Source organism: Pelobates fuscus, chromosome 10 (assembly GCF_036172605.1).
Source record: "Pelobates fuscus isolate aPelFus1 chromosome 10, aPelFus1.pri, whole genome shotgun sequence".
Taxonomy (NCBI): Eukaryota; Metazoa; Chordata; class Amphibia; order Anura; family Pelobatidae; genus Pelobates; species Pelobates fuscus.
In genome coordinates this window covers 39482981-39555069 of record NC_086326.1, presented here as the reverse complement: position 1 = coordinate 39555069, position 72089 = coordinate 39482981, and the positions used below count along the sequence as shown (strand labels likewise).

At 41.2% G+C, this 72089-nt stretch overlaps 1 protein-coding gene and 9 gene segments (V, D, J or C); all 10 read left to right on the top strand.

Annotated features, from left to right (window-relative positions):
• Nucleotides 1-11717: 11717 nt before the first annotated feature.
• LOC134574717 (T cell receptor alpha variable 5-like) lies at nucleotides 11718-12408 on the top strand. The segment is given in 2 exon segments: nucleotides 11718-11782; nucleotides 12089-12408. Coding segments are annotated over 2 exon segments (366 nt in total).
• A 9677-nt stretch (nucleotides 12409-22085) lies between these two features.
• LOC134574716 (T cell receptor alpha variable 5-like) lies at nucleotides 22086-23177 on the top strand. The segment is given in 2 exon segments: nucleotides 22086-22215; nucleotides 22792-23177. Coding segments are annotated over 2 exon segments (516 nt in total).
• Nucleotides 23178-25448: 2271 nt separating this feature from the next.
• Nucleotides 25449-26175, top strand: LOC134574715 (T cell receptor beta variable 6-5-like). The segment is given in 2 exon segments: nucleotides 25449-25607; nucleotides 25841-26175. Coding segments are annotated over 2 exon segments (474 nt in total).
• Nucleotides 26176-34486: 8311 nt separating this feature from the next.
• On the top strand, nucleotides 34487-35165 carry LOC134574713 (T cell receptor beta variable 6-1-like). The segment is given in 2 exon segments: nucleotides 34487-34646; nucleotides 34855-35165. Coding segments are annotated over 2 exon segments (360 nt in total).
• Nucleotides 35166-38997: 3832 nt separating this feature from the next.
• LOC134574712 (T cell receptor alpha variable 9-2-like) lies at nucleotides 38998-39738 on the top strand. The segment is given in 2 exon segments: nucleotides 38998-39075; nucleotides 39413-39738. Coding segments are annotated over 2 exon segments (372 nt in total).
• Nucleotides 39739-41869: 2131 nt separating this feature from the next.
• On the top strand, nucleotides 41870-44881 carry LOC134574959 (T cell receptor alpha variable 9-2-like). The segment is given in 4 exon segments: nucleotides 41870-41908; nucleotides 42006-42059; nucleotides 42446-42767; nucleotides 44568-44881. Coding segments are annotated over 3 exon segments (402 nt in total).
• A 1973-nt stretch (nucleotides 44882-46854) lies between these two features.
• LOC134575345 (T cell receptor alpha variable 5-like) lies at nucleotides 46855-47793 on the top strand. The segment is given in 2 exon segments: nucleotides 46855-46930; nucleotides 47320-47793. Coding segments are annotated over 2 exon segments (396 nt in total).
• A 1075-nt stretch (nucleotides 47794-48868) lies between these two features.
• LOC134574711 (uncharacterized) lies at nucleotides 48869-55077 on the top strand. Its single transcript, XM_063433819.1, has 3 exons — nucleotides 48869-49042; nucleotides 49289-49648; nucleotides 54752-55077. The coding sequence occupies exons 1-3, from the start codon at nucleotides 48976-48978 to the stop codon at nucleotides 55075-55077; spliced, it is 753 nt and encodes a 250-aa protein (XP_063289889.1). The 5' UTR covers nucleotides 48869-48975.
• Nucleotides 55078-56379: 1302 nt separating this feature from the next.
• LOC134574710 (T cell receptor alpha variable 9-2-like) lies at nucleotides 56380-57312 on the top strand. The segment is given in 3 exon segments: nucleotides 56380-56446; nucleotides 56536-56593; nucleotides 56969-57312. Coding segments are annotated over 2 exon segments (390 nt in total).
• Nucleotides 57313-58374: 1062 nt separating this feature from the next.
• On the top strand, nucleotides 58375-59205 carry LOC134574709 (T cell receptor beta variable 6-1-like). The segment is given in 3 exon segments: nucleotides 58375-58390; nucleotides 58466-58540; nucleotides 58775-59205. Coding segments are annotated over 2 exon segments (474 nt in total).
• The last annotated feature ends 12884 nt before the right edge of the window (nucleotides 59206-72089 follow it).

Genomic DNA, 72089 nt, shown 5'->3' with positions numbered 1-72089 from the left:
TAGTGCAATGATTCAATACAAGTACAATAAAGATTTTTAATAATCCCACATCAGTCCCCCCTATGAAATGTTAGATTCTAAGAGATAAAACTTTATTAAGTTAGTACCAGGAAGACGTGTTAACCCAAAGGCACAGAAACCCCATGGCCGCTAGCTAGGTGTTAATGCAAAGTGCAAGACTGTCCCTAGATCTGACCCTGATAGGCTAACTCATCCGTCAGTATGGCTCTCGAACACTTCACACCCATGGGTGTCCCATGGCAGCTAACCCACCACTTCTCCACACGGGGCCTTTACCATTCACTGACAGATGCTGTCCCTAAGCTAGTCCCTTCCTAGAATTCCTGCACTTTATCAACAAAAGGGATTGTTTGCAGCGGCAGACAGGGTGAGTTGATGTCTTGAAAATCTTGGTCATCAACTTCGAGATGGGTGAAAGTGGGTCCCGCTTGGTCAACAGTCTTCATGAGGGATTTTCTCAGACACGGGAGGATACAACAAAAGAGAAGAGCAAAGATAAAAAGAAAAATTAGTATAGCCATACCAATATGCATTAAAGCCTTTTGCCATCCTGTCATCCAACCAAACCATCTTTCCCAGGGATCTTGTACCCCAGAATTCCTTTTTAACTCTATAGACAAGTCATTTAATTTCTCTATGGCTAATGTAACTTTACCATTAGGGCCTGTGTTTTCTGGGATATAGGTACAACATGTCATGGTGTCGGGCAGAATTTTACAAACCCCTCCTTTTTCGGCTAAGATCATATCTAGGGCCATTCTATTCTGAAAAGCCATTTGGGATGTGGCCTGCAACTGTTCGGCCAGTCCCTGGAGGGCGTCTCTGGTATAATTAACAAAACGCTGTTGATTATAATAAATGTAATTTATCCAATTTAAATTCTTGTTTGTGGTAACTATGGCAAAAAGTGATTCAAATCCTGCAGCAACTTCATCTCTTGCTTTAAATTCATTGGGCACCCCCCTAGGCACCCCAATGGCATCAATATAAACATGAGGATCAAAACTTCCTTTCACTGGGGCGTCACGCTTAACCTTAGTGTGCCTGGACTCATGGGTGACGAGGTGTGTGTCAGAGATGATATGTATAGGCATAATGGCTTTAGCCAAAGTACACTCCCCCCACCATTCCTTGTCCATTCTGGATCTTAGCTGTAAATCCCCACACAACCAGTAAATATCCCCTAATGACCTGGTGTGAAACTGCAACAAGTTCATGGAGACATTTCTGTAGGTAGCACAATACCCCTTAGAGAAGTTACCCAAGAATTTACCAATTCCATCATAATTAGCATAACAAGTGTAATTACCTTTATACACGGTAATACCATCTGGGGGTTTGACATCCTTGGTTAGGAGAGGATACTCCTTTGTCCATGCAATGCATATGGACCTGTTAAAATCATAGTGATAGGCAAAAAGGCTTAAAACACATTCCTCTACATCTACTGGCAGGATTAGAGGTACAGTACCCAGGTGAGGCCGGGCACCGCCACACACATAACATGCAGTCTTATTATGCTTATTAGCATTATATTTCATCCATTCTAACCATAAATTTACATCATTAAAACCTGTTTCAGCGGCCATGGTATCTTCAAAGGTGGGGTTAGCAATGGCCATCATGTCTTGAAAGGTCTGGATATGAGGTTTTAATGGGTTAGGGACCATATGGGTGGCCCCTTGCCACTCAGAAGAGTTGCACATATCTTTTAGGAAGAAATGCCCTACCTTTTTATAGGAACCCTTTTTCCAATACATTCCCATTACATACTGGTCTGCATCCGTTGGGCTTGGATGCTCAATGTTAAGGATTAATTTCATTGGTGTACCCCCCCCCAGGCTTTCTTAAAGTCATTCTCTGAAGAAGGGATCTACCTTGATCATCTACTTTAGATAAGGCACTTTTCGGCTTGTAACCCCAGGCAGGCCCGGCATTCCATCCCGCCGCCCCCCAATGGTTACAATTGTGCCCCCATTGCTTGTCAACTACACAAACATATGGGTCTTTTGAATGAGGGATATCTCTATAGATACTCTGGATTTGTGATGTGGGAAATGGGCATTCTACAATATCACAATAATCAAAGGTGTAAGTAGCCACATGGGTGCATGATGAATTGTACCAGAAGGTATACCCACTAATATCTTTGGTGATGGCTACTTGTTGGGCCTTTATGAGGCTAATTAAGGAGAAGGTGTACCAGAGGTACATGCTTGTGCGGTATCTGCTTCCTCGGGGGCTGGAGATTTCTTGCAGTGGGAAGCGTGGATCCAATTTGGCCTGCCGGCCAGTTTGACGGAGGTTGCGGTAATCAGGAGAACTTGGAATGGACCGTCAAATCTGGGTTCCAGGGTATTTTTCCGCACAAACTTCTTGACCAGAACCCAATCTCCGGGAAGCAGGCTATGGGTACCTGTATCCAATTCGGGATCTGGAATTGAAGAGAAAACTTGGGCATGTATTTTGTTCAAGGCACTTGCAAGTTCAGTTACATAATCTACTAAAACATCTGATTGGAGCTGTAACTGCTGCGGAAAATAACAGCCTAGTCTGGGTGCTGTTCCAAATAGAATCTCATATGGGGACAGTGAATGCTTCCCTCTAGGTGTGTGCCTAACACTAAACAAGGCTATTGACAGGCTTTCTGGCCAGGGCATTTTCGTTTCTTGTGACATTTTTAACATTCTGGCTTTTAGAGTGCCATTCATGCGCTCTACTTTACCACTACTTTGTGGGTGGTAAGGGGTGTGGAAGGCTAGGGTCACCCCTAGAGCAAACCAAATTTCTTTAGTCACTGTTGCTGTAAAGGCTGGGCCTTGATCACTTTCAATGACTTCTGGGAGTCCGAACCTACATACTATCTCTGTAAGTAGGCGTCTTGCGGTTGTTTTTGCAGTGATATTGGCCACTGGGTAGGCCTCTGGCCATCCTGAGAACATGTCCACTATGACTAGTGCATATTCATGGGGCCCACTCTTGGGCATTTGGATGTGGTCAATTTGAATTCGCTGGAAGGGGTACATGGGCTTTGCCAGGTGTTTTGCAGGCACCTTGATTGGTCTTCCTGGATTGCATTTTGCACAAATGACACAGGCCTTACAGAAGCTGCTGATCAATGTTGTGATTCCGGGTGCTTCATAATACTTCTGTATGAGGGCGGCCATCAATTCCTTTGACAGGTGTGCAGGCCCATGTGCCCATTGGACAACTGCTGGATATAAATTTTTCGGAAGACAAAATTTGAAGTTGTTGTAGTATACTCCGTCTTTTTGTACAGCTCCTTTCTTTTTCCATCTCTGGATTTCTTCAGGAGTGACTGCAGCTTGCTGTTCTCGCAAAATTCGCAAATCAGTAGGAAGAGTTTGCAGAGCAAAAATAGGGACTTCTTCTTCTTCTTGTCCGGACACTTCTTCATCCACTTCCTGCAGATCCCTAGCTGCCAGCTTAGCAGCCTGATCAGCCAAATGGTTGCCCTTTGCTTCATCTGTATCCAATTTCCCATGGGCCTTTACTTTCAAAACGGCCACTTCTTTAGGGAGTAGGAGGGCATCCATTAGCTCCTTGATTGCAGTACTATGCTTGACTGGTGTACCGGCGGTGGTAAGAAATCCTCTTGTCTTCCAAATTAGGCCGAAGTCATGTGCCACGCCCAGAGCATATCTGGAATCTGTATAGATGTTGGCACGTTTTCCTTCGGAAATTTTGCACGCTGAAGTCAGAGCCTGTAATTCAGCTTCTTGCGCAGACATTGCTGACGGTAAGGATGATGATTTGATAACTTCTTCTGTTGTGGTTACGGCATATCCTGTATGATATCTTCCTTCTTCATCAGCATATCTTGAGCCGTCCACAAACAGGGTAAAATCTGGATCTAGTAATGGATTTTCATGCACAGTTGGTAGGTGCACCGTCTCCATTTTCATCTGTTCAAAACAGTCATGAGGTGTTTCGGGGTCATAATCATTCACTATGACCAGATCTTGAAATTCTTTTTCTAGGAAGTGGCGTGGCCATGCTTCCAGAAGGTCAGTTGTTGGGTATTTGACAATACCATTTTCCTGTAGCTGTTCTTCATCCATGGTGGCCCATAACTTTGCCATGGGCCCAAGATCATTCCATGACCTTGTCTTCAATTTGGTAACAGGAATATGTGGGATAGCAGTATCCCAATGGCGGTAGAGGTAGTTAAGTTGTTGAGGTAGTTGGACCAAGACCATGCTATTGCCTTCAGAGTCACAATAGAAATCTTGAGCAGTGAGCTTCACATCAGTCCAGTGGTAAAGCTCATCTTCATAGCAAGGTTCGGGAGTAATGTTTGGTTTGTACCACATGGTACAGAAGGCGTAATCTGGGCCTTCACAGAGAGGCTTCTCATCTTCATAGAATGTTAAATGCGGATGCATGACTTTCTTGATACATCCACAAAGCAGGTAAATGTAGGTTTCATCCGTGATAAATCCATAATAGATACCCCCCTCAGGGAGTGGAAGAAGAGTGGATGGATTAAGAACTTGACATCTTTGGATGGAAATGTTGTCAGGTAGAAGAAGATGGCACTGGAGGCGTAGGTGTCTGGCTGGAGACACGTGCTTGAGCTGGACTTGGTTGATGATGGCAGAAATGTCATGAGGGGCCAAAACAACCAGAGGGTGGCCAAGGACCAGGTCTGAGGTTCTTTCTATGAGCTCTCTTGCAGCAAAAACAGCCCTGAGACAGGAAGGAGTCCCTCTGGCCACAATGTCCAGTTGACATGAGAAATATCCAATAGGCCTCTGGCGGCCTCTTAAGTCATTAGTTTGGGTGAGAACTCCTGTTGCGTGGCCTTGTCTTTCAGAGACAAATAATTTGAAAGGTTTGGAGTAGTCAGGTAGGCCCAAGGCAGGAGCAGAAGCAATGGCACGTTTGAGAGCATTGAAATTGTCCAGAGCTTCATTAGTTAAACAGAAAGGGTCAGACTTAAGTGTGTCATAGAGAGGTTGCATGAGCAGGGAGGCTTCTGGGATCCATGCTCTGCAGTAGGAAATGAGGCCTAGGAAAGCATGGAGAGATTTTGAAGTCCTTGGAGTTGGAATATCCAGTACAGCTCTTACCCGGTCCCGAGTAAGATGTCTGGTACCTTGAGATAGGCAATGTCCAAGGAAAATTACTGAGGGTTGGCAGAATTGCAGCTTGATGAGCGAAGCTTTGCATCCTTGTTCTGCCAAATAACAAAGAAGACTTATTGAGCACTTTTCAGTAGTGGGTATATCATCTCCACAGAGCAGCAAATCATCCACATACTGGAGCAGAACAACTTCTGGGTGCTCAGCTTGCCATGGGTCAAGGATGGTGGCCATGGCCTTTGCAAATTGACTTGGATAATTTTGTGCCCCTTGGGGCATGACAGTCCAGGTATACTGTTGCATCTCATGGGTGAAAGCAAACAGGTATTGGCAGGATGGGTCCAGTGAGACGCTGAAGAAAGCATTTGCTAGGTCAATGACTGTGAAAAATTTTGCAGATGGTGGGACTCCAGAGAGCAGAGTATGGGGATTTGGTACAAGAGGGGTGTCCAGGACAGTGGCTTCATTGACAGCACGGAGATCCTGAACCATCCTGTACTTCTCTGGCTCACCTTTTGGAGTTTTCTTTTTCACAGGAAATAGTGGGGTATTGCATTCAGATTTACATTTTACCAAGGCACCCTTCTCCAGGAGTGCCTTGATCTGGGTAGAAATGGCTGCAGCCTGTGCTGGCTTTAAAGGATATTGTGGTTTTCTTGGTAACTTGGCTCCTGGGATAAGCTTTACCACCACAGGGGGAACATTTAGGTGACCTATGTCCTCTGGGCCTGAGGACCATAACTTGGCGGGCACCTGTGTTTTTAATACCTCTGGGAAATTGGACCTTAATTCTGCTGCTTTCTCACGGGGCTTTTCTAAATGCAGCATCAGAGGCAATGAGCACAAGGCTGAGGTGTCTGATTCAGATAGGGGTGTAGACATTTCTACCTGACCATCTGGGGTAAAGGTGATGGAGGCTTGCAGGCGTGAAAGAACATCAGCACCTAGCAGGTTAATTGGGCATGTGGAGGATACCACAAAACGGGCAAGCAGGCTAGAGCCAACTCGTAGCGGGGTTGTTAGAGGGCTATGCCTTGGCTGGCCATCCACTCCAACACAAGAAACATCAATATTGGACAGGAAGGATGGGTCTGGCAGGTCTTGTTCTCGCAGAACACTACGGGCTGCACCTGTGTCAACTAGAAATGTGGTAGGGTGGCCTTCAATGGGCAAAGTCACTGTGGCAAGTGGCCCCCCCTTATCCCCTGTAGACACTGCCATTACAGGGGTTACAGACACAGGCTTGCCAATTTCCTAATCATCGGGTTCCTCAATTATCGGAACCTCTTTCTCGGCCTTGGGGGCCGGGGCAGGCCTGGATGGCTTTCTTGGCTCTCTCTTGGGTTCTGGGCAATCACTTTTGAAATGTCCCTTAGCTTTACAATTAAAGCAATGGCCATCCTCCGGCCGGACACCCTTGGGAACAGGGGCAGAGCGGGAGACCATGAGAGGAGCTGAAGTGGGTCTTCTTGGGGTCTGGGCAGATTCTAACCCTCTGGCAACTAAGAGCAGGGTATCCAGAGGAACAACCTTATATTCTGGGCGGGCAGCAATAATTCCCTTGCGTATAGAGTCTTTAACGCCTTGAACAAACGCACCAGACAACATTTGTGAATGAATCTTGTCAGTAAGATCAAACCCCAAATCTGTAAACATTTGATACAGTCTTGCATGAAACCTTTCCACTGATTCTCCTTTATCTTGCATAACATCAGTAAGGCCAGCAGCCTGATCTGCAAGTTTGTCCTTAGCCCAGTCTCTTAATTGACTACAAAAGGTTACTCCAGAGGGGTAATCAACGTCACTGCTGAGCAGATCTGTACTGAGGTGTCGGGCCATACTTGGCCAATATGCATCCCCTGCTTTAATAGCACAAATGCTCAGTAGATCACGCCATGCGGCGGAATAAGTCTTTTGAATTTGAACTATCCCTCGGTAGAAGGGCATAGGCTGCTTTTCTGGGTCAGGGAGTGATTTCATTAGAGCGCTAGCTTGAGTGGGGTTGAAAGCAACATATTTAGGAGGGGCCCGTTCTCCCCGACCCTTGTGGCCAAAGGGGTCATCGATAGAACGATGAACGGAGGCTCCCGCAGCAACCTCCGATGAGACATGGGACACCCTGTCCTCCTCGTCGTCATCGAATTCTATGATATTGGCTCTCTTGCGTGGTGCAGGGCCCGCGTGAGGTGAAAGGACCGGGGGTTGGGAAGCCCCAGATGCAGGGGTGGCTAGCGAGTCATAACCTGGGGACAGGTAGTCACCGGGGATTACCGGCATCAGAGCTGAACTGGGGGCCGCCATATTGGAGGCGGGGAAAGGAGTGGCATTAGGATTAAGGGAAGAAGTGGCGGCCATGTTTGATATGGGCACTTCCGGGGCAGACGGAGCCGGACTGGGCATGACCGGAACCTGGGGAGTGGCTTGGGGAAAGGGAGGGTAACCGGGGTAGGGCAGGGCCATGGGATATGGGAAGGGGTAGGGCCAGGCAGGGGAGGGCAGAAGAGTAGGGTGGGTAGGTACAGTTAAGGAGGTAGGATATTGGACTGGGGCGGAGCTGGTTATGGGAGGAGACAGGACGGGATTGGTAGGGATGGATGCAGAAAGAGGAGTTGTAGCAGGGGAGGGAGGGGTAGTTAGTTGGGCGGATGCTGACGGGAGGGGATTAGCCATGGAGAGGGTTGTCAGTAGGGAGGAAATGGCAGATGAGATGTCAGGATTAGGCATGGAAGGGAGCGTGGGGATGGATGAGGATGATTGGACTGTTAGAGACGGGGAAGGGGTAAAGAAAGATCCGTCAGAATTCAGGACCGGGCAGACAGGGGAGGTGATGGGATGGGATTCGGGAGGATCGGGAGTAGGGAGCATAGTCAGCTGGCTATCACCTACGGCTGACTGAACCTTGGGGATAGACATCCCCTGGGCGCCATTTTGGGGCGCTGGCTGAGGGTAAAACCCAGCAACACAATTCTTATGATACACAAACAATTTCACACCTTTGTGGCTTATCTCTTCCTCAACCCAACCTTCTAACTGAATAGCCTTTGCTACTCTGTACCATGCTTCAGCAGTCTTTAATAAACCATTATCTGTAAGCTTGCCTTTCATTTCTGCCAGTAACTTGCGCCAACTTTCTGGTTGCAATCTTCCACATGTCGGTACAGCAATTTTACATACTTTTGCAATCTTTTCAACACCCTTAACCATCTCTTCACCCTCTCTGTTCTCTACTAAATCACATGCTAACCAGCCCTTGCTGGGCTTATCTAAATCCTGTCCCATAGTCCCTTTCCCCCTATACCAGCGTCCTAGATATAGAGAGAGAGAAGGAAAATTGAACAAGAACGTCTACAATGCTCGACTGCCACCCGAGAACCGTGGGACTTTCTCAGGTGCGTCTTCCCAAAACGTAGACCAGTCACTGAATCCGCCTACCCGGGATGGTAGACACGGATTGGAGCGAGGTGAGAAGTGTGTGACCAATCACTTCTCTTTTAAGAGGAATGGGAGTGGATAGTATAATAATATAGAAAGTGTAGAAAAGATGAAAGGCAAGGAAAAAAAAATCCTCAGAGACAGACACAGGAGTTCATGAGACTCCTCATTAAACATACAAGACAACAATACAGTTGAGATACAGTGCATGCATCACAGTTCAAATGAAATCAACAGTAATTCCTTTCCTTTACTCGTGTGCTTACTCCAAAGTCACCTCCCTCAACCCCGTAGTGTCTCCACTACCTGCAGCCGCGGAAAACAACTGACACCGGTCCGAATTCCGCCAGCCTCCCTCGACACAGCAGCCCACTAATGGTGTCTGCGCTACCCTCACCCTTGTAGTGCCCCTATAAAAACCCACTTCACAAGTCCCACTACTCCGTGGCGATGAAAACAGCAATGCCTGCCCGAATTCATCCACCACAAATAAAGAAAAATTGGAATGGCTCCAGCTCAGCGCTCAAAGCTGGAGGGTACCACCACTCTGCAAGCAGAGTAACGTGCACAGAGAAGCTAGCTAGGCTATCAAAGTGACACAAGAAGGATCCCCAGGAAACTATGAGTCTACACAATCTCCACAGATCCAACACACCTCTTTTTCCCTACAGCCCCAGCCACGAGGCTCCTAAAAGAGTTAAACAGGAAAAGATGACCCCCAGGAACACATCCACAGGTCAACCCCCCTTTTTCCCTACAACCACAGCACCGTGGTTCCTAAAAGGGGTAAAACAGGCAACAGGAGACCCAGGCAAATCCCCTCAGGTCCACCCCCCTTTATCCCAAAAGGGGTAAAATACAAACAGATAGACAGATATACTGAAGACCCAGGCAAGTCCCCTCAGGTCCACCCCCCTTTATCCCAAAAAGGGGAAAACAAGCAAGACAGAACCCCAGGCAAATCCCCTGTAGGTCCACCCCCCCTTTATCTCAAAATGGGGAAACAGGCAAACAATTCAAACACACCCAGGCAACAGATAGACTAAAATGCAGGTAAACAAGTGAGTAACGAGGCACCGGGCAAGATATTACCTGTCTTTGATGTCCTCCCGGGAAGCAGTCACAGACACGTGGACGGGTCAATCAAAGGGGCCGGAACATACCGGTGGCTCTGCAGAAGTCTCTACCGTGTACCTGGAGGTGATCAGTCTCCTTTCCTTCCCCCTGGATTCCTCCGTCCACCCTTGTCTTCCTTAGGACGGCTCACCGGCCGGACATAGCCCGATGCCCCACGTTGGGCGCCAAGTTGTTATGGTACTTTTTAGCAGTAAACCAAAATGTTTAAATGTCTATCTGTTCCTGTCCAAATCAATAAAATTGAATTGCGTATATACGCTGAAGTCATTAAGTCTGACACACAAGGTTCAGGTTAAAGTAACTTCGAGAAAATTTATTGGCAAGTGATTAAAAAGCGGACGCGCAGGTCCTTTTAAGAGACATTTTACGTCATCATTGATTATTAGAATATCAGCAAATAAACATCATTAATTGGATTAATTGTTAAGTGTCGGGATTAGTGTCCACCTATCAATATTATTAATTGGCTCGAAAACTAAGTGGTTAGTCCCGTGTCCACCCACCAAGAGGTGGGATTGTTCTGGACACGGGTGGGGGACAAGGGGTCTTGAGCGTCATTTTACACGGTCGGTGATCTCAGGCCTCGTGGCCAGGTGCAAGGTCTCTTATGAATAGAACATTTCATTACTACTGTGTTCTCATGGCCTTCAAGTTATACTATGTTGCAAGTTTAAGGAAAAGTCAGCAATTCCTGTGTTAATCATGTCTTTATAAAGAATACAGTCTCTGTCTATTGTATTAGATGTGCTGGGAAATTCTGTCATGTAAGGTAGTTTTAAAATGAACAAGTTAGGTTATGAGGACAAAATGGAGGATTGAAGAAGTCAGGTTAGGAGGACAAAATGGAGGATTGTCACAGTATAAAGTTAAAATGGAGTTAGTGCAATGATTCAATACAAGTACAATAAAGATTTTTAATAATCCCACATCAATATATATATATATATATATATATATATAATATATATACATATATTTTATATATAAAAATACTTTTAATTTATTTTATAACTTGTCTAATATTTTTTTTTACACTACCTACCAGCAGGGGGACTGTCTGATATTTCAGACAGTCCCCCTGCTGGCAGATCCACAGCCAGCTATAGTGGGCCATGTGATCGCTCTTTGAGAGCGATCGCATGGCCCCCGGGGGCCTCACTTGCAGGAGGAGGGCTGCCTGGGCTGTCAGCAGCCCCCCAGAAGAGGATTGCGGCGGAGGTAAACACCACCGAGGTCCTGGGGGCTTAAGCCGTTACGGCGTTCTATGCCGCCGCAATGGCTTTAAAGCCTTTTAAAGCCGCGACGGCATAGAACGCCGTAACGGCGTTAAGGGGTTAATCAAATTGCTTCTACCAGTATATACCTTACTAGGATCGACATTCATTGCTCTGTAGTTAGAAGCTAGTTACATTCTTTATATATATGAGGTTTTCTCATTTCAAAATAAAGTGTCTCGATCTTCATTTTCCTACAGAGCACCACAGCTATGGAATAACCTCACGGACACAGTCAAATGTTCATTCAATCTAAAATCCTTCCAGAGATCTATGGCAACATACCTCAATACAGAGTGCCCCTATCATGGTTGACTATATGTATTGCCTGTTATGTTTTAAATATATATATATTGCATTTTTTTGTAGTATTATAATGTACACTATTGTAACAATGCATTGTTTGTGTGCCCAGGACATTCTTGAAAGTGCGAGAAATCTCAATGTATCCTTCCTGGTAAAATATTGTATACATTAAAGAAATAAATATTCTGGAAACACCTCCTTAGTTTTTTGTTTGCTTTTCAGTGTTCTGTAGAACACTAAAGAAAATCCTCTTGATGCTATTGGAGTACACGGAGACAGACTGCATTTCAGGGATGTGTTTTTTATTTAATTAAAGCATGCAGGTTTCAGTTTTATAAAGTCAGTATATTCAGAAGGGGGGTTGGCCTTAGGATGTGACTGTTACTAATGATGATGCAATGTCTTGTTTAGGAATCTGCAGTCAGATCGCATAATCAGTGGAGACCCAGACACTGGGCAAGATGGGGCACTTTTTATGTTTACTCGTCATGACTTTATTGCTACATAGTAAGACCTGCAATATTTCATATATTATTTTTTACACTATTATTTCCTGCCACTCTAATTTCTGTAATTTCACCTTTTGCCGCACAAATTTTATCTTAGATATGTAGGGTCATATAATACTTTTAGACAATTTCATCCCATGTTGCCAATATGTAATGCACTGTAGACAGAATGTATGGTTTTGTATATGGAACGATTGCCTCTCTAGAAAAGCAGTGGCTTTTTGTGTGGGATTTTATTGTGTTACTTGAGGAATCCATTTTGTAAGTTGGTTAGTCAGCCATTTTGTTATATTTCTTTCCACAGGAGGCTGTTTTGCTGCTGAGGTTAAACAGACCCCACTTTTCAAGATTCCATCTTTGGGAGAGAATGTGTCACTGATATGTTCACACGAAGACAGCAGCTTCATCTACAAATACTGGTACCGACAGGAGAAAGGAAAGGCGCTGGTGTTTATTGGACAGATGTACAGAGAAACAGTTACCATGGATACTCCTGTAGAGAACAAGATGTCCATCAAGCCAGATGGTTTTATGAAGAGTCTTTTAACGATTCATAATTTTATGGTTGAGGATAGTGCAGTTTATTACTGTGCCAGCAGCATCCACAGTGAGATGATTGCATAGAGAGACAGTGCAAGAATGAAACAGCCACGCTCCTTTTAAAAAGACTTTGCAAAAAAAAAAAAAAAAACTATGATGGAAAATTAGCCTTTAAAAAGCCACAATTTAACGATACAGTAAGAGACCTAATGAAAACCAAACAAAAAAACAGCTCAAAGCCACTTGGAGGTGCTATAAAAAATAAATGAATATTTTTTATGCAGTGACCTTCCCATAAGTTTTAAACTTTCAGTTTTTAGAACAATTTCTACATGGTCTCATTTCCCCTCTCTGTCAGGTGGGTGGAGTGAGACTGCGAAGTAACCTTGAATTTCCCTATTAATGCATTAAATCTGGAAAATGTATTTTACTAACCCTGGGACACCAAGTGTAGCTATAAGTGCTGTTTTTGTGTACTGCACCTGGTGAAACTCTAAACACAGAAATACTTTGGTAATAAAAACGTTAGCTCTGTTTCCCCTTATCTGTCTCCCCAAGCAACCCCAAACTGTCAGTCACATATGGGACCTGCTTTTTGCATGTATTCTATGATGTTTCCTAAAGTTTTGTGACACACTGAACCCTGTCATTGGACACCAGTTTTTAAAGCACAGTTATCCTTAAAATGTCACAATACCTCAACAGACACACAGAGCTACATGTTTAATAGAGAAGAGGAAGAGGAAGTGGGCTGGCTATTCACAGAAAGCTGTGGTTTGCAACAATGTTATTTACTGCACAGGTGTCCCCGAGGTCGAGAATGTAGAGGGTTGCTACTAGTCGAGCTGAAGATGACACCTATCCTGTATCTGCTCATAGCTGCTTGTTACCTACAGTGTGAGTAGTAAAGATTTATTAAAACCAACAATACTATCCATGGTACCCCACAATACAATCTCTCCAACCACCCTACTTTACGCAGTCTATGCAGTCTATGCAGTCTATGCAGTCTATGCATGCTTTGTGATCCATGCAGCCAAAAATATCTAATGAGCACACTGGTTACATGTGGGTCATTACCCCCCAAGCACAGTTATGAATAGCGCTTTTAATGTCCAAATTATTTTATGTCTTGTTCAGCCTACTGGCGGTGGTTAAAGAGTTCTGTAAGAGACAGATCAACTGTGTATATTATCTCTTTTCCCAACAGTCTGTCTTGGTGCTGATGTGAACCAGAGTCCCAGATTATTGTTGCCTACTCCTAGCACAAAAGTGACCATATATTGTGAGCACCGTGACTCCAGCTATAACTATAAATATTGGTATGTTCAGAAGGATGGACAGTCGCTTGCTCTCATCGGATATGTATACAGAACAGATACACCCACAATGGAAGATAAGAACCCCAACAAGAAGATTGTCCAAATCCCGGATGATGCTCAAAAAAGCACCTTAGAAATGTCTGCAGTCTCTGCCGAAGACAACGCTGTGTATTTTTGTGCTAGCAGCACACAGTGACTGACAGATACAGGGAGGATGTACAGAAATGCAGGAACAGGCAGCTGGCTGCTTGGGGCAGAGTCTGAGAGGAAGACACAGGATGACAAAGCAGGCAACTTTCTACTGAGAGACAGGGTGTCAGAGCTAGGGCATGGAGCTTACTACTAGGAGACAGACACCGACAGACAGACAAACCGACAGGGTGTCAGAGCTAGGGCATGGAACTTACTACTGGGAGACAGACACTGACAGACAGACAAACCGACAGGGTGTCAGAGCTAGGGCATGGAGCTTACTACTGGGAGACAGACACCGACAGACAGACAAACCGACAGGGTGTCAGAGCTAGGGCATGGAGCTTACTACTGGGAGACAGACACCGACAGACAGACAAACCGACAGAGTGTCAGAGCTAGGGCATGGAGCTTACTACTGGGAGACAGACACTGACAGACAGACAAACCGACAGGGTGTCAGAGCTAGGGCATGGAGCTTACTACTGGGAGACAGACACCGACAGACAGACAAACCGACAGGGTGTCAGAGCTAGGGCATGGAGCTTACTACTGGGAGACAGACACCGACAGACAGACAAACCGACAGGGTGTCAGAGCTAGGGCATGGAGCTTACTACTGGGAGACAGACACCGACAGACAGACAAACCGACAGGATGTCAGAGCTAGGGCATGGAGCTTACTACTGGGAGACAGACGCCGACAGACAGACAAACCGACAGGGTGTCAGAGCTAGGGCATGGAGCTTACTACTGGGAGACAGACACCGACAGACAGACAAACCAACAGGGTGTCAGAGCTAGGGCATGGAGCTTACTACTGGGAGACAGACACTGACAGACAGACAAACCGACAGGGTGTCAGAACTAGGGCATGGAGCTTACTACTGGGAGACAGACACCGACAGACAGACAAACCGACAGGGTGTCAGAGCTAGGGCATGGAGCTTACTACTGGGAGACAGACACCGACAGATAGACAAACTAACACGATGTCAGAAGTAAGGCAGAAATAAACTGATTCAGTTTGTGCAATCTTGGAAATGAGAACCTAGTGACCAATACACCCTTATATTACCTCGACATAATCTGAGCCAATTTCCTGCCATCATATATGTGATTTCCCACACTTTCCCTGCACTCACACTGTTATTTCCCAAGGTAAGGTGCCTGTACCCTCATCCTGGTACCTAGTATCAATCTATAATGTTCAGCATTCTCAGGATCAGCTCTATACCAAGTTTTAATGTGCACATATCACATAACGTTATAATGGTTGTTTAATAATAACAATGAGTCACCATAAGCACTATAAAAAACAAACAAACAAAAAACAACAATTATGTGGTATCATTGGAAAGGTTATGATGTAGAGCCTGGGTTTGCAACCTTTTGCCCTCCAGATGTTGCGGACTACATCCCCCATGATGCTCTTATGACCATAATGCTGGCAAAGCATCAGGGGAGATGTAGTCCACAACATCCTGAGTGCCGGAGGTTGCCTACCCCTGATGTAGAGTATCAGTACCGGGTTCAAAACAATCCCTCAAAAAATCCCTGTAAATTTAAGCCTGCATCATATTCGGTATTAGATCCATACAAGGTATATGCTCGTTGTGCTCAGATGTAAACACATCAAGGATGGACTTCACTCCTCCATGCGAAAAAGCCAAGAACGTGTGGTTGGCAGTGATGAGAATTCACTATACGCAGCCCAGTTTTCTAAAATCAGTTCATCAAGCAGTTCAGCTCATCGTGCAGGGGAATAAACAACTTATCCCATAAACATCCACAGGGCAAGATTTTATGTGATAAGATTAAACAGAGCAGAATGAAATCAGGGAAGGGCCCACTTGTGCAAATTAAGTACAAATTCATGCCAAGTTCAGCAGCTATTTTTTTATTGGTTGAGTTTTTTTTTTGCATACTTTTAAATGCATTATATATTTGATAGAATAGGAGGTCCAGTTTAGGCTCGTGACTTTTGTAAGCAGAGTAAGCTGAACTCAACTGTCTATTTACCCTGTAGAGAAGAAGATTCCTATTGTCTTGATATACTTATTGTTTCTACGTGTTAAATGGTTTTATCCCCTGTGGTGTGTGTATCTAGTACAGTGGAGTTTGTTTTACTCTAAATTAATACACTACAATAGAAAACACAGGCAGTATTCTCTACTAAATCAAAGGTGACCAGATAATTACTAATTTTGGTGTGAAATTGTTTAATTTGGAAAATACTCCAACTCAACAGTTTTTCCAGCTGTAATATTTTGAACTTGCCAATTCTTCAAATTTTATTTTCAGGTAGGTATAATCCTTTCAAGATGAACATTGAAAATGCCATAGCAGAAACTGTCCTTTAGATGTCACTCTAGTGACATGAAAGTGCATACATTTTTACAGTTACATTTTTGATTATCATTTGATTTTAATCATTTTTAATGTAATATCTAAGGGTTCTGATAGATAAGTGAGTACTGGCAAGGGGAGCAGGGAAACAATTGCCCACTAGGCCACAAGCTGCCAGCCCTCCCCAGTGTCCGGATTTAGTAGCTACCACTAACATATCAGTAAACGATGGTCCTGCAAATCTTCAGTAAAAGCTTCCATATGATAATCAATAGGTTATTATAAGGGGTTGCTGATAGACTGAACTGCTGATGGCAAAACCTGTGTATTATGAGAGGGTATCTAGTGCTCTCATTATCAAAACCCATATGTTACCAAAGGAGACTTGCAAATGCTCCACAATAATTCTGATTGAGGCCAAAATCCATATATTACACAATGTTGCCAGCAGTCAGCTCCGAGTAATATTCCCTGCAAGGAGTGAATAAACTGAATAGCATGATAGACAAGCCTTTTCAGTTGATTTGGAAGTCAGATTTTGTGTTACCGTGCATTGTGCTGTGAGCTTGTGCCACTTAAAAGAACACTAAATGGTCAGGAACAGAAATGTGTATCCATGACCTTATTGTGTTAAAAACACTGTTTAGGTACCTGGCCCCCCTTGCTCCACTTATATAAAAAAAACTCACCTTTATTCCAGTGCCACACGGGTCAGCTGACACTGGCCCCGTCTGTGATCCGCCTCCTTTGCTGACATCAGAATTTATGATCTTAGCCAATCCAATGCTTTCCTATAAGAAGAGCCAAACGCCGGCCTGTCCGAATCAATAAATTGAGGTGCAAGCGAATACTAATTCTATAAAACTATAACTATATAACTATAGAAAATTATAGTTTGCCATGTCTCTTTTTTGGCTTCAATTTTCCTGTTTTCCTGTTTGATTCCTAATTCACAGTTGAATGAACATAATTCACTAAAACTAATTAATGGCATTTTTTCAACTAATTCAAACTTAGTAAAATCCGGAGATCAATTCTCTATGAGGACAGATATGTTGTATTCGGACTCTCCATAAACTAATATGTGGTTATGGAGACTTGCAGTTGTTTACTAAAACGAGAATAATAAGGAATTCAAAGTGAATACAAGATGACTTTACATTTTAGGGCAAGAGAGACATTTTAAAATTCAGTAATTCTGAATTCACTTTTGTGAATACCCCTGTTAGTTCATCTCAGAGGAGGAACAATCAATTAACAAATCAAGGCAATGCATTTGAGACCTCTCCTTGATTAATTAATTCATTTTGATCCCATATTACATACGACACAAAGCACGGTAGATCTGGATTCCCTAGCTTAAGTTATGTATTATAAAACTGGTTGACGTTTGTGATGACGTAATTTCCTGTCTGTGATACTTCGGCTGTGTGGCTAAGTTCTGTGTTTCAGTGGCTTCCCTGACTCCTTGAAGATGCAGCCCATAGTGTGTCTGCTGCTGGCGGTGGTCTGGTTGAAGTGTGAGCATTGTTTGTGTGTGCTGTCATTGTGTCTGTGTATGGTACTGTGCATGTGTGTCACATCATGATCTGATATAACAAAAAATAGTTAACTTTTTGTAATTCCTATAATATCCAGACTTTTAGATGACATTTACCGGGTTATTTGCTTAAGTGAGAATTCAAAGTGAATTCAAACAAAATTTTAAATTTCAGGCAAAATTAGCTGAACTGAAAGCAAAGGTGACGTTAAGAATTTCTCTATTTTGGCCTTAAATTTGAATTTCACATTGAATTCTTACTTTAGTAAATATCCCTGACATTGTGTCAATTTTCAGAAATGCAAAAGGGAATTGATGGTGAATGTTACATTTTTCAAATTAAAACATAACGGTCTCAGATAAAAACTCCAGTCTGACTTCTATAGCCTAAACTTTGAAATTCACATTTCATGACTCCGTTAACATTTGACCCATGGAATACGGTGTTAAAAATATTGCCTTGATAAAGCAAATTTAAAAAATATTTACAAATGTACTTGTTTTGCTAACTAATTTATGAAAAGGGACAAAAAAAAAAAGAAAATATAGAGATTTAGATATAACCAGTTTTACTTTGTCTTTTTTAAAGTCGATCAATGTTTTTTTTTCATATCCTTAATAAGTTTAGGTTACAGAAACTCAGGGTACATGTTTTTTGTAAAAAGATATTTGTATCATAAACCTCCGTATGGTACAGAACGTTGGGGTACTAGCTCTGTTCCAATGGCTCCCTGAAGCTAAATTATATTTCGTTGACAGGTTGTTTCTGCGCGGATGTTATCCAGACTCCCAAATTTAACCCCTTAAGGACACACGACATGTGTGACATGTCATGATTCCCTTTTATTCCAGAAGTTTGGTCCTTAAGGGGTTAAGGTGTCTCTCCCTGGGGAAAATGTGACCCTAAAATGTGAACACAGCGAATCCAGCTATCTCACTAAATACTGGTACAAACAAAAGAAGGAACACGGGCTTGTTTTAATTGGATATACCTATAGCACAGACAAACCAAACATGGAAAAGGACTTTGAAACAAAAGCAACTATTTTTCCTGAGACAGCTCAGAAAAGTCATTTTACCATTTATAAAGTCACCGTTGAGGACAGTGCGGTTTATTACTGTGCCAGCAGCATCCACAGTGAGACAAGTAAAGAGAGAGACTGTGTAGAACTCAGGCAGAGAGTTTCCTCCCTTCACTGACTTACAGATACAGGAGGGGGGAGAACCCCCCATGCTAACTCATCATTAAAGGTTGGAGGGGGGAAGATCCATATACTAACTCATAGTTATGGGGTGGAGACACATTCATTGTTGGGGGAGAGAGACTCCCTATTATAATTAACTGACACAGAATAGGATGAAAGAGACCACTACTCATGTTTACATGCACAGAAGAATGGGAAAAGACCTATTTGTGTTAAAAAGTTTCAGTAAAGTAGGGGAGTTACTGATATAAATGAAAATCTAAGCGAGAAAAAAAAATAAACTTATTGTTACTGACAGAGGGAAGGCTTTAAGTAAATATAATATATTTGGAAACTTACCAGTGCATCATAAATAGATAAAAAATTGATTAGCAAACTTTCTTTGAATACAGTAATTCAGGAAGTTGGTGTCTCCCAGAATGCAATGCAGTAATATGCAAACGTTAACACACATATCTGTTGTCCATTGGATTTTTTTTCTTTTTAGCCACAGTGCTATAGGTTTTCTCACACGTAACTTGATACCCAATGCAAGACGTAACATGTTTAATATTTGTTATAAAAGGACAGAAACATCCAAAGTGTCAACTCACCTCATATCTTTGTCATAGCAAAAAAACCAAACAAGGATAGCTGCAAAATAAACCAATTCTGATAGAGATTTCTGGCACAATTCTCCAGCTGAATGTCCTCGCCAAGGTTTGTATGTGTCCCTCGAAACGTCTATTAAACAAGTGATTGAACTTGTGCTGGCCCTCCAGGGGTACGTTCTACAATTGTATAGAGCACTTCAGATAAACCCATTGTGCATTGCTCTCTAACAGTGGTTCCCAAACCAGTCCTCGTGGAACCCCTACCAGTCCAGGATTTAGGGATCACTTTGTTGTGTCCAAGGTGTTTTTTTTTTCTAAAAACACCTTAGATACAACTGGGTAATCACTGAATCCTGGACTGGTGGTAGGGGTTCCACGAGGACTGGGTTGGGAACCACTGCTCTCTAATAAAGTCCACCAGGATCCAGAACACCTACAGAATGAGCTTCAATAGCCAAGAAAATGTGTTAGGGAGGCAGGGCAGGATGAAGTCCGCCATAGTTTGTTTTAATGGATGTAGCCAGGTAAATTGGAGCAGGAGGTGGCAATGCTAGCGAAAAAAATGCTTTTCTGAAGCAACATGAAAAAAGTTTGAGCCTCATTTACTTGGTATAAAATGCTAGTGAACATTTTTACAGTTTTACAGTTTAAATAGTAATTCCTCGTGTCATAATCTGCACTCATGCATTGGGAAAAAAACAGCCATTCCTTCCATTAAACAGCCATATATCTTTATTATAAGAAGGTAGGCAATATTTTCACCAGAACTATTAAAGGACCACTCCACAATCTCAGCTTGCTGACGTGCTTGTTTGGATAGGACTATCCCATTTGAAAGGCAACTTATAAAAGTGCTGATTTCTATGAGAATTGGGTGAAAGTCCTATTTCAATACAGGCAGATTTATTTTTCTATAACATGGTAGGTGATGTTCAGTATGGTAACCGGGTGTTTATTAGCTGTTAGCATTCCCTCTTATATGCAAAATAGGCAATAAATAGTAAACACATAAATAAGAGACCACTTAATATTAAAATAAAAAATACAAATAAGAGACCACATAATAAACACAGGCACAGTTATTACTTTTAAAATTGGGATAATAGCCATTTATTTTTTAATAAATCTTACCAAATATTATTCATAAATTTAATGTAAAGACAAACCGATAAAACACGTAACATTATAATACTTTCTTTATCACCTTAATTATGTCAGTGAGTTATTTATAACCGGTCCTCCCTAATCCAAACCAGGTAAACATCCATTTTTTGTACTTTTACCAACAAGGATGACTTTGTCCCCTGTGAACATAAACAAAATGACAATACTGCAATTTATGTAAATACAACACAATACAAACAGAGGGAGGGTAGGGGTCCAGCCATTGCAGTTCCAGTTCGACTGTAGTCAACAAAGTGTCTAAGACACTGCTGAAGTACATGCGGTATATTTAGTTGATTTCCTGCAGTTTTTTCTCACTCTGCATCCCAAATCTTCCCAGATACCTGCTAAATCTCTCTAGGAGCTCCTAACCTGCATTTCCAATGACGTAAAGACTAGAAGATTTGTGGGCTGCTCAGTTCTAGTACTTAAAGAGAAACTATAGTGCAAGGAATAAAAACTTGTATTCCCAGCACTATAATACACTCTGCCCCCCCCTTGTGACTCCCTTCCCTGTTCTGAAAGTGTTAGAAACCCTTTTGTCACTAACCTGATTCCAGCGTCGATGCCCCTTGGTGCTTGATCAGGCTCCTCCTCTACGGACTCCAGCTGGCGAGGGGGACCTAACGCGCCAGCTTGGCGAGCGCTGCGATTGCATTAGGACTCCCCGTAGGAAGGCATTGAATCAACGCTTTCCTATAGGGTTTTAGCTGACGCTGGATGTCCTCATGCAAAGCGACCAAAAGTCCGATAAGTACCCAGAAGTGGCTATAGTGGCTGTCTGGTAGACAGCCACCAGGGGTGGAGTTAACCCTGCAAGGTATGTATTGCATTTCTCAATAACTGCAATAATTGCACTTGCAGAGTTAAAGGGACAAGGGCACTGCACCCAGACCTCAATGAGCTGAAGTGGTCTAGGTGCCTATAACTATAATGTCTCTTTAATGACAGCTTGATAAATAATTGTGACAGTCATGAAAGTGAGCCCTATGTCTTTAAAAGGGAACTGCCATTTTTGGGAATTCACACATTGAATATATTACCCATACCTTACAGGTTAACCTTTTCTTCCCACTATGTTCCGTTTTCTTTTATATTATATTAAAACTTTAGCAAGTGACATCGAAAGGCAAATTTAGGCCATACATTGCAAAGAAGAGGATAAATAAAAACACCGAGGGCTATGTATTAAAATTGTTGCGATCACTTTCACTTTCATTTTCATATCCAACCATAGGATAAAGAGGTGTGGATTTATATATTTAATATTATTATCTATAACTAACAAATCCATATTTGTTCAATATACATATGGCATAGCAACGAGGACCTCACAGAATAGAGGCAGGTGCGTCTGATTCTAATCTAAAAGCACTAAAATTATTTCCTGTGTGAGATGAAACGGAAGCAAGAGAAAAAACTTTTAGAAAAAAGATTATCCGTTTTCACGTCTCTGGCAGTAGATGGTAACATGTTAGCAATGAGCAGGTCACTGCAGATTTTCCTAGTCCACTGCTTTCTCCTATGTACGTCTGAAATAAGAGTTTGAATCCCTAAATAATATCAGAGATACAATTATGTTCAGCTGTGGGTGCTCCAGTGCTAAGGGGAAATATTCAAGATTATTTTTTTTTTTTTTTTATATTATTTTAATTTCTAGCTTGGGCTTGGGTTGTTTAATATTGTTGTATAAACTATTCAAGTGATTTATATAATTACATTAAAAAAAAATATATCAGTATGTCAAATATCAAAATATGAAAATACTTTTCAAAATACCATTTTAAAAGTTTATCCAAAAATATCAAATAAGTTGAAAGGCGCATCCCAAAATATTAAATCATGGAATTAATTAGTGACACGGCACAATAAAAAAAAAAAAAAACATTGTATCCACTCAGATATAGAGATTGGTAATATTTTTTTTTTAATTAAAAGTATCTCCATACCGAGGCACTGTGAGATATATGGTTAATGGAGAGAAGATAGCAGAATGCAAAGATTGTCAGATATAAAGTTCCAGTTTGACACCAGCAGTAGGTGTTGTTTTATTTTTCTGATGTAAATACTAAATATGTTGTATTTTAATTTCTCTCTTGCAGGCTGCTGCCAGGGAGGACAGGTGGAAGTTACACAGGATACATTCTTCATTTTTGAGTCTGGTAACGAAGCCACAATCAAGTGCACCTACAATGATCCCAGCTATATAACTTTATTTTGGTATCTACAGAAAGGGAAAGAAGGGATGATCTCCATGGGTTACTCGCCTGGCGAGAAGAGCTTTCAATTAGAGGATGATAAAATGAAAACCAAATGGAACATAGAAAGGCCAATAATCCTCGAATCCAGCCTGAAGATAAGTAACCTGGAGGTGGATGACTCGGCAGTGTATTTTTGTGCAGTTAGTACACAGTATCACACATTAAAGCAGGACCATTACATCTACTGTCTCCGACATAGAAAAATAAGTGGAGACACTTCTGAGTAAGATCTGCAGGGGGAGCTGTTGCTCTACTCATTGACTGCAATAATAGAAGATATATATATATATATATTCTCCATCGGTGGTACTGATCCATGAGCAATTAAGGATTATTCACTAAATACTCAATTGTAGTGAATTAAAAAACAGATTGCAGGTTTAGGTAAATATAGCCAAACTGAGTTGGAGAGTTTTTACAAGTCATGGGGAATTGACTAGGACAATGCATATAAATGTACATTCATGTAGGACATGGGTAGGCTACATTTTAATAGTACTATGCTAACACAAGATCTTAAAGCCCCTTGGCGTGCCGGCCCTGTTTTTTTCATAATTGAGGTGTATATGTTGCCCTGTTCTGCTTGTAATATCGGTGCTGCAGTTGCTTTGTAGCATTGTATTTGTGTGTATGTGGGCTGTTATATTGTATATGTTCATGAGTAGTTTGTGGTATTGTGTATGATACCTATGAATGTGGGCTGTGCATTGGGGGCTGCTTGTGGAACTGTGTGTGTGGATGATATGTGACTTTGTGTGTGCTTGTGGGGTTGTGGGTGTGTCTGTGGATAGTCAGTGGTGTTGTGCTTGTAGTGACTGTGTGTGTTTGTGTGTGGGCTGTTTGTATTATTTGTGTGAGAGGGAGGCTGATTCTGCAGCTCTGTGTATACCTAACGGTGTGGTTTGCTTCCCTAAGGGTCAAGTGGGGACAGGGCTGGCCAGGTGCAAGTCAAGGACAGGAGGACAGGGTAGTGGGGACATATCCTCAATGATATTCTAGTGGGGGGGAATGAGAGGAGTACAATACCCCCAGTTATAATATAATATATTAAAATATAGCTTTTACATTTAGTATAGCATTATTGAATAGCTGTTTTTTTGTGTGAGCAATTGCATATCTATACATATTAAAAGATGAGGTCAGGTAGCTCAAATAGGCCTATATCCCATTATACTTATAGTCTCCTCACTGAATGTGTATGCTTTTACCTGTAGAAATGACTAGACTTGGACTACAATGATTAGAAACAACTAGACTTGGAGATTTATTTACGTCCAAACTGCCATTTGTCTGAATTTAGGCCGATTGGCATATTGGTCGACTATCTGAACTCCGAGCCAAAATGTACCCGAATGACAAATCAAACAAGGCCGAACATGTTTATTTTGATTTATGATTTGGAATCCTGCCCATGGCACCAAAAAACAAAAACAAACAGCTGATTGATGGCTAGAAAACAGTCACTAAATGTTGATTTTATTAACAAATCAAGTGAGAAGTGTGCAGTAGAGGGAAAAAAGGGGGAGATGTAAAAATAATAAATATATATTTTTATATAATATTTACATAATATTTTTAATATTTTTTACATTACTATATATTAATATACCATATTTGCTTAAATCTAATGCGCACCTCAATTTTTTTTAAAAAAAGGTTTTTGCTGGCAAACGTAATGCACATTTATACAAGAAGATATTACTATACAACACTGTGCTACAATGAAAATGTGTATTGCCATATACCATAGTAACAGTGATGGTATTTTAATTCTAGTGTTACATGTTAAGTCTAATCTTTCTTAAGCTCTCTTTCAGGAACAAAATTTGCCTCTGTATAATGACATTCGCGTGTGTGAATGCGCCTGTTTGTATTTACCAGTTTCAATTCGCCTGTGTGAATTCGCCAGGAAAATTTCTCATTGTTCCCCGTATGTAATGCATCATCGAATCTAACGCGCATTCAAATTTTGGTAACTTTATTTTCCAAAAAAGGTGCACATTAGATTTGAGTAAATAGAGTAAATTCCTGCTCTGTTCTGCTTGGGTTAATCAGGTAGCATTTGCCTGATTAGTAATGGGTGACGGTAATTGGTTGAGTGTCAGCTGACTGCTTTCTGCCCATCACCATGTCCATAGCTGGAATGAATTGGTATTCCTAGCCATACTTCCTAGTCCGTGGGGCCCAACTGTGGGCAGTCAGGGACCCTCATTCAGTGTAAAACTGCTTAAAAATGGTTTAACATTGATTTAACAAGGCACCATAACCAGCTTAGTGAGATGAAATGGTTATAGTGCCTACAGGAAAACAGGAAACAGGAAACAGAGACACTATGACTGTCACAAGATGCAAATCAATAAACAAGAGAGCAACCACTAGAATCAGGGTTATGCACTCAGAGAAGGAGGAGGGGTACGCAAAGAGGGGGGAAGAATACAAAAAGAGGGAGGACAAATACTCAACTAGGGAGGACGGATACTCAAATTACAAGTCGTGAAGGAGGATTAGAAGGAAATGAATGATTAATATATTTGTCCATAAAGCTGATATCTCCTCCATTACAGATGATGTTGGTGAAGCAGTGAGAGTACGATCCATGTCTGGTGAAATGAGACGAGCATCTTTGACTGTACTCCTCATTCTGAGCATATTTCCATGTGAGCCTGACCCCAGGACATTATCAGTCTGCGTTTATAAGGATCTATAATTTTATTTTTCAATATGCAATAGATTCCCAGTGAAGGACTTTGTTTACTATAATTATTGATCACCGAATAGAAGAGATGATTTTCAGCTGCAGATATCTTTGACTTTGGCGTTAGTATTTGACAGGTTTATATTTATTGAGGTGCTAATTCTTTCTTTTTCCTGATCCTGTAATCTCCTGTAGGTGTGTGTCAGGGAGTGGTCGTCACTCAGACACCGACGTTGCTGTTCGTGAAGGAGGGATCGCCAGCAAATATGACTTGTAGCCAAGATACTGACTATGTAAACATGCTCTGGTACCAACAGAAACCAGGAGAAGGACTAAAGCTTATGGTCCAGTCAGTGGAGGGTAATAAACAGCAGACAATGGAACCAGGCTTTGAATTAGACTGGGAGCAAAAGAGAAATGACATCAAGAATTCCGTTCTACAACTCATCTCAGCCAAAACGCAGGACTCGGCTGTGTATTTCTGTGCAACATCCCACAGAATGAAACCTAAGGGAGGCAGCTGGCATTAAATCTCACTGTGCAGAGATAGCACGAAAAATTGCAACATCTCAATTGCTCTAGTGATACATTTTCCACAAAATGTGTATACAGTTTTCAATCTATTGTAATTGTATTTGCAGTCCAATAGACATTGAGTACCTTTTATAGTCTTGTAATCTATTGTTTTATGGAAGAAAGAATTTTAGAGAATTATCACAAACCAAAAAACAAAAACAAAAAACAAACAAACAATTAAAATCAGATCCACATGAAACTGCAAAATGTAGAGACTAAAAACACAAAACACCGATCTTTAACCCCTTAAGGACAGAGCTTCAGAAGCTTGTCTTTCACTTAATGACAACGGCATTTTTTGCATTTTTTGCTGTTTGCGTTCAACTGCAATTTACATTTTACTAATTTATTGCACCGACACATATTATATACCGTTTTTAAAAGGACAGAAAGGGCTTTAATTTGATGTAACATATAGCTTCATAAATGCGTATTTATTATAAAAAAATAAAGAAAAATGCAAAAAAATAAATTCATTTAGTTGTTCTGATTTACAGAATATATAATGTGTCTGGGATTAAAAGTTTTTTTTGGTAGTTACAGGTCACAAAGCACAAGGAGTAAAATAAACTTTAAATGTGGAGCGATTTTAGAATTTGGTATGTTTGTCTTGTAAGCTTAATAGCCATAAAAGAAAACAAAATTGCCACACAAAAGTATATATTTATATATAGTAGACACCACAGCAGTGGTGTATCCTGGCTTTGTGCTGCCCTAGGCAGGACAAAACTCAGGCGCCCCCCTCCCGCCCGTGCCACCCCCATCCAACCCTTCCCCCCTCCCACACCACCCCCACCCTTCCCCCGCCCAGCCTTCTAAATACACACACACACATTCCCTTACAGATACGCATACACTAGCTAACAGAAACACACACTCGCTAACAGAAACACACACACACTTACAGACACACTCACACTCTCTAACAGACACACACTCACTAGCAGATACACACACACACTCACACTAACAGACACACACACACACGCACTAACAGACACACACACTAACAGACATACACACTAACAGACATACACACTAACAGACATACACACTAACAGACACACACTAACAGACATACACACTAACAGACACACACTAACAGACATACACACACACTAACAGACATACACAGACACACTAACAGACATTCACACACACACACTAACAGACATACACAGACACACTAACAGACATTCACACACACACACACTAACAGACATTCACACACACACACACACACACACACACACACACACACACACACACACACACACACACACACACACACTAACAGACATTCACACACACAAACTAACAGACATACCCAGACAAACTAACAGACATTCACACACACTAACAGACATACACAGACACACTAACAGACATTCACACACACACACACACACACTAACAGACATTCACACACACACACACACTAACAGACATTCACACACACACACACACTAACAGACATTCACACACACACTAACAGACACACACACTGACATTCACACACACTAACAGACATACACACACAGACACACACACACACACACACTAACAGACAGACAGACAGACAGACACACACACACACACAGACAGACACACACTAACATTCACACACACTAACAGACATTCACACACACACACTAACAGACATACACACATACTCACTCACTCACATATTTAACACTTTTTTTTTTAAATTTACCCCCCCCAGCCTCCTTACCTTTGGGAATGCTGGGGGGGGGGTCCTATTTCTCCCTGGTGGTCCAGTGGCTGCTGGGCAGTGCTGGCGGGCGGGCGGCAGGCGAGGGAGCACTTCCTCTGAGCTGTCTGCTCAGCTCCCTCGCGCGCCGCACAATGAGGCTGGGAGGCGGAGCCGGAATATGACGTCATATTCTGTCTCCCAGCCTCACTGTGCGGCGCGCAAGGGAACTGAGCAGACAGCTCAGAGGAAGTGCTCCCTCGCCGGCCGCCCGCCCGCCAGCACTGCCCAGCAGACCGACCGCCCACCCGCCCAGACGGCATGTCAGTTAGCCGCAAGGCTAACAAGGCATTTGCCCTGGGCGTTTGGGGGCGGCTTTTTTTGCCGCCCCCTGGAAAATGCCGCCCAAGGCAAATGCCTTGTTTGCCTCGCGGCTAATACGCAAAAAGCCGCCAGGCACCACAGGCTATTTACCTAAGGTTGTTTTGACACTTTCTACGTAGCCATTTCACCGCCAACCTCTGCTAAATATTGGAGTAAAATTGTGTTTTTTGGGGGTTTTGGCACACAAACTTATAACAAAGAACTTCTGATGTGTATTTTGTAAAGTTGGTGTCTGCTATTCCTGTACAAAGTTTTATTTTGCGTTCAGTTACATCTGCTGAGTAAAATGACACCCCCATTGTATGTCTTTGGCACTATTTTGTGAAGCTAAAGTGCCATATAGGAGACCTGTCCTTTTCAGTATTCACAGTCAAATTTTGAGAGACGGATTTAATGAGCCTATGCTTCCATTTGGGGTATTATAGTAGTTTGACTGTTCAAAAAAAAAAAAACACAATGGCCTACCATTTGTAAATGTAGACACTCCAGGGTATCTCATAAGGTGCATATTGTGCCTTAACATGCCCCCATTTTTTCACCAATATATGCCAAAGTATGTGGTAAAAAATTATTTTGTGCATTTTTTACATACGGATTGCATTTTTGCTGGGCATTTTGTATATTTCATATGTGCCACTAAGTTCAAACCCCCCAAATTATGCTCAGCTAAGTCTTCTGAGTAAAAGGACAACCCCATTGTATGTCTTTGGCACTATTTCGTGAAGCTACAGTGCCATACAGGAGACCTGTCCTTTTCAGTATTCACAGTAGAATTTTGAGAGACGTATTTAATGAGCCTATGCTTCCATTTGGGGTATTGTAACAGTTTGACTGTTCAAAAAAACCCCACAAAGGCCTACCATTTGTAAAAGTAGACACTCAGGGTATCTCATATGGTGCATATTGTGCCTTAACATGCCCCCATTTTGTCACCAATATATGCCAAAGTATGTGGTAAAAAATAATTGTGGGCATTTTTTTACATACGGATTGCATTTTTGCTGGGCATTTTGTATATTTCGTATGTGCCACTAAGTTCAAAACCCCCAAATTATGCTCAACTAAGTCTTATGAGTAAAAAGACATCCCCAATGAATGTCTTTGGCACTATTTTGTGAAGCTACAGTGCCATATAGGAGACCAAGCCATATCAGTTTTTACCGAACTTTGAATTTTGACGCTGGGCCTATGTGCAATTTCCAAGCATCTTCGCAGGTTTTAAATTCAAACTACCCCACAAAGGCCTATCATTTCTTAAAGTAGACACCCCAGGGTATTTCAAAAGGCATATTTTGAAACCTTAGCGTGGGATCATTTTTCCGCTAGCTTGTACCAAGTGTAGTGGTAATAAGCGTTTTTTCTGCCTTTTTGACACACAAAGTGAGTTTGCACAGTATATTTTGCAAACCTTATGTGTACTACCACTGTATATTACTTCATATGTTGCTCAGCTATGTCTGCTGAGTACAAAAATACCCCCGTATGTACCTTTGCCAGGTATATGTGGAAATCGGAGGGGCACATTTGGGACACAGCCATTCCATTTGTTTTCAAACTTAAAATTTTTACGCTGTGCCCATGTCCCATTTTAGAGTATTTTACCAGGCTATATGATCCAAATACCCCATAAAGTCATACCATTTCTTAAAGAAGACATCCCAGGGTATTTCAAAAGGCATATTTTGAAGCTTAGCGTGGGATCATTTTTCCGCTAGCTTGTACAAAGTGTAGTGGTAATAAGCATATTTTCTGCCTTTTTGACACACAAAGTGAGTTTGCACAGTATATTTTGCAAACCTTATGTGTGCTATGACTGTATAATACTTCATATGTTGCTCAGCTATGTGGTCTGAGTACAGCAATACCCCCGTATGTACCTTTGCCAGGTATATGTGGATGTTGAAGGGGCACATTTGAGACGCAGCCATTCCGTTTTTTTCTAACTTTGAATTTTTACGCTGTGTCCATGTTCTATTTTGGAGTAGTTTAGATGGTTGGTTATTGAAACTTCCCCACAAACACATACTATGTATTAAAGAATACACCCTGGGGTAATTCAAAAGCATATTTTGAACCTTGGCGTGGGATAATTTTTTCTCTAGTTTGTTCCAGGTGTAGTGGTAATGAGTGTTTTGAAATTTATTTTTTATATTTTTAAAACTTTTCTTACTTTTTTAAACTATTTTTGTAACTTTTGTTTTGCTTATTAATTTTTTTAAAGTTTCCTAAACTTTCTTAAAATTTTTTTTACAGATTTAACATTTTTCTAAGCTTTTTTTTTTTACCGTTAACCCCTAACTAGCAGTAAGCAGCACTAACAGTAAATTCCCCATTTTCCCATAACTCCCACCCACCCCAGCTAGCAAAATATTTAATTATACAATATTTAAATTAGTTAATTAAATAAATTGAACCCCTGAGGGTTAAAAAATAAATACAAGTTAATTGTCAGGGGTTAAAAAAGATTAGATCGCAGTATAATACTGTGATCTGTATTTTGATCACTGTAGGCAGTGATCGACGGGCAGGGAAGGGGTTAATTTTTATTTGGACTGGGTAAAGGTTTTTTTTTTACTTAAACGTTATTAAAACTTTTTTTAACTTAATTTTTTAACTTTTTAAAGCTTATTTTAAAACTTTTTTTAACGTTAACCCCTAGTTAGCCTAACACTAAATCCCCCAATTCCCCACTAACTTCCACCCTCCCCAGCTAGCTAAATTTATAATTTTAAAATATTCTAATTAATTAATAAAATAAATTTAACCCCTGAGGGTAAAAAAAAAAAAAGAATTAACCTTCAGGGGTTAAAAAAAAAATCAGATCATAGTAAAATGTAATCCCTGCCAATTGATCACTGTAGTCAGTGATCAATTGGCAGGGAAGGGGTTCATTTTTTATTAAACTGGGTAAAGGGGGGTGGGATTTTAATTTTACTTTATTTTTTTTTGACAGGGGGCAGGATCACTGAAGATCCGGCTCCCTGCACTTCACAGTGAACCCGGAAGTGCAGGGAGGCGGAGGTGAGTATACACAGCACATGTGCTCGCTCTAATACAGAGGCAGACCGGAGCACCATTAACCCCGCGATCGCCGCGTCCCTGAGTGACGGACCTCGTCCGTCACTTGTCGTTAAGGGGTTAAATAATCTCCAAAACAATTATAGCACAGCATGTCTATTGTGGCCTAAATTGTCCATTTTTTTTTTTTTTTGACAATCTTTATTTATTAGATTATTCAAAAGAAGATGTAACAATAGTCAGTCAGGTAAAGTACAATTAGTCTGGAAAAACAACTGTGTGCTTACAAGGTTTTGTGCCAGCAGCAGTATTATCCCATCAATAGTTTATTTTAATTGGACCCTCAAACTATATAGGCCAGTTTCTGCGGTTATAGAGTGCTCTTACGGATCTAGGCCGGAATCCCGGGCCTTTGCGGCGATTGCCGCCTTGAGCTCTATCTAGTTTAGACTGTGTGTTTCTAGCTGTCTGCGTTCGGTACGCTGTCGCTGGTACACTCTCCTAGCTTCTTCCGTAGCCTTAGAGGGTTATCACTTAGGTGAACAGCGCTACTTGGGGTGCTATATATATGGTAGCCCCTGATTGTCTAATTCCCGGTACCCCGTTTTGGGTCTGTCGCCCTAAGGAGTATCTCCCCATCTGCAGCTTGCGATTCTAAGTGATGGGTTGGTCGTTTGGGAGGTTGCCTGTGCGTCTCAGATTCGGGGGGAGCCCCCGTTTTACTTTGTGTCTGTCTACCTTCAATTTGGTTTTTAATTCATTACAATCTAGTGAATAAACCCCTCATTTTATTTAGAGAAACAAACAGCACTAGGTAGTGGAAGCTTTGACATAATTAAAAAAGTGGGTTTACAGTTTATCATCTCATCAAAGGTGCAGTACTCTTGATGTGTAAAGACAATGCACATTTATGTGATACTCCAGATGTATTGTTTCATCTGTTCTGGTAACAGTTTAGTGCAAAATTAACCCCATAAGGACCAAGGTTCTTTGATGTGCTATGTGATTGTGACCAAGGACTTTATGGAACTTTTGCCATGCGTTTATTTTACCACATTTTATCTTTTTATATTTAAGTGCACCTAGTACATATCATTTTACAAAGGAGAAATATTAGTTTCTTTTGATACCCTAGAATTGAGCACTGCACCCAGCTCAATTGTAGGTCTGGGGCCACTAATTGTTTCTCCAGCTAATACAGGGAACCCTCAGATATTGGATGATAACTAGGGTCCCCTGGTGCCCACAGAGATTTAGCCGCACTGGTGCTCTTGCTGCGTGATGGTCTATCCCATCAATGGACATTAAAGCCCTGCCCTGCATGATGGCAAGGACTGTAATGCCCTTAAATGGGTAAAGGAACAACTTTTAAAATAAATAAACTTATTTTCAAATTAGATGTTTTCATTTCTAGTTAATTTCTTTGTAGCAAAATGTAAAACAAAACATAAGACTTACATGTAATGCCGCACCGTGACAGACAGACTTCACTACAACTGATGGGATCATTGTACTTGGTGATCTCTGGTCTAATTCAGGCATCAACGACCTATGGCAAATGTGCGGCACTCCTTCTCATAGTTTAGCACTAAACCCAATGCTTTGCTAGGGGAAGCATTAGCCCCATTCAACATTTCAGGCTGTGATTGATCACGCAGAATGTGAAGCCCTTTGATAATCTAAGATCTTAAAGGGACACTACAGTCACCTGAACAACTTTAGCTTAATGAAGCAGTTTTGGTGTATAGAACATGCCCCTGCAGCCTCACTGCTCAATCCCCTGCCATTTAGGAGTTAAATCCCTTTGTTTATGAACCCTAGTCACATGTGACTTGCACAGCCTTCCATAAACACTTCCTGTAAAGAGAGCCCTATTTAGGCTTTCTTTATTGCAAGTTCTGTTTAATTAAGATTGTCTTATCCCCCGCTATGTTAATAGCTTGCTAGACCCTGCAAGAGCCTCCTGCATGTGATTAAAGTTCAATTTAGAGTTTGATATACAATTATTTAAGGTAAATTACATCTGTTTAAAAGTGAAACCAGTTTTTTTCATGCAGGCTCTGTCAATCTTAGCCAGGGGAGGTGTGGCTAGGGCTGCATAAACAGAAACAAAGTGATTTAACTCCTAAATGACAGTGAATTGAGCAGTGAAATTGCAGGGGAATGATCTATACACTCAAACTGCTTTATTTAGCTAAAGTAATTTAGGTGACTATAGTGTTCCTTTAAGGGGACGCTCCAGACCCTTAAAGCACTTTAGCTTGCTGAAAAGCTTTATGTGTGAAAAATTTCTTCTTTTTTTTCGATTTGGAAAAAGTGCAGATTTTAATAGAAACTGACATTATTATAAATTAACCTGGTTACAACCCCCTAGCCTTTGAAGCATACACAAATCCAGTTACTTCCTGGTTTGGTTAGCTTATTTGCACTAAACTCAAAAGGCAGCAATTGCCCAAAGCATCTGCCTTGCAAAGACTTCTCATTGAGCTGTGATTGGACAGCCATATAAAGTCTGGGCGGGGTTCGAAGAGTAGGGCTTGCAAAGGCTGCAGAAATCTACAGTTTTTGCAAGTTCTTTTTAGGCATAAATGCATAATTAAATGCATGCAAGTTTTCATTTGGGATATATCTACTGAATAGTGATTTTTATTTTAGTATTTAGGCAGTGGAGTGTCCCTTTAAGGAGGAAGGGCATCTAGTGGGTGTCTGTCTTATTGCCATTAAAGTCATGTTTTTGGCCAATATCACTATGTTACCAAATTATGGAATTTATAGGACAACATCATTTGATTGTAGCTTTCTAATGAGATACGGTAAAAGTGGAAGGAAACGTGGTAAAAAAAAAAACCCCGCTCATTAAAAAACAGGCAGATACATTATGACTGAATAATTTGCAGGTTTTTTAGTTCATGTTATGATGATCTGTCAATTGCTAGACATTAGAATCAAGTCAGTCGTAGAGGAAGACAAAGGAGACACATATAATTGTGACCAGATGCAAACCAAAAAGGAAGAGAGAACTGATGGACAAGAGTAGAAACCTCTGGCGTCAGAGCACTCAGAGAGAGAGAGATGATATACACTCAGAGAGAGAGGAGACACACTCAGAGAGGGAGGAGGTACATTCACAGAGGGAGGAGGGCTGATCAAATATAAGATATTGAAGAGAACGAGAGGGAAAATAGCGGACCGTATGCTGTACATTTGTTCATAAATCTGATCCCCTTACAGATCATGTTGGTCTACCAGTGAGAGTTCCATCCATGGCTGGAAAGATGAGGACAGTTGTCCTTATCCTGAGCTTCCTCCCAAGTAAGGCTAACCCAGGACATTATCACTCTACGGTTATAAGAATTCTTAATATTACTGGATATGCAGCAGATCATTAGCAAGATTCTTTATCTGGATATCATTATTGGCCACCATGTAGGATGGTTGTTAGACATTCCGGTAGTGTTAATATTTGACACATTTGTATTTATTTTGGTTCTAATTCTTTCTCTTGTCCTGATCTTCTAAGGTGTATGCCAGGGAGTGGTCGTCACACAGACTCCGAATTTTCTGTTAGTGATGGAGGGATCACCAGCAAATATGACTTGTAGCCAAGATGCCAACAATGTAAACATGTTCTGGTACCAACAGAAACCAGGAGAAGGACTAAAGCTTATGACCTGGTCAACGGAAGCTGATAAAAAGCAGACAATGGAACCAGACTTTCAATCAGGCTGGGAGCTAGAGAGAAATGACATTGAGAATTCAGTTCTACACCTTGAATCTGCCGGAATACAGAACTCGGCTGTGTATTTCTGTGCATCGAGTGCCACAGAATGAAACCTCAAGGAAGCAGCTGGCACAAAATCTAACTGCAGAGTTGGCACGAAGAAGGTCAACTACTCAGTTGTTCTGTAGAGGGTGCTTTAGACTGCATCTTCGCCTAACTGTTTAAAGTGGATGCATAGCTTTTAATCTACTGATTTTTTTTTATATTTGCTGTCTAATAGAAGTGTTGGTACCTTTTATTGTCTTGGATTGTAATTCCTGCATATATTTTAGGAATGTGAACATCTTAGATTTGATTTACTCAACAGAAATAATATGAATAATTATTTTTTTTTTTTTACATTTTACAGAGTAATGGGGCACAGTTTAACATTCCTTTTACTAAACTTATCAAAGAAAATTACCAAAAAATAAAATATCAGCTCACCTTAATGGAACCTAACCACATTACCACCATATGTATATTATTTCGTTGTGGATTGAAGGCAAATCTATCTGTCCTCTCCTGATCGCTCACCGTTCCTCCGGTTGCTCTTTTTCATAAACTTAAACTATCCAAAACAGAGATTCTCGTCTTTCCTCCGTCAAGTGTTGCTACTCACGTGTCTGTTTCCCTCCAAGTCAATGGCACTAGCATCAGGTCTACCTTGCAGGCTCGGAACCTAGGTGTTCTTTTTGACTCCAACTTCTCCTTTGTCCCTCAAGTTGTCACTTGACAAATTCTGCCATTTCTATTTTAAAAACATAGCTCACATCTGCCTTTATCTAAAGCTGGATGCGACCAAAGTACCTCGCCTTGACTACTTCAATCCACTTCTCAGTTCCCAGCTGGCCCCATTAAATCTATAATGAATGTGGCTGCAAGGCTCATCTTCCTGTCTGCCTGCACCTCCTATCCCTCCCCCTATGTCAGTCATTAGTCCTAACATTGGCTTCCTGTAAAATATAGGGCTCAATTTAAAATTCATAATGCTGCTCATACCTACCTATCCTCACTGATATACAAGTATGTCCCATCCAAGGCCCTACACTCTGCTGAAGATCTATGTCTATGTTCTGTTCGTTCTCATACCTGTGGCACCTTTAAGACTTCTCTATGGCTTCTCTAGAAAAGGAAATAGCAATAGACGTAGAGGTTACTCTGGGAGGTCATAAGCTTTCCTGAAGAGATGGGTTTTAAGGCACTTCTTAAATGATTGAAGACTAGGGGAGAGTCTGATGGTGGTAGGCAGGCTATTCCATAGGAAGGGAGCCACCCACGAGTCCTGCACACGTAAGTTGGCCGTACGGAGCAGTGGACAGGAGAATGTAACGGTCAGAGCGGAGAGACCGAGAAGGGGCATACCTATGGATCTGTAAAGTGATATGAGGGACTAGAATTTGTAAATGCTTTATAGGTATGGGTTAGCACTTTTAATTGACACCTATAGGATACAGGAAGCCAATGTAAGGACTGACAGAGGGTTGAGGTGTGAGAGGACCGACTAGAGAGGAAAATCAGTCTGGCAGCAGCATTCATTACAGACTGTAGTAGGGCAATACGGATTTTGGGAAGACCAATTAGGAGAGGGTTACAATAATCCATGCAGGAAATTACTATAGTAAGGACAAGCTCCTTGGAAGCATCTTGCGTTAAAAAGGGGGTGGATGCGGGATGGAATCTACAGGATTTGGCAACATACCGGATGTGAGGCTCAAAGTTGAGGCCAGAATCAAGTATGATGCCAAGACAGCGCGCTTGCAAGGATGGACCTATGTGGATACCACTAACTTGAAGGGAGAGCGGAAGAGGAGGATCAGTATTAGGAGGAGGAAAGACAAGGAGCTCAGTTTTAGAGAGATTGAGTTTCAGAAAGTGGGAGGACATCCAGTCAGAGATGGAAGAGAGGCAAGCAGTGACACGTTGCAGGACGGCAGGGGAGGAGAGATATATCTGGGTGTCATCAGCGTACAGGTGGTGACGGCATAGACTGTAATGCCCTTTAATGGGTATATTTAAGGGCATTACAACGTATATACCTATTTAGGGGTCAACTGCAACTTGACCCCAAAGTCCGCAATACAAAAGGACTATGTGGGTAGTAGAGGTCATAAATCCTGAGTTAGTTAATTATAAAGAAGAGAAAGCCTCAGTGGATTAAAAGAGTAAAGGGCAGTCTGCCGTTCCTCTAAAAATCCACCCAGGAATACCCACAACGATAAGGGTGACTCAAGGGGCACACAATATAAGGTGTAGCATAAAATCAAACATATCTTTATTAAGTCTTATTTTAAAATGTCATTGGACATCTCTAACCCCCCCCCCCTCCCCAAAACAAAAGAATTATATAAAAGTGAAAAGATAATAATAATAATGGTGGAACACACAAATGTGCTAGTGAAATTAAAAAGGAAAGGCTCGATGCAGCCTAAATAAACTCTTGCATGTATATATGTAAGTGGCTATAGGGCAATGATAATAAATTGGCCTATACCGTCAAAATAATAATAGCCAAGTGGCCTCTAATTAGGGGTATGAAGTTAGTAACTAGCGATAAACTGTGGTTTATCTAAATAGTAAGGGGATCCACAAAGTGGAATCCTAGGAGCTCAGAACGTTACAACCTGTACATATTCAACTCGAAATAAATAGCTGGAGTAAAATTCAGACCGTCTCTCTCTACTAGTTGAAAGGTATAAGATGTAGCATTGAAGATAGATAGACTAAGACCACTCACTATTTCTTAGAGGTTGGGTTACTAGGGTAGCCGTATCTGATATACATACAAGGGTAGGATAAAGTCAATTGCGATGTGATGATACTAAATAAATCCCCCAGTATTACTGCACACGGTGACCCAATATGTAATCCTTAAAATCCTCAAAATGTAAATAGGTACACCTTCGGTATATAGTCTTGTTAGTAGTTCAGACCACATACATCAGGGAAAATCTAGGCGTTAAATTCAGATAGTCTCTCTCTGCTAATTGAGAAATATAAGGTTTAAAATATAAGATAGCCAAACTAAGCCAGCCTCCTATTTCTTGGAAACTGGTGATGCCCTTAGGAAGGTTAGGTTACTAGGGTAGCCATAGTTGACATACATATGAGGGTAGGATAAATCACTCTCAATATGGTGGTACTGGAAAAATCTCCTAGTATAACTGCATACGGTAACACAATATGTAATGCTTAAAATCCTCAAAATATAATAGGCACACCTTCGGTATATATTCTTGTTTGTATTTTAGACCACATGTATCTAAGGTCAAACTCTGAAACCTAGTCAGGCGAGAAAGCAGGGAATCCCCCCTGAAAAAAGTATAGGTCCCATCTATAAAGTCTTAAAGTTCCAAAAATAAGCTTAATAATAAATGTAGCAATCAAACCACATACACTACCTAAATGTATTCTAAAGGTATAGATATTAAAAAAATAATAATAATGAAGCTACCTAGGCGGTACTGAAAATATGGATGGTACACCCAGTCCGGCTGTTTAGATGAGCAAACTAAAAGCTTTCCTATCCAGGAGGCTATTAAGGAAAGAAGGGGGTTATAGACGATTCTAACCTGGATTCTCAGAAACAATAGCCAAATATGCTAGCTAAATCTGCAGTATACTAACATAAAGTCATCCCCAGAACGGCAAGAGATAATTAGACTACTTCAAATTATGATGGAATCAATCACTAGGGAGGAGACAGTAGATGGATACATATGTCAGTTGGTACCCGTTCAAGATCTCAAGAGGAAGTGAAAGAGTTCAGAAGACATTCAGATATTTATCAGGAGAAAAATCTGTCATCACAGACAGTAAACACCAGGAAGAGTTAGACCAACCAACCCCCAGAAGGTGTTAATATAGAGACAGTTTCACATTCTGTGGACGTAATGTAAGAGAAATTTATATTCTTTTTGCAAAGAGACATTGAGATGAAGAGGCTGCTCCGTGTGACCTTCCTCCTGAAGGTTTTTTCATGTAAGATGGTGACTTGAGGATTATTGTCTTCTATATAGTCTCTCTAAACCCAGGGAAGAGGTAGGCAACGTAACCCTGTGTGTTCTAGGTGGTGTGCAGAATATTTCTCCAACCTATGGATATAAAAGAGTTCACATTATGTTCATAAATAGATATTCACAGAGGAGGGAACAAAGTCACGTTAACATGTCTATCAATTAATACCGGGTATTTCATGGTTATCTGGTTTGCAAGCTAGATAGAGAGTTGAGACAGAGAAATTAGATGGGTTTCAGTGTGAACAACACTTACTTTAAAGTACCGGTAATAATTTTTCTTCTGTCTCCACTGTCCCCAGGTCTGTCCCATGCTGTTACTGTGACTCAGGACAAAGCCTTTATATTGCTGAGTGTTGGAAGAAGTATGGATGAAATGTCCTGTACGCATGATGCAACCGGCACCTATCGTATGTACTGGTACCAGCAGAAACCAGGAGAAGGCTTGGTGCTTATTGCAATGTCAATAGCAGAGAATGATGCCAGCTTAGAAAAAGATTTTAAGGAAACGTGGACAATGACTCGGCCAAGCAATCAGAAATCTACGTTAAAACGGAATGGGGCAGTAAACATCACGGACTCTGCTGTGTATTATTGTGCAGCGAGTGACACAGCTATAGCAAACTGAGACACAGCTGGCACAAAACATAAAACTTAGGAGTTTGTGAAGCTGGTGCAGAATGTGAAAATAGCAAATTCCCCAGCAGGGGGCACTGCTCTCTCCTTCTTCAAAATACGCTGTGTGCATTTTGGCTTCTTTGATACTGTGAATAAAGGAACATCCAGCTGCTATTTTAAACTAAACATTTAAATATAACAGGATCCATGTGAGAATGACATATATATATATATATAAATATATTTACATTTTCACTAACAATTGGCGAGTGAACATTTATCTCTGGTGACTAAAAAACTACCCCTATTGTATGTGCTATGGCTTGCAGTTCAAGTAACTTTTAAGGCCAAGCTAATAGTATAGTCCTACAAAATCTAAGCCATGTTAATATATATATATATATATATATATATATATATATATATATATAGATATAGGGCTTAAAATTCTAAATACTGTGATACTAGCCAGAATGTTACCTGCCACTACAAGTCATAGCATATCCACCAGTGGTAAGTTTTTACCTACCAGAGAGAAATGTTCACTCACCAATTACTACATATTTATTTATTGAATGCCTTACTTATTAATGGGGATGTCTACTATTTTGGAAAAGAGAACTCTGGTAATAATTATTCTTGATCTTTAAATACAACACACATTTATACAATAGAGTGTTCCTCTAAATGAGGTGTCCCTCTATTACAGGGGTAATCCGTGGCACTCGTACCCCCAGGGCTACACTCCTGTTTCCCTGGTGGTACGCAAAAAATATTCGGTAATGGAAGTTCTACTTGTCACGCTGTAATACCCCAAAACGCAGAGTTTGTGATTGCAAGGTAAAGACTAGGATATAATGTATTACCGGGCCTTCGAAAGGCCGGACTAAACGTCAGACAGAGATAAAGCGTAATCAGAGACAAGACATGGTCAGGGTAATGGAGAGACAGCGTAAACTAGAACTAGCAAGAGTCAGGTACACGGTAATCAGTCAGACGGGCAAACTAGACAGGAAAGAGTTAAAGATAAACTCTGAGTCAGGAACAAAGCCAAGGTTAATACCAGAACAAACACAAAAGATCAAGGAACGCACTGAAGGGTACTGAAACAGAAACCATGATAGGGCAAAGTGGATAGGGCTAGCGAAGTTCAAATATCCTTTAATTAACATTTGATTGGTCCACGTCATGCCTACGCCCACAAAACGTGCATGTGTGGGGGTGCTGGAACGACGTGGGCCAATGGGAGACTGAATCCACTTGTGGCCCCTTTAAGATCGCGCTTGTGAAGCGAGCCACGTTCCTAGTTCCAGGCGGGCCGCGTGAATGCTCATTGCAGTCAGTGCACTCGGCCCACTCAGAAGAGGACCCCGGCCAGACCCTGGATAAGGTAAGCACCACCACACTACTGCCTGTGCCCATGTAGCTGCACCGCACAGGTTGGGAACTGCAGGTTGAATGGGTCCATCGGGTGGTCCATGTTGTTAGGGCCACCCAATGGACATGTGCCATGAGGGGTACAGTAATGCACAGAGGCACTTTAACACTGCAACTAGGTCTCTTCTTATCTGCAGGGAGTGCTGGGAAGAAGTGACAGCCAGTCACTTTCTTCCAGTTTACACAATCTAAGCTGCACGGAAGGAGGGGGGGACTGTGAGGGGGCAGACCAGGAGAGGAGCAAGCACCTAACTCCCAACAGCCCCAGCCAGCAGAAGGAGGGTGGCTATACATATATGGGAAAGTGTGCATGTGCCTTAATTTAGATGTGAGCAAGTGCATATGTCTATATGTATATTGAGAGAGGGTGAGAGTATGCTTGTACATATCGGAGAGTGTGAGGATGCCAGTATGATTGTATATATCGGAGAGTGTGGGGATCCAGGTAAGTAAGGGCAGTTATTTATCGAGCACCAACATATTTCGCAGAAGTTAGCACCATGCAGATTAAATGTTAGCACTTGTTAAGATGACTTCCAACGAGGTCGACCTCACGTCACCAAAGTCTGGCCACTCCTGCTATAGATGGATACATTTGTCAGTCTACGCAGGAGGAGATCTGGAGAGGAAGTGAAAGTTACTGGGAAAGCGACAGAGAGATACTTATCAGAAGAAAACCTGTCATCATTTACAGCAAACACCAGGAGGAAGTTAAACCAACCCCCTCCCCCACCACCTTGAAGGTAATAATAAAGAGACAGTTTGACTGATTATGTTCTAATGTTGTCATTGGGAATTTAGACTGAATGTAAAAGTCATTTATTTTCTTTTTACACAGAGACATTGAAATGAAGAGACTGCTTCATGTGATCTTTCTCGTGACCATTTTCTCATGTAAGATTGAGGCACACTGGATATCGTCTCTCTGAATCCAGGGCACAACTGGGCAAATTAACGGTTTAATATCCTTGGTTGATGCAATTCATTCCTACAAAATACTAATCCAGAGCAAGGCCGGGGAAACAAACCGTTTATAGTTTGTGCAGTGCATTTCTCCAAAGTATGGATCTTCAAAGTGTTTAGAAATCAAAATAGGAATACGATCAAGTTTAAACTTTAAATGTCTGTACAATCACACTAAGTATAACAGGGGTAAATATTGTGTATTTGAGATGACATATATCTACGTGACTTGTAGTTGCAAGAGAGTAACCATTTTCGATGGGCCGAATGGTTCTTATCTGCCGTCACATTCTATGTTTCTATGTTTCTATCCCCAGGTCTGTCCCACGCTGTAACCGTAACTCAGAACAAAGCCTTTATATTGCTGCATGATGGAAGCAGTATGGAAGAAATGTCCTGTATGCATGATGCAACCGAGAGCTACTATATGTACTGGTACCACCAGAAACCAGGAGAAGGCTTGGTGCTTATTGCAATGTCAGCATTAGAGAATGATACCAGCTCAGAAAAAGATTTTAAGGAAAAGTGGACGATGACTCGGCCAAGTAATGCAAAATCTACACTAAAACGGAATGGAACAGTGAACATCTATGACTCTGCTATGTATTACTGTGCAGCCAGCTACACAGCCATAGGAAAGTGAGACACAGCTGGCACAAAACATGAAGCTTAGGATTTATTGCTATACGAAGAATGTGAAAAGACAAATTTCACCAGAAGGGGGCACTGTTCTCTCATTCTCATTTAGGTTCTTCGATACTAAGAAAGTGGGAACATTCCGCTGTTTTTTAAAACTAAACTTTTTTACAAATAACAAAGTCAATGTGAGAATTACAGAGTTTATTAAACAGATTTATGTCTTAAATCACAGCATGTTAAAAGTAACACAGCATTTATATACAAATTGTGAATTGAAAGTAAACAAAAACAAATTATTCAACCTGGCGGTTAAATCATTTTGATTACAACTGTACATAGAAACATTCACACACACTGACACTGTTCAAATAAACTCCTACACTCACACTAAGCTATGCGTACTTGACATACCAGCAACACAACACTGACCTATATACACTACTGCGTGCACGAACCATGACCCTGCACATAAAAACACACCTAAATTCATAGATACCTGTACTAGTTAAATGTAGAAACCTGAATTCATAAGTAAAATGCTGAGTTTACACACAGAGATGCTTTACTCACAAAATAGTGACAACTAAATTGTGGAACTTAGCACCAAATAACTATACACAGACCACAATTAGAAGATAGAATTGTTGTTTTAACCCCTTAAGGACAGATGACGGATATATTCCGTCATGATTCCCTTTTATTCCAGAAGTTGTGTCCTTAAGGGGTTAATAAAACTTTTTTTAAAAAAAATCTATACATTTTCAATAATATAATAATGTTCTATACAAATAATCTTCTTCCTAAAATGAATCTTAAAACCATGTAAATGTGAGAAGGAGGTTGTGCCTATCTGTATATATTGGATAATATGGGCATGCCAGTAGGATTACATGTATCACAGAGTGTGGGTTGCAGGTAGGTAGGGGCAGTTATTATTTATTGAGCACCAATATATTTCACAGAGCATACAATGGGAAGTTAGCACCGTGCTGAATAAATGGTAGATCTTGTTAAGATGACTTCCAACGAGGTCAATCGCACGTCACTAAAGTCTGACCACTCCTGCTGTAGATGGATACATGTGTCAGTCTGCTCACGAGGAGATCTGGAGAGGAAGTGAAAGTTACTGGGAAAGTGACAGGGAGATACTTATCAAGAAAAAAAATCTGTCATTTCAGACAGCAAACATACCAGGAGGAAGTCAAACCAACCCCCTCCCCCACCACCTTGAAGGTATTAATAAAGAGACAGTTTGACTCATTGTATTCTAGATGTAACTGGGAATTTTGGGGACAGAATGTAAGAGACATTGATCTTCTTTTTACAGAGAAACATTGAGATGAAGAGACTACTTTGTGTGATCTTCCTCCTGAACATTTTCTTATGTAAGATTGAGACACACAGAATATCGTCTATGGTCTGACTGAATCCATGGAACATCTGGGAGAATGAACTATTTAAGATCCAGGGTCCATGCAATTGATTCCTACAAACTTCTAATTTCTCCAACTAAAGATAGAGTTTCATGGCACATTGTTTACGATCCCTCTAAATCCGGAGCAAAGTTCGGGAAACTAACCATTTATAGTCAAGAGTTTGGGCAATGCATTTCTCCAACCTATGAACTTTATAGTGTTCAGAAATCGAAATAGGAATAAGATCAAGTTTAAATTTTAAATGTCTGTACAATTACATTGAGTATAACAGGGGTAAATATTTTTGTATTTCAGATGAAATGTGTCCATGTGACTTGTAGTTGCAAGAAAGTAACCATTTTCCTTCTGTCTGCACTGTCCCCAGGTCTGTCTCACGCTGTGACCGTGACTCAGAATAAAGCCTTTACATTGCTGACTGTTGGAGGCAGTATGGAAGAAATGTCCTGTACGCATGATGGCACCGGCAGCTACAATATGTACTGGTACCGGCAGAAATCCGGAGAAGGCTTGGTGCTAATTGCAATGTCGGTGGCAAATAATGATGCCAACTCAGAAAACGATTTTAAGAAAACATGGACAATGACTCGGCCAAGTAATGAGAAATCTACTCTAAAAAGGAATGGGGCAGTGAACATCACAGACTCTGCCATGTATTACTGTGCAGCCAGTTTACACAGTCATAGGAAGCTGAGACACAGCTGGCACAAAACATAATGCTTAGGAGTTAGTGGTGGAGAAGAAAGTGAAATGAGCAATTTCACCAGCAGGGGGCACTGCTCTTTCATTCTCTTTTAGCTACTTCGATACTAAGAAAGTGGGAATATTCTGCTGGTATTTTAAACAACATTTTCGACTTATAACAAAGTCCAAGCGAGAATCACAGAGAAAATATTAAACAGATTTAAATGTCTTAAATCACAGCACCTTAAAAGAAAAACACCATCTACATACAAATTGTGAATTGAAAGTAAACAAAATATCACCCGAGATCCCTAGAGAGGGGGGATCTCAAGTCTTGGAATTAAGAAAGTGAACTAATTGGATGGAACTTATATATTAAGTCCGGTAGGGAAAGACGGTCACAGATTAGCAGTATAAAGTAACCATTTATGAGAGACTCATCCAGGCTTTATTGTGCAAGAGAACACCCATAAGGTTACACATTCACTAACTTCTAATTAACTTGAGGGATAATGTTTAGATCAAAAGTTATCATCCTGCCTGTCCATGATTGTAACCAAAACACAAAATAGACACCTACTGACTAGAAATTCAATTATAAAAGGAGAATAGATTTAACTATATAATTGGGTGTGCTTTAAATGGTATCAACACTCATGGACAGAGAAAAAAGGAATATCCACAAAACTATCAATTTGACGTAGAAGTGCATACATAGAAGAGTATAGTAATTAAGATGAGGCATATATGATATGAAGCTTAGAGCAAATGATATGAACAAATTACTTGCATTTTTGTTTTACAAATGTTAGAGAATATCCCAGACTTCACACAAATACCCACATTTATTCACACTGACAGTGCTCAAATTCACTCCTACACTCACACTAAAATATGCGTACTTGACACATCAACACGATAACACCGCCCTAACACAAAAATACACAGATACATGACCAAACCATGGCTCTGCACATAAATACCCACCTAAATTCATAGATACTTGTACTAGTCAAAAGTGGAAACATGAATTCACACACATATACAGACACATATACAAGCATGCACGTGTACTACTCATAAGTAGAATGCTAAGTTCACACACAATGAACTTTACTCACAAAATAATGAAAACCAAATTGTGTAATTTAGCACAGAATAACAACTATTTTGAGATTTTTCCACCTTCGCTCTTCGAATCTAGTTTTTGTATTTGGGTCTTCAACTCACAATAACTCACGGTTCGATTCATAAACATTTGTGACAGAACATGCAAAAACGAAAAGAAAACACAGGTAACTAACTATTTGTGTCTGAAAGCTGTTCTCACGCCTCAATTAGAAAATAGAATTGTTCTTTTAGTAAAGCTTTGAAATAAATGTATGCAGTATAAATAATATAATATCATTATAAATACATAAAGGTTTTATTACAATGAATCTTAAACTAATGTATATGTGAGAATGAAGGTATGTATATCTGTATATAAGGGAGAGTGGGCAAATGCCTGCATTCAGATGGGAGCAAGTGCATATGTCTATATGTATACAGGGAAGGTGTGACCATGATTGTACATATCGGAGAGTGTAGGGATGCAGGGAAGTAGGGGCAGTTATTATTTATCGAGCACCAACATATTTCACAGATGGGAAGTTAGCACCACGCTGAATAAATGTTTGATCTTGTTAAGGTGACTTCCAACGAGGTCAACCCAAGTCTGACCACTCCTGATGTAGATGGATACATGTTTCAGTCTGCTCAGGAGGAGATCTGGAGAGGAAGTGAAAGCTACTGGGGAATAGAGAGATACTTATCAGAAGAAAACCTGTCATCACAGACAGCACACACCAGGAGGAAGTTAACCAACCCCCTCCCCCACCACCTTGAAGGTATTAATAAAGAGGCAATTTGACTGATTATGCTCTAGATGTAACTGGGGATTTTGGGGACAGAATGCAGACATGGAGACATTGATCTTCTATTTACAGAGATACATTGAGATGAAGAGACTGCTTCGTGTCATATTCCTCCTGAACATTTTCTCATGTAAGATCCATGATTCTGACTGAATCCATGGAACATCTGGGAGAATTAACTGTTTAAGATCCAGTGTCCATTCAATTGATTTCTACAAACTACTAATTTCTCCAACTTAAGATGGAGTTTCATGGCATATTGTTTAAGATCTCTAAATCCAGAGCAAAGCTCAGGAAGCTAACCATTTATAGTCAAGAATGTGTGCAGTGCATTTCTCCAACCTATGAACTTCACAGTGTTCAGAAATCGAAATATGAATCTGATCAAGTTTAAATTGTAAATGTACAATCACACTGAGTATAACAGGGGCGAATATTTTGTATTTGAGATGACATATGTCTATGTGACTTGTAGTTGCACGAAAGTAACCATTTTCCTTCTGTCTGCACTGTCCCCAGGTCTGTCTCACGCGGTGACCGTGACTCAGAATAAAGCCTTTACATTGCTGACTGTTGGAGGCAGTATGGAAGAAATGTCCTGTACGCATGATGGCACCGGCAGCTACTATATGTACTGGTACCGGCAGGAACCAGGAGAAGGCTTGGTGCTAATTGCAATGTCGCTAACAGAGAATGATGCCAAGCCAGAAGAAGAATTTAAAGAAACCTGGACAATGACTCGTCCAAGTGATGAGAAATCTACGCTAAAAAGGAATGGAGCAGTGAACATCACAGACTCGGCTATGTATTACTGTGCAGCCAGTTTACACAGTCGTAGGAAGCTGAGACACAGCTGGCACCAAACATGAAGTGTATTAATTTGGAGTCGAAAATGCTAACAACAAATTCACCTGCGGGAGGCAATAGTGTTGTGTCATTCTTCCGCTGGGGAGCAAAATGTATCGTACATTCTAGAACTCTTTTGGAATGTGTCCTTTTAACAATAACAATATGTACACATATGATGTCTAAATGATTTGTGCTCTTCTCGGCTGTCTGTGATTTGTTTTATTTTCCCACCATAGTAAACAATTCAACCAACAAGAAAACTCAATTTTCAGCTGTTACCTGTACAAATAACCCTTTACGATCACAATGCTCAATAAAAAAAACAAGTAAGCATAGGAGATAGCATGAACGGTATTATTAAATATTAATATGGGGATTACGACCTCGATTTAACATTTTTGGATACACTTTAAAATAATAAAAAAAAAAATTAACATATGAAAAATATATCATTAAAAATATATTATATATAAGAAAAATCAATTTATAAAAAATATCAACATATTATATTTATAGCAATTATTCATAATTTTTAAGTTAATCAAAAAATATCAAATCATTTGAAAAGCTTATCTAAAAATATTAAATCAAGGACTCTGAGATTTGTGGGCCCACTGCTCTGTTTACAAATGGGGATCGTAGCACTCTTTTGACCAGCAGAAATACAGGCAAGGATGGCTCAAATTTGCTAGTTATTGACAGCAAACATTTTGATCTTAAAGGAAGACTTCAAGACCATCACATGACATATTAGGGCTACAGTGGAGGACGCTCTGGACCTCAGGAACCAGGAAATTCAGTCTACTCTCAGATCGCAGATATTTCTTTATGTAATAAGTATTTCTTAACATGTATTGATGCTATTAATGATACCAAATGGAGATGAAATTTGAAGGTTAGACAATGTTTTATCTTGTTTGTGGGATGGAGAATCTAAATATTCCTTCAATGATTCTTCTATATCTATGCAGATTACCAGACAACTGGTTCATAAACATTATCAGAGCTAAAATAAATTGTACAGAAGATGTAGGAACCACCTATACTGTAACAAACATAAGACAAAACCCCAAAAGCTGAAAAAGAAGCAATGAGTTAAAAGCAGAAACATCAGAAACAGAGGGAGGGAACAACTCAAAGAGGGAGGAGGGACAATCCCACACACCAAACCATAGCCTTTGACAATTTTTAAAAGTACACTGCAAGGGACTGCTTTGACATGAGGTGTATCTGGTAGACAGCATATTTCGTGGACGTGCATTTGCTCATAAGTCTGGTCCCTCACCTATTACAAACCATCTTGGTCCAGAAGTGGAAGTCCTATCAATGGCCAGAGAAAAGAAAAAGAGGACTCCAACATTCACTGTGCTTCTCATTATGAACTTCATGCCAAGTAAGGCAGAAGCCAGGAAATTAAAACTATGTGGCTATAAGTAACTTTCATTATGAATTATTATTTTTTATCCAATATACAGCAGATCCTAAGAGAGGTACCGTAAGTGGATGGATAATCATCAATGGCTACCTTGTAAAATAGATGATTTTCAGCTACACATGTCCGTAGTGTTATTATTTGACTGAGTTGTATTTATTTAAGTACTAATTCTTTCACATTCCCATATTCTCTAATTTCTTGCAGGTGTATGTCAGGGAGTAGTCATCACTCAGACTCCGAGGTTGCTATTGAAGACGCCAGGAAGTTCGGCAGAGATGAAATGTCACCAGAATGATGAAAGCTATATTGACATGTTCTGGTACCAACAGAAACCAGGAGAAGGATTAAAGCTTATGATCTATTCACCAGAAGCTAATAAAATCCAAAAGATGGAAAATGTCTTTGAATCAGGCTGGGAGCTCGAGAGGAATGACATTCAGAATTCAGTTCTACGTCTTAAATCAGCTGAAATACAGGACTCTGCTGTCTATTTCTGTGCATCGAGATACCACAGAATTAAAACCCAGGGAAACAGCTGGCATAAAAGTTCACCATGTAGAGAGAGTATGAAGAATGCAATTATTCTGTGGCTCTACAGGGGGCACTCTATACATCTGCTTTACAATAACAATTATATATTCATATTTTTTGTATGAAATCATCAAGAGTTCTGATCTGTTAATACATTACGGAGTTTACCAACAATCCATTATACACTCTTCCTATTTTCTCAACCAATTATTATTATTATTATTATTATTTTATTTTTTATTGTTGTGCACAAAATTAACAAACAGCCTCAGTACGCCACAACATGAATTTCAAGGTATATAGAAATTCACCATGCAATACAATTGAGCCTGTGTGGGTGACGCGGTATGGCTAGGCCTCGGGTGGCTCTCGGCCCAGACAGGCGAACATGTGGGTTTTGTGCATGCTTGCGTAGTTGCGTTGCCCGGAGGGGGTCTACTGTCCTGCTGCAGCGAGCTTCTCTGCTTGAAGATCCCCAGCTCCGACATGCTGGTCGTCTTGTGGCCCTGGAGTTCCAGCCTGAAACTCTGGAATAGCTCCTCGAGCCACAATAAAGTCGGTTCTATAGAGCTGCGATGAGGCTGTCCAATTAGGCCTTTGCCCTTTGTGTCGGGCGAGATGTCAGGCGCCATTTTGCTGAGAGACCTTTCTGAGTGGAGAGTTGCAGTATTTGCTTCAGACAGATCAGTGGGGACCGGGATAACCTCCACCGGTCCCAGGGGGGGAGTAAGAGCAAAGTAGGTCGATTTGACTTGCTGGTCAGTGGGGAAGTCGGCCTCCCTTCTCCCGCCTAGCCGCCTGCAGGCCTCAGTGTGCTGCCGTGGCCCCCTGGCACAGAAAACTCCTGAGAGAGGTATTTGACGGTTTGTCACAGCCTTCCCAGTGTATCTAGCTTGGGGTTGCAGCTGTCGCTTTAGTGTAGCCGGAATATGGCTTCAAAAATCAGTATGCTGAGCAGGAGCTCTTGCAGCACACGTCCGATCAGCTCAGAGCTCAGGCTCTGCCCCCACTTATTTTTATTTATATGTGCTGATTTATCGCAACAATAGCAATTTTATCTTGAAAAAAAATGGACATTCCTGTAAATGAGGAAGTGATTTTAAAAAATATATATTTATTGTATAAAAACACTATAATAATAAATAAATACTGACATAACATAGCTTTCATGAAATAAAAACACCATCAAAGATGCCTCATATTTGCTATTTGTAATAATTACTATTATCTAATTTACCATTTAAGTTATAAACAAACAGCAGCTCTATGTATCCTTCCTGAAACAGAGAAAGAATATGATCAATGATCTGGTCAATATGATCAATGATCAAAGAAATAATTCTGGTTATTTCTGATATAGTTTTTGAATTAATATAATGCAGCAATGAAACTAATGCTCACAGTTAACATTTAACAGATTTTAAAGGTTTAACGAGGTTCTGGGTTGGAACAGAAACAGCTGTTCATTCTCATAATAAATTTAGAAGAGGAAATTAACAAAAAAAATATAAACCACTTCACAGGAATTCACCTGAATAATTGTCATATTTACAACATAAAGCAAACACATGCAAAAAACATTACTTTATATTACATAGTTACATAGTTACATAACATATAGTTACTTTATATTAGTAGCTCGGCTTTTTACTAACCCTTTATATCTGGGATACAGGTCGACACTTTACTAACCCTGTAAATCTGGGATATAGCTCAGATCTTTACTAACCCTGTATATCTGGGATATAGCTCATATCTTTACTAACCCTGTATATCTGGGATACAACTCTTTACTAACCCTGTATATCTGGGATATAGCCCAGATCTTTACTAACCCTGTATATATGGGATATAGCTCAGATCTTTTCTAACCCTGTATATCTGGGATACAGCTCTTTACTAACCCTGTATATCTGGTATACAGCTTTTTACTAACCCTGTATATCTGGGATATAGGTCGACTCTTTACTAACCCTGTATATCTGGGATATAGCTCAGATCTTTAGTAACCCTGTATATCTGGGATACGGCTCTTTACTAACCCTGTATATCTGGGATACAGCTCTTTACTAACTCTGTATATCTGGGATATAGCTCTGCTCTTTAATAACCGTGTATATCTGGGATATAGCTCGGCTCTTTACTAACCCTGTATATCTGGGATACAGCTCCTTACTAACCCTGTATATCAGGGATAAAGCTCCCTACTAACCCTGTATATCTGGGATACAGCTCCTTACTAACCCTGTATATCTATGATATAGCTCGGCTTTTTTACTAACCCTGTACATCTGGGATATAGCTCATATCTTTACTAACCCTGTATATCTGGGATAAAGCTCTGCTCTTTCCTAACCCTGTATATCTGGGATACAGCTCCTTACTAACCTTGTATATCTGGGATGCAGCTTTTTACTAACCCTGTATATCTGGGATATAGCTCTGCTCTTTACTAACCCTGTATATCTGGGATATAGCTCTGCTCTTTACTAACCCTGTATATCTGGGATACAGCTCCTTACTAACCCTGTATACCTGGGATGCAGCTCTTTACTAACCCTGTATATCTGGGATGCAGCTCTTTTCTAACCCTGTACATCTGGGATATAGCTCAGATCTTTACTAACCCTGTATATCTACGATATAGCTCGGCTTTTTACTAACCCTGTATATCTGGGATATAGCTCTGCTCTTTACTAACCCTGTATATCTGGGATATAGCTCTGCTCTTTACTAACCCTGTATATCTGGGATATAGCTCTGCTCTTTACTAACCCTGTATATCTGGGATATAAGTATTTACTAACCCTCTATGTCTGGGATATAGCTCTTTACTAACCCTCTATATTTAGGATATATCTCAGCTGTTACTAACCCTTTATGTCTGGGATATAGCTCTTTACTAACCCTCTATATTTAGGATATATCTCAGCTGTTTACTAACCCTTTATGTCTGGGATATAGCTCTTTACTAACCCTGTATATTTAGGATATAGCTCAGCTATTTACTGACCTCTATATCTAGGATATAGCTTGACTCTTATAGATAAACAGAAATAACCCATCCCAAATAATAAAATCTAATAAAGGTTATAATTTTAGGTATCTCTCGTTTGTCCAAATCGGCACACACATTATCCTTGAGCTTTGCCCACTCCAGGACACAGCTTGGCCATAGCTTGGCCAATTACTATTTGCACTGATGGAGTCTAAAATGTTGGGTATGTTTAATCCCCCATTGCAAGTATTAAAAGGCATATCAGCCTGCAATGATGAAAAATCTGAAAGCAATCAGAATGTAGAAAATCCAACATAAACATAACATTTTCTTAAATTTAAAATTTTGACATCTACTGACGTTAAAATCTGGTAGAAATTAAGCGTTTTGTACATGACGAGCACATCACATTTGTCTCATTCTGTACAATGTGGTGTTTATTTTAAAATCAGTAATTCTCATACTAACAGGCTTATTCACTCATGAGAGAATTCTAAGTGTATTCAAAGTGAATTGTAAATTTTAGGCTCAAGTAGAAACACTTTTCACAAATCGGCTATTTTTGGCCTAAAATTTAAAATTCACTTTGAGTTTCCTTTGAATTCTCAATTAATGATTAACTCTGTTAGTATGTGATCCATATTACCAAATACTGAGTCACTTGCTTTTTGTAGACAAATCTATTTAATGTGGATTACTGCTTGCGCTGTCAATGGGTAGATTGTCAAGAAAACATTTGTGGTGGCGCTGCATAATGTGATGGTTGGCCACCTGTCACTGGCCAACTACCACAATAAAAAGTGAACAATTATAAGGGAGTCAATATGATCTCTATATAACTAATTTAAGGATATGTTTCTCCCCTAACCTCCATCCAACACACAAAGTTTCTGTACCCACTTTATTTGCTTTAAACTTGCCATTATTATGGCTTGTTAAAAGGGAATTTTAATGTGATTGGCTAGAAACACAATCTTCAAACTGCTGAAGGATTTCTCATGCTCATGCTTTTAGCACCTAATTGGATCCTAATTTAAGTAATTAAGCTGTATCTAAACAGTCTGAAATCTAGCCGACAATTATTTTCATTCAGATGCTGAATGCCTAAATCTGGACATTGGTAAATATTTATTTTTATAATCTGCACTCAGGCATATTGAGTTCCTCTGTTAAGCCTGAATTACTGGACCAAATGTAGGTCAAATATAGGCAAAAATGGGGATTTACATGGAGATTGTTTTCCAATTTGGATATTTAGTACAAAATGTTACTTTGAATTGCTAATAGTTCATGCTTTAGTTAATCAATATGTTTTGTTCTTATGACATGTATGGATTAAAATTCTTGATAAAGTTGAATTTCATTTATAGTCAAAGAAACGGCCACTTCTTCTAAACATCTATAAAGAGCACTTACACACGTAATATTTAATGTGCAATTTAATACTGCATCTGGTAATTTTATATTAATGCTAATTTAAAAATAAATTAATTAATGTAAACCCCCATATGCAATACACACTGTAGTTATAGGGACCAGTTTAAAAAAAAAAAAGGATATTACCCCAAATAAAAAAGTACAGAGAAAGGCTACCTTAGGCAATGCATTATAAGAGACAGTGACTGGGAAAGAGACAGTAGATGGGTACATGTGTCAGTCTGTGCAGGTGAAGATCTCGAGAGGAAGTGAAAGTCACTGGGAAAGAAGAGAACCCTTTGTGACAGATAAACGTCAGGAGGAAGTTAAACCAACCACCCCCAGATGTGCTGCTAAAGAGATTATATTCTAGATGTAACATGGCATTCTGTGGATAGAATGTAAGAGGCATTTATCTTCTCTTTACAGAGAAACATTGAGATGAAGAGACTGATCCATGTAATATTCTTCCTGAAGGTTTTCTCATGTAAGATGGAGACTTGGGGATTATTGACTTCTATTCCTCTAAATCCAGGGGAAACATGGGCAAATTAACTTTTTATGGGCCGGGGTGCAATGCATGTCTACAACCCATTAATATCAATTTCTTTACACAATACTCAGAAATATATATTTACAGAAGATCACGTTTTAACACACTGAGTGTAACAGGGCTAAATATGTGTAAAGTAACCTTTTCCTTCTTTCTCCACTGTCCCCAGGTCTGTCCCATGCTGTGACCGTGACTCAGGACAAACCCTTTATATGGCTGACTAATGGAACCACTATGGATGAATTGTCCTGTAAGCACGATGCCACCACCAGACACAACATGCTATGGTACCAGCAGAAACCAGGAGAAGGATTGGTGCTTATTGCAGTGTCAGTAACAGAAAACGACGCAGATGTGGAGAAAGCGTTCAAGGAAACGTGGACAATGACTCGGCCAAGTAGTGCGAAATCTACGTTAAGACGGAATGGGACGGTGAACATCCACGACTCTGCTATGTATTACTGTGCAGCGAGTGACACAGCCTTAGGAAGCTGAGACACAGCTGGCACAAAACATGAAGCTTAGTGTGTGCTTGAGTAGAAAGTGAAAACAGCTAATTTTCCCAGCAGGGGGCACTGCTCTCTCATTCTCCAATATACTCAGCATGAAGCAAAAGTATTTTTTCTTTCTTATTTTCTTTATTTTTTTTGATACAGTAGTTGAGGACCTAGAGGTGGTTGATAGATTAGATCATCATCTATTTTGGAGAGTTTAACTCTGGCATTTAAAGAAACACTCCAAGCCCCATAACTATTACAACACACTGCAGTCAGAAACGACTGTCTGATTGACAGCCGGGGGGGTTGTAACAAGATTAATTTATAAAAGTGCCAATTTCTGTTGAACGCTGCACTTTTTTGAAAATGAAAAAAAGGATACACTATTTACACATAAAGCATTATAGCAAGCTAGAGTGCTTTAGGAGTCTGGACTGTACCTTTAATATGTGATGGTTGGCTATCGAGAATAAAATGAAAAAAGATAAGTTAAAGCCTATGGATGTCAATATAACCTCCATATAACTAGTATAAATATTATATGATCCCTTAAAGGGATACTGTCGTGCCAGGAATACAAAGCTTTATTCCTGGCACTACCGATCCCTCTGCCTCCCTCCCTCCCTGGTAAATAAAGTGTTAAAAACCCTTTATTTACTTACCTGATCCCAGTGCCAATGTCCCTCGGCGCTCGGTCAAAGCTCCGCCCCCTCCTCCATCCCGCGCGCATTAGACCTCCCCATAGGAAATCATTGAATCATTGAATAATTGAATGCTTTCCTATGGGGAAAAATCTGACGCTGGAGGTCCTCATGCAGCCACTGAGGGCAGATTTAGTGCTGCAATGTAAACATTGCAGTTCTCTGGAACTGCAATGTTTTACATTGCAGCACTAAGTGCAAAAGAGACACAGCTGAGGTGATCTGGGTGCCTACAGTGTCCCTTTAACCCCAATCTGGGGTGGTAAGGGTGCCTACAGTGTCCCTTTAACCACAATCTGGGGTGATCACGGTGCCTACAGTGTTCCTTTTAACCCCGATCTGACATGTTGCAGATTGGATCACACCTCCTAAATGGCGAGAAGCCTGTGGTTCCCACGAGCAGTGGAGACGTGTGTCAAACTACTGGGAATAAGGTTGGTCTGTTTCTGGTCCTCTCTTATTTCAGTGCCCGCTGTAAGATAAACTAATCAACGATAATACTTCACCTTTACTGCATGATGACAGTCAAGGATGCATGTGTCACTTGACAGCAGGAAGAGATCTTGAAAGGAAGTAAAAGTTACTGGGAAAGTTCAGAAGACATTCAGATACTTATTTGAAGCCAGCATACACCAGGAGGAAGCAAAACCAACCAGCCCCCAGCAGGTGCTAATAGAGATACAGTTTGACTGATTATGTTCTAGATGTAACTTGGAATTCCAGGAATGTAAAAGACATCTATCTTTTATTTACAGAGAGACATTGAGATGAAAAGACTACTCCGTGTGATCTTCCTCCTGAAGATTTTCTCAAGTAAGACGGAAACCCGGGAGATATTGTCTAGGATCTCTCTGAATCCAGGGCAAAGATGGGCACATTAGCCCTTTATTTGCCGTTCTAATTTGTCATTCTGCAATGTGTTACTCCAAACTTAAATCTAAAAATTTAGACATTGAAATCTAAAAATCCGGCTCAGCTATTGTTACAGCTTGATGATTTTAGCCTTAATTTCTGTAATTTTGAACAGTTTGCTACTTAGTAAATAAAACCTGTTGCGTTAATGTTTAGAAATATTTAATTACAGTGACGGAAAACAAGGTGAATTTTAAACGTAAAGTATCTCACACTAGGTATAACTGCACTAGCGAATAAAAATAACCATTTTCCTTCTATCTGCACTGTCCCCAGGTCTGTCCCATGCAGTGACCGTGACTCAGAACAAAGACTTTATATTGCTGACTGCTGGAAGCAGTATGGAAGAAATGTCCTGTACGCATGATGCCACCGGCAGCTACACTATGCTCTGGTACCAGCAAAAACCAGGAGAAGGCTTGGTGCTTATTGCAATATCATTATCAGAGGATGATGCCAACCCAGAAAAGGATTTTAAGGAAACATGGATAATTACTCGGCCAAGTAATACAAATTCTACGCTAAAACGGAATGGGACAGTGAACATCCATGACTCTGCCACGTATTACTGTGCAGCCAGTGACACAGCCATAAGAAGCTGTGAGACAGCTATCACATAACATGAAGCTTAGGAGTTTGCCCTGGGCAAGAAAATGCAAACAACAAATTACTCACTAGGGGGCACTGTTCTCCCATTATACAACCTACTCTTTATTTTTGTACTTTTATTTCATTAGACACTTTACTAGGGGATGTAATAGTGGAATTGGTGACATCGTGTGTCATTAATTCAGCCCAATCTCTACAAACCACACATTTATACTGTGCCCTGGATAGAATGTTCTGTATGATTAACAATTTAATGCTATATTAATCGATCACCACAAGGGGAGTTGTGCACTATAATTACATTTACATACAACGGCTATTAGAGAGAACAACATGCTATTAACAGACACTACGGTAATAAAGAATATGCAGATACGGTGCGTTAAATATGATTTTAAATTGTGTCTTCTATATGTATTTTTTAATTATTTACTTACTGTAATAAGGTATATGAATGCAATAAACACTGGTTGCAAACTATGGTATTTCTGCAATAGATTCATTAACATGTAATGCATTTTTAGTTTTAATATTCAAGGAGAAAAAAAAATGGGAACAAATTATTTATTCACTACACAGTGAAATGTGGTGAGTAGAAAAAACTAATTTAAAAAAGTTAGACTAAAAAGGCCAACTTGAAACAGAACTAAGTTTTCACCTTCTGAATTTTGGGTAGTGGTTTTTGCCATAAATCATCCTCTGTTAATAGATTCTTCGTATTGGTTCTACATGGTTCTGAATGTGTGCCACAAGGACATTGGCCTAGAGATATATCATATGACTATAAGTCAGTATTTCCTTCTGCTGGTGACAAAATCAGGGCTCAAAATGTCTATTTGTCAATTGCCAAGTTGAGTAGAAATTCACCCCTATTAATTGTGCCATCAACTCACCAGGCTAGCAGTGGTGAATAACTGTTAGGGCCTGGCTAGAACTTGAGAGTTTAAGCCATATATATATATAGTGTGAGCTCAGCAGGAAGAGAGGGAGGATGAACACTCGAAGGGAGGAGGGATACTTAAACACTCCAACAGATAGTCTCTGAAACTTCTTAGGTGGAACCTGCCTGGGTTCTTTCATACATAATAGGTAATGCATGCACAAAAGGTTCTGTATTTAAACGTATATTTGATCTCTCACCCATTAATACTCATGTCTTTGCAGATATTAAAGTCTCATCCATAGATGGTGAGAAGATGAGGTCATCGAGCATACTTCTTATTTTGTTCATCCTCCCAAGTAAGGCTCACTCCAAGACATTGTAGGTCTGTGGTTATATGGAAATATGAGTTTTATTCAATATGCATCAGACACTTAGAATGGACTTAAAGATGGACTTTATCGGAAACGTCATTGTTGGACGCCTTGTACAATAGATCCTTTTCAGTTACATGGATCCTTAGTATTATAGTGTGGTAGAATAGGATTTGGTTGTGCTATTTCCTTCTCACATGGTCATTTATTTTTTTGTAGGTATATGTCAGGGAGTGGTCGTCACACAGACTCCGAAGTTGCAATTAGTGAAAGTGGGAGAGCCAACAAAAATTGAATGTCACCAGAATGATGCAACCTATTTCAACATGTACTGGTACCAACAGAAACCAGGAGAAGGACTAAAGCTTATGATTTTGTCCACTGAAGAAGGTGAAAACCAGAATATGGAATCAGACTTTAAATCAGACTGGGAGCTTGAGAGAAAAGACATTCAAAATTCGGTTCTACGGTTTAAATCAGCCAAAACAGAGGACTCGGCTGTGTATTTCTGTGCATCGAGTATACACAACAACAAAACCCAGGGAAGTAGCTGGCATAAACTCCAACCACACAGAAAGCACACAATGCAACTGCTCTCTTGCTCTGCAGGGGGTTCTCTAGATACATTGCTGCTTCACAGTATAGACTAGATACATACAGGGTTATTCACTTAAGTGAAGATAGCTGGGATTTCAAATTGAATTTCAAAATTAAGGTCGAAATAATCAAATAGAAAATAGAATTAACTGGGAGATTTGTTGCCCCCATTTTTATATTCCAGACTAAATTTTGGAAGTTCACTCCAATTCCCAGGCATTTTCACTTTAGAAAATTACCCTGACAATGTCCCAGTCTATAGTATCAATATCCAGCCTTTTATGAATATCTATGAAAATAATACAGATTTTTCTGCAAATCTCTCAAAATTGTTTTGTCATTCACAATCATTACTTTAATCCAATTTTATACAAAAAACAAAACAAAAACAAAAAAACAACAGCCACTCTATGCACTTGCCTTTAGATTTCAGGATTATTTGCTAAAGTGAGAATTTAAAGTGAGCTTCCAGTTTCACTGCTTTCTCTTAAATTTGAAATTCCCTTTGAATTCTCACTTTAGTGATTAGCCCTGTTTGTGAGTCACCATATTAAAGCCTTTCATTCCTGCTCCTGTACAGGGCTGTTGGTAACTTTGAAAAAATAGCAAAGCCCCTGAATATCTGTCACCTATGTAAGCAGCTATTGTCCCTTCTATGCTATAAAATTGACTGGCAACTAGCTACTGAAGGTTTTAATGTTTCCATAAAAAAAATAAAAAATATTAGGAACAACTAAGCAGTATACACAATAAAATGTTCATGCTACAAAATAAAACTTACCACCTCTCATTATCTGACTACATAAAAAAAGACAGGTTAATAACTGCCGACGCTCCTATATTAAAAAAATGAATGTATTCTATTTTGTCAATCTGTATTTTATTGAGGCATATATGAAGGGTACAGAATAAAGAAATGGAAATGCAAGGGTATTCCACAAGAGATAAGGGTAATACAGCGGTAACAGTGCCATTTACAATTCCGGATTAAACTTGCCTCATTTTTATATTATAGGACTTTGAACAGAAGCGTGTTATTAACAAACAATCTGTGCATGTTGCACGGTGAACACTTGGTAAATGGTAGCAAGAGTATTTGCACGTCTTTGGGATAGTAGCCAGCTGAGTTAGGCGAGTATACTGTCAGTGAAGACATATTTAAAACAACAGGTAATAAGTAACGCTTAGCAATTAGAGATTGACCATAGTAGCTTCATTAAAATGCCTTCATAGTTCAAGGTTATGGCATGTTGAGGCTACGACATGTAAGTATGCATAGTGTGAGACCATATGTCAAGATAGGCTAAGATAGGCAGCTGATCACTAGCTATACATGTTAAGTAGGTCTGTTAGGGCGAGTATACTGTCAGCGAAGACATGCTTAAAACAACAGGTAATGAATAACGCTTAGCACTTAGAAATTAACCATAGTAGTTACATTAAAATGCCTTCATAGTTCAAGGTTATGGTATGTTAAGGCTACGACATGTAAGTATACACAGTATGAGACTATATTGCAAGATAGGTTAAGTTAGGCCGCCGATCACTAGCTATACATGCTAAGTAGGTCTGTTAAGGCGAGTATACTGTCAGCGAAGATATGTTTAAAACAACAGGTATTGAACTGGTATAACGAGTACTTTAGCAAGATTATATAGTAAGTACATAGTAAACTGATTAGCAATGTGAATGCATTCTATTTTAAGTACATTTAATCACTCAGTGGTCTCACTGCAGTTAGTGTTATCCGTGCGGTAACTCATGAGGTCACGTTGACCATATCTGCGTCTGTAAGTATACCTACAGCAACAAAAACACGTACGCTCACGTGATGTTGTGTGGAATGGGATATGCTGTATGTGCTTAAGGGGGTGGGGAGCAAATAACTTCATATATTTTTCTTCCCCCTTCCCTCTTGTTACCTTGGGCCGGGGGGGAGGGTACATTTTGATCCCTAGTGGTGAGCTATTCTGGTTTGCACTTTCGCTCAGTGCAGACCCTGTAGATTATTATTTTTTGTCAATTAAGTTTTTTTTGAGCAGTAAAAATGCTTAACAAGCAGGGATAATTAACAGTAAGCATATAAAAAACATTTACAAGCGATATCAAGCATTGGACAATAGTAGAAGTGGTAAAGTTACCCCTTAATGTTACCCCTTTTTGACAATAAACATAGGTTGACAATGCGGTTAATGGCAGTGTTAACAGAGTTTCGGATGCCATAGTCGACATAGACAGTCCCCCCAATGCACTCAGTAGAGTAGGTGCTCCTGCATTCGTGGTTATTCTATGCATAGACCAATTATGTGTCACCACGAGGGATCTTGGTGTTGTCCACCATTATTCTACTCCAGCTGATTGCAGTTGGCTTATGACAGATTTGAGTAATCTTCACCACTGTAAAGTAGACCTTTGAAGGACAATAGCATCTCTCACAGCGCCGGTTGGTACCTTGGCTGATTTTGACAAGCAAAATATCCCATCAAAGGAAAGCCGCTTGGCCTGAGTTTGGGGTAACAAGGATGCCAGTTGCCTCACATAGTTTCATGGAGATGGAATCTGGTATGCCTCTAATTTTCTGGTTATTGCACCTTCTTCAATCATCTAATGCAGACAGGTGCAATGATGGTAGCTGTTGTGTAATTTGAACACTTTGGATGAAGTTCCACATGGTAGACATAACCTGTTGAATATTAATGATGTCTGAGGCATACACCCTGTCTGTGACTGCTTGCATATCAGTTTTAATAATTTCCATGTCAGCTTTCAGTAATTTCTGGATATCTTTTCACAGGAGATATCTCATTGGGTGGCAGGTGCTGACCTATCAGAGGTCCCAGGAGAAGCCCTTATCAATCCCTGATGTAAGGGCTGCATAGGTGGGCCACCCCGTGTGAGGCTCTGTTGCACATATGAGGCCTCCTGGTTGTCTAGTTCTGCAATCATAGGCTGGGCATGCTGCTAAAGAAGGGCCCAATGTCTCTTGATGTGCTCGGTGGTGGACTCTGGGACCGTCTCCCCATATCCAGAGTTGAGTCCACTCCAGTAAGTTGTGGCTTTAGGCTCTGGTAACTCCAAATGTAGATCAGAGCTAAATATCTCAGGCAAGCTGAAGCATGGTGTGACAGAGTAGGCCACAGACTTGCGGTTTAGTAATTTCTTTGCAGGTTTGAGAAAAAACAGCATGAATCAGATACCTGAGGTATTGGAAGGTGAGTACAAGCTCTCACTCATATGGATGAGCAGAATTGCTCCCAATTTCAAAATAATTATTTAGCTGACAGAAACTGGAGCAGGCAAAGATGGCGACTGATCCATCTCGAGGTCAAGCTCCGCCCCTGACCTTGTATATTCTTGTTACTTGTTCTGGAACTATGACAGCGTCAGAGTGTTGATATGGGTGTGTTAATGTGGGTTAATGAAACAAAGGTGCAGATTAGAAGCCTGCTGCGGGTGCACTGGATCAGTGAGTGTCACAATTCGGTTTATTCTTAGTCTGGTGCAGAATCTCACAGTGCCACTACCTGTCTGTGATGCAATTCCAAGCTGCTGCACCCAAACTGAGATCTCTTTCTGTTTCCAGCTGGCCTTACTTTCTAATAACTTCTCCCTATTTAGTTGAGCCTCACCCTTTCTTGTTTGCCAGTTCATTAATGTTTGTTGGTGATCTGGTCCTTTTTATGCTGAGGTCCTGTGCTAGCTGGTTGTTCCCCTATGTTCATGAGTTGGCTGTCCCCCCTGTGAATTGCCTGTCCTGTTTCCAGAGATGCCTGCCTTGCCTGTCCTGTATACAGAGGCCTGCCCTGCCCTGCCTTGCCGTTCCTGTATCCAGAGAGGCCTGCCCTGCCTTCAATGGTGTATTCTGGTTTTATACTGACAGACACGCTGAAACACGCATACATACACTGACAGACACGCATACACACACTGACAGACATGCTGAAACACGCATGCATACACTGACAGACACGCATACACACACTGACAGACACGCTGAAACACGCATACACACTGACATGTGCATAAACATACTGACACATGCATACACACATTGACAGATACACACATTGACAAACACATATACACTCTTAGTGACAGACACACACACACTCTCACTAACAGACACACTAACACTCACTAACAGACACACTAACACTCACTAAACAGACTCACTCACTAACACACTCACAAACACACTGAGAATTTTTTTTTAACTCACATTTTTTTTAAGGTGCTGTAGTGTATTCTTCCCTAGGGTCCAGTGGGGCTGACTCTGCAGACTCTGCAGACTTATTGATGCCAGGGCTGGAGTGACATCATATTCTGTCTCCCGGCATCACTGCAGTGCACATGAGGGATCTAAGCAGGTAGAGCTCAGGGGAGAGCACTCCCTCGCTGCCCGCCGCCTACATCAGCGCTTGTCAGCCTCAGGGGGTGTGGGGAGGGGGGGGGGCTGCACGAGGGACCCCCAGGACAAGAGGCTGGCAAGGCTTTTGCCAGGGTGTTTTGGGCTGCTTTTTTTGCTGCCTGCCATGAAAGTGCAGCCAAACGCAAATGCCTTGTCAGCCTCGTGCTACATACGGCACTGCCTGCCTTGCCTGTCCTGTATCCAGAGAGGCATGCCCTGCTTTGCCTGTCCTGTTTCCAGAGAGGCCTGCCCTGCCTTACCTGTCCTGTATCCAGAGAGGCCTGCCCTTTCTTGCCTGTCCTGTTTCCAGAGAGGCCTGCCCTGCCTTGCCTGTCCTGTTTCCAGAGAGGCCTGCCCTGTTTCCAGAAAGGCATGTCCTGTTTCCAGAGAGGCCTGCCCTGCCTGTCCTGTTTCCAAGAGGCCCTCCTGCTACACTCAGTTATCTGTTGTTTGTATTTAATTTAACTGCCTTACTTAAATATCAATACACTGTTTTGCCTTGATTTGTGTGTATATTGGTTTCTTTGCATTCTGGGTTCCACACTATAGAGGTTGCTGCACTGGTCAGCACCCCTTCTCTACCAAACCCCCGACAGTGAGGGAGATGTTTCTCACGCCCTCTAATGGTATCCAGACACCGCTAGTGATGCCACTGATCACTAAGTCATATAAGCATAGTGCATGTAGGTTTTAATAAATGCCTGTGAGAGGCATCTTGCTCACACAATTGCAGGTGACGTGTGCATGTATTGAGTGAAACGTCCATAGTGTCCTGGGTAAGTTTTATAGCAAATATTTGAAAAATGTATCTTTTTATTGACATACATAAAGCTACATGACGGATGAACCATTTGGTTTTGGTTTGTGTCCACAGCTAAAAAATAAAGATGATTGTTGCAAAACAAGATTATTGATGGTTAGAAGCCAGCAAACAAAATGCTACTTTTATTCAAAGATCAAATAACCAATTAGGGCCAGATTAAGAGCCTATTGGGCCTCGTGCTAACAATTATGATGGGCCTAATTACAGAATCTCATCTTAACTTAAAACACTAATACAGTCACACCTTTCAAGCGTTATGTATCTGGTGGAGATTTTGCCGGAGGAAACTATGCTAATCTCTCTCTAATTCATACTTTCATCTTTCAAGTCATCTTTCATCTTTCAAGTAAATCCATAGCCCTAACAGCAGTGTCCAGTAAAGCAGGAACTCAATAGGTGGTGTATAAGGGTGGGCCACTGACGCGGATCATGTAACCAGAACTCCCGAGAGGGACGAACATGCCCAAAAAGGAAGCGTGTCTGCCCAAAGAATTGGAAGGCTAGCCTGGCATGAATGCATGTCGGGCCGCCTGCCAATCATGCATGTTGGCCAGCAGCATCCTAAGCTTGGCATAAATGGGTCTAATGATGCGCTCGCTCCATGCTTTCTAAGGACTGTCCCCTAGCACTCACATGTCCACTTGTCTCCTTACTTTCTTACTAGAAGGCAGAAGCTCCTGGTATACAATGTGAGACAGGGAAAAGGTGTATGTAGTGAGTGTAGAAGAAAGGGGACATGCCACAGTGTTAGAGAGACCAAAGTCTGCATTACCTGACCTAATTTTATTTCAGCCAGTCCACACAAGTTTTGTTTCCATATATCCTTCTTAAGTTTCCATACTTAAGCAAGAGTATATGAAGAAAAGTTAGGGTTGCCATCTTTTTTTTGGAAAAAACTACAGGCCTTACTAATTTGCATGACTAACTATGTAATTATGTGACATCACATGATCATGTAAATCACAAGGAGTGACATAAGAGAAAATTCTGTAAAATCACCAAAAAACTACTTACAGTTTGATTCTGCTGTATAGATGGATTGCTCCCAGTGACTCCCTGTTTCACAGGTCTCCCAGTGTCCCCATGTCTCTGTGTCCCCATGTTGCCTAGTGTCCCCATGTCTCTGGGGAGGGCTGGCAGCCTTAGGCCTGGGGGGCAAATCCAGTCAAGTGGCCCATTGCAACAAGAGGAGAGTAAAAACACCTTTCCCATGTGATTGAAAGGGTGGGGGGCAGTCACCTAAAAACACACACACACACACACACACACACACACACACACACACACACACTGGGTAAAGGGACAGGGCTGTAGTAGGGGGCTAGGGGCTGCAGTTGGGGGTTTGAGCTGTAATTGGGGGGTTAGAGGGGATAGAGGCTGAAGTAGGTTAATGGCCACAATTTGGAAAAGAGGCTGTGGAGTGGGCGATGTAGGTTGCAATTTGGGGGGAGTAGATGTAGTGGGGATGTTATGGGGGCTCTGGTGGGGGGGGGCATGAAGCTGAGAAAGGGGGACAGGAGCTGAGAGGGGTGAGAGGAGCTGAGGGGGGGGGCAGGAGCTGAGAGGGGGGGCAGGTGCTGAGGAAGGGGGCAGAGGCTGATGAAGGGGATAAGGGGCTGAGGAAGGGGGACAGGGGCTGAGAAAGGGGGACAGGGGCTGAGAAAGGGGACAGGGGCTGAGGAGGGGATAAAAAAAATGGAAGTGTATTCCCCTTCTCCCTGAGTCTTACCTTAGGCCAGGGAGGGGTGGGCAGAAGCCAGGATGCAGAAGTCAGCAGCCAGCAGCCAGCAGGAGCAGCAGCCAGTGGAGTCAGCCAGCCACTCCTGATGATGTCAGGAGGAGGTAAGTTGAAAAATCCGAGTCCCCAACCAGAGGCAGGGGATTCAGATTTTTCTTTTTTTTTTGCTGGATGTGGACGGCACTGGATTTAGGGTGGCCTGGGGGGCAATTGCCTCCCTGCCCCCATCCCAGTCCACCCCTGCCCAGTGTCCCCATGTCACTAGGTGACACTGAGACACTTGAGGACACTGGGAGACTTGGGGACACTGGGGGATATTGAGACTATGTATCACAGTGTCTCAGTGCCCCATGTCTTCCAGTGTCCCAATGTCTCTGTGTCCCCGTGTTGCCCAGTGTCCCCTAGTGTATGTGTCCCCATGTCTCCCAGTGTCCCCATGTCACTAGGGAACACTGAGAGACATAGGAACACTGAGACACTAGGGACACTGAGACACTGGGAGACATGGTGACACTGAGACACCAGGGACACTGGCTGGGAGACATGGTGACACGACACTAAGACACTTGGGGACATTGTATCCATAGTGTCTCAGTGTCCCCATGTATCCCAGTGTCCCCAAGTGTCTCAGTGTCCCCATGTCTCAGTGTCCCAATGTGTGTGTGTCCCTATGTCTCAGTGTCTCCAAGTGTCCCCATGTGTGTCTGTGTCCCCATGTCTCAGTGTCCCCTTGTGTCTCAGTGTCCCCAAATGTCCCCATGTGTTTCTGTGTCCCCATGTCTCAGTGTCCCCATGTGTGTCTGTGTCTCCAAGTGTCCCCAAGTGTCTCAGCATCCTCAGAGGTCTCCCTGTGTTCCCATGTTTCACAGTGTCCCCTAGTGTCTTAGTGTCTCCCTGTCTTCCTGCAGCCTTTACCCCATCCCTCACTTCCCTAAGTTGTAGGCTGTATCAGGACCTGGGTAAACTGTATCAGGCTGTATCAGGACCACCTAAACACACACTACATTCCTTGTCAGCAAACACATACAACATTCTCTAAACACACCCTCTCTACAACCCCTACACACACTACGTCACCTATACACACACACTACAGCCCGTATGCACACACTCGCTACATCCCCTATAACACTATGCCCCTATACACACACACTCTACAGCCCCTAGCCACACATATTACACCACAAACACAAATGAAATTGACCTATTTACACAATACCACACCACACTCTACACACACGCAATCCCACAAGCAGGCTCTAAACATATGCACCATGCACTTTCCTGGCCCTTTTGTCCTCTGGTATCCCACTTGTGGAGACACCAGAGACAATTTAAAAGCAAACACAGCGCAGCATGTTATTAAATTTGCTTGCGCTGTGCAGAACAAATTCAGGGCTTTTTTCTAATGCCAGAGCTCTTCAGCGGGGCTCTGCGCATTGAACTAACATGCTCACTTTGAGAGGGGGCGTGCTTGTCATTAGTGATGACAAAACACACCCTCTCTGGCCCCGCCGCTCTGATTGAAAAATGCCCAGGGCCTAATTTTTTGTAGGTGTAGGGATAATCTTACTTCAGTGCCTCTTGGGAGACGGGCCAGCAAACAACTTCCCGGCCACCCACCCACCCACCCTCTTTTCTATTTCTATGTCACATCTAGCGGGGGGCGTGGCCTTGCCAATAGTTTTTGGGGGGCTATAACAAGGAGTGTCCGGATATGGACATTGTCGGGTCTCAACCTCCCCTGCTCTGTAGGGTAAACTTTTAAGTTACCGATTTGGACGTGCTCACCGAGCTAAAAGCCGGCTGGGGATAAGCATTTAAAGGAAAAAGGGAATTTTGGTTTGGACCAGGGAGGAGGCGAGAACCCTGTGGGCAAGTTGGTACATAGGCACGTGGTCTCTTTTGGCAAGGATGCTTATGCAAGCGAAGGCTGTAGGGCACTAGGTGTTAATAATTATATGTAAAGTTATGGATTATTTATGTATTTATTTCTGGTTGTAATTGAAGGATAAAGGTTATTAAATGTGGGATGAGTCCTACAGTCTTATATTTAATAAATGCTGTGGCCTGTTTCATCCAAATTCGGTGTCTGTCGTTATTGGGGGGTATTTGGGGTAGGCTACATTATTCTTATTTGCATCACATTCCCCGCTACGTCCATACATGCAGGCTGGGAGCTGCTGTTTGGACTCTATGTGCTGTGTAGCTGCTCCCCCTCGGATCAGTGAGTAGAGAGATGCAAGTATATGCTGTAACTTCCTATCCCTGCCTCTCTCCACACACACAGTTACCGACCTACTGTCCGGTGCTGGTATTGCAGAGTAATCTCTGTTTATACTGAGAAAAATACCGGAATTTGTATTGCCGGTATTACTGCAATATCAGCACCGGCCAGGCAGCCTCAAATAAATACCGGCCAGGTGAACAACCCTAAGAGTAGTGTGTAAAAAAAATAAAAAATAGCAAAAATAAATAAATATATATACATATATATATAATTATTTTTTTAAATCAATGGGCCTATTCCATTGGAATGGGCCTGGAGCTGCAGCTCCATCAGCCCCTGTGTTAATCCGGCCCTGTAACCAATAGATAGAAAAATCAGGAAAAAAAAAAACTATATTTATAAATATAAATATATTAAAGAAATATAATATAATTATACACTTTTTTTTTTTACTGCTCCTGCTTTTTTCTCTTTACTTGTTCTCACTTGATCTGTGTTCCAAATGGCACAAAAATATGCCTATTGATGTACTGCAAAATATATGTACATACTTTATTTTGTATATACACTAATTGGCTTATTTTTGTGCCATTTTGTTTTACCACAATCATTTTTTCTAGAAATTATTACATTGATGAAAAGTTTCAAAAACCAAAACACCACATGGATGAAACCCAAATTGCCTGAACATTTTTTTAGATGAATTGTTTCAGGCGAACTGAATTGTTCAGTTGTTCCTAAGTCTGGTTTATTGTGTAACATCTACATTTTAGTGAAAAACATGGAAACAAACCCTTAGAATCTTAATGACTTAGAAAGAAATTTATTTTAGGGACTCTTCAATCCAAGATATCCTTAAAGTAAGTATCAAAAATAGGTAAAAACAAGAGCAGATACAATAAAAATAACACGTTTTAAGGTGATTGTGCAGTCCTCACATTCTGTTTTACACTCTCAGTTTAATAATTTAAAAAAAAAAGGGTCATGTGTCTCAAGGTCAGAGCAGTCCCAGCTGTGTATTCTCAAAATCTTTCAAAAGGAAATAACTAAAATGTATTATCAGCCCCTAATTCACAGCAAAAAACACCTGGGTAATCACAATATCTGTAGCAAAAAGCAAAGCCGTGTGCCATGCAAACTGCACATTAGAGTACGCTGGAAGTTTATCTTAGGATTTGTATTATTAATTACTATTACTAGTTTGTTTTGTTTATCCATTTTTTTCTATTCACACTTTTGAATCACAGAGAGCAATCTACAGTTTAAAGAAATAATACATGGGATTTTTGCTGAAGCCAGGAATATCTAATTAGGCCCTGGGGAGATAGCACTGCTAAGCGGACAAGGGCACATGTATGAGTGTGGAGATGGATGCGTGATATTGGCTGTGCATGAAGGTGTGGGTGGGATTATGGGGTGTGTAAATTTGGTGGGGGTGGTCTTACCTCAGTGCCACTTGGAATTCGGGCCAGCAAACAGCTTCCTGTCCTCCTGCTGTTTGTTTTGGGCCTGTCGTCTGGGCCCAACTTGCCCCTGGGAGGTCCCCCTGGTTTCCCCTCTTCCTCCTCTGGTCCCTCTGCTCCTTTCCCTGTCCCCCCCCCCCCGCTGGGACCTCCTTTCTTCCTCTTTCCTTCTCCTGCTCTTCTTCCTGCTTCTTCTGGGTCCCCTCTGCCCTCTCACCTTCCCCCTGTTCTCTCTGGGTCCCCTTTCCCCCCTGCTGGCTACTTACCTCGGCGGCCTCCTAGTGTGGAGTGTGGGCTTACATCCTCTCCATTGCTCTTCTCACAGGACCTTTGTGCTGTTACTGGAACTGCGCAGCAGGGGGTGCCTGGAACACACAGTGGACACTGGAATTTGTGGCAATCTGTCTTCACCTTCTGTGCTTGCTGTGCCGCGTCCGGAGCGCCAGGCACAGCAAGCACAGAAGGTGAATGGTATATGGGTATGGTGTTCGCTCTTCTTTTAGTCAGTTGAGTCTCATGTAGGGGGGTTCCTCTCAGGTCTTCGGGTCTTTTTTGATCAGTGGGAGCAGGGGGTGACAGTTAGCGGGGAGTCCTCTTTCTATAGTCAACTCAGGTCGGTTTGGTCCCCTGCCCAGCAACCCCTCAATGCGCAGTCCTCAGGGCCCCTTGGGTCTCTGTCAGTAGCTGGTAGTGGTCCATTGTCTTTGGCGCCCTCGGGTCCCCCTTTGCCTGCAGCATCCTGCGCAGTAACTAGTGCGGGCCAAGCTTCCCAGGAGGCGGGCGTTTCGGACATGGCTTGGGGCGCTGCTTACATGTGCTGGTCTGGCCCGCTGAGCTTGCACTTGAAGCAGGAAATTAGGGAGAGAATTTGGAAAGGGGATTTCGTAGAGATACTTTCCCTCTTGCCTTTGGAGGAATCTCCTCCCTTGGTTGAGAAAGACGGTAAGTAATCAAAGAAAGTCCGCACTCTGCTGCTGCGGGTTCTGCTGCGGGAAGTGTTTCAGCGTTTCGCTGTTCCATTGGCCCATGAAAAAAACGTGAGTCCAGTTACGTGCCTTAGTTTCCTGGGCATTAAGATCGATTCCATGGATGGGGAATGTCAGTTTCCCCGACTAAGGTTCAAGACCTCCGACTGGAGGTGTCGCTGGCTTTGGGGCGACGTAAGATTGAGATGCGCTGCCTGCAGTCTCTCCTAGGTAAGCTGAACTTTGCCTGTCAGATTTTGCCTATGGGGCGAATCTTTAACAGGCGTCTGGCGGCGGCAACGTCTGGGGTCACCCGCCCTCAGCACTTTATTCGGCTTTAAACATGTAATTTATATGATTACCTGCCCCTGTGGGTATCAATATATCGGTAGAACATCCAGACAACTTAAAATACGAATTAGGGAACATATCTATAATATTAACAGAAAATATACGCTACATAATGTGTCTAAACATTTCTCAGAAGCCCATGGAGGCAGTACACAAGGTTTTGATTTTATGGGAATAGAGGCAGTTAAAGTACACTGGAGGGGAGGAGACATAGAGAACCTCCTTAACAAAACCGAAATGAAATGGATTTTTAATATGGAAACTTTGTCTCCATATGGTCTTAATGTAGACTTTGAAGTTAATTCATATTCAGAGGAATATTTATTTATTTTATACTATATGTTTTTATTTATGAAATTGCTTTTCTATGAATAATTGTCTTTTTAAACCATTTTATTATATATATTACACGGATTGCAAATAATCTTAATGTTTATATATGCTCTAAAGCTATTTCCCCCCAATCTAACATTATATATATATTTTCTCCTCTCCTTCGATCTATTTTTTTCTTTTTAGAAGGTTTTATATGAAGGGTTTATATTCCCTTACGTTTAAATGACTGTGTCTATTAAGAACAGGCAAATATAAGTAATATGAGGACTTTAAAAATGTTGACGATAATACTTCCGGTATACAGCGCCGGAATGACGTCATGACATGCGGGACACGTCGGACGACTTCTGATGACGAAAGTGGAAGTAAGAAGACACGGACACCGCGAAAAAGGGCTCCAATCTTGCAAAACATAAAAGGACACTTCGGAGATGAACATATAACACCACTTGAGAAAGGCTTTCCTGCCGAAACGCGTCGTGGTATTTCTTATGGACAATTTTAACCTGCATTTGATTTTTAATATTTTTGAGTTTATATTCAATAAATAATTTTATTTTGATCCTGTATCCTGGAATAATTGAAAGTTTACATCCAGGGACAACTCATCTACATTCTCCACA

What these genes read in the sequence shown, in the direction of transcription:
- LOC134574711 (XM_063433819.1), top strand. Translation starts at nt 48,976, where the DNA reads ATGGCCAGAGAAAAGAAAAAGAGGACTCCAACATTCACTGTGCTTCTC. An exon ending in CATTATGAACTTCATGCCAA is followed by an intron (nt 49,043 to 49,288) that starts GTAAGGCAGAAG and finishes AATTTCTTGCAG; the next exon opens with GTGTATGTCAGGGAGTAGTC. An exon ending in AAGTTCACCATGTAGAGAGA is followed by an intron (nt 49,649 to 54,751) that starts GTATGAAGAATG and finishes CACTGTCCCCAG; the next exon opens with GTCTGTCCCATGCTGTGACC.